Raw genomic sequence first — 72,089 nt, 5'->3', positions numbered from 1 at the left:
ACACCCTGTCAAGGGGGCAGGCGCCCACGTTAGAGGGGCTGGAGCCCCTGACTTCCAGGGCCACCACTGCCACCCTCTCTCCCCGTGGGCCCACACCCTGTCCCGGGGTCAGGCACCCACGTTAGAGGGGCTGGAGCCCCTGACTTTCAGGGCCACCACTGCCACCCCCTCTCCCCGAGGGCCCACACCCTGTCCGGGGGGCAGGCGCCCACGTTAGAGGGGCTGGAGCCCCTGACTTCCAGGGCCACCACTGCCACCCCCTCTCCCCGAGGGCCCACTGCCTGTCCCGGGGGCAGGCGCCCACGTTAGAGGGGCTGGAGCCCCTGACTTCCAGGGCCACCACTGCCACCCCCTCTCCCCCAGGGCCCACACCCTGTCCCGGGGGCAGGCGCCCACGTTAGAGGGGCTGGAGCCCCTGACTTCCAGGGCCACCACTGCCACCCCCTCTCCCCGAGGGCCCACTGCCTGTCCCAGGGGCAGGCGCCCACGTTAGAGGGGCTGGAGCCCCTGACTTCCAGGGCCACCACTGCCACCCCCTCTCCCCAAGGGCCCACACCCTGTCCCAGGGGCAGGCGTCCACGTTAGAGGGGCTTGAGCCCCTGACTTCCAGGGCCACCACTGCCACCCCCTCTCCCTGAGGGCCCACACCCTGTCCCTGGGGCAGGCGCCCACGTTAGAGGGGCTGGAGCCCCTGACTTCCAGGGCCACCACTGCCACCCCCCTCTCCCCCAGGGCCCACACCCTTTCAGGGGCAAGCACCGGGCCCAAAGGGTCTTCTAGTTTGACACCTGCTCACCAGCAGTGCCCGGGCACCCCACCCTTAAGCCAGGAACATTGACTTTGTCAGTGACACTCGCTAGGCAGACATGCCGTTGGTGACCCATTTGGATGTGGGGCACCAGCCTCTCCACCACCTTGTCGTACTGTGTACAGAGGTAGCTCGGGTGCACCAGCCTTTCCCAGTTCCACCACCCGGGGCAGTGCTCAATTTGTTGGTTGCTTGGGGTGCACCAGCGGCACGTAGTTCCAGGGGCATTCAATATGGGGGTTTTGTGTTTGCCTTCCTCCAGTGCCGGAGGTTCGCCGCCGCGACCACCCTCCCCAAGGCCAACAGCGCTGTTTCTGGGCAAGCCTTCAATGCCTCAACCGCTTGGGTGAGGTCCTCCATGTCCACGGGCGCCCACCAGCTCACCCGGGGTCGGGGAACTGTTTCTGGGCAGCCAGCCTGGCCATTGACCCCCTGGTCCCTTCAAACGCAAAGCCGCCAAAACCCTCCTTAGGGCGCCGACCGAGGCCTGGGTCCCACGGGGCGCTTAATAGGGGCTTTCCGGAAGGCTGTTCCCGGACGCTGCGCGCCGCCCCTAGATAATTTTTCCCGGCCCCTACCCCTAGGGGAGGGCCCCCCGACCAATGTTCCCTCAAATTTTTCATGTATCTGGGCATACACACAAGCTCCCTGAGCAAACTGAGGACTACTGTGAGCAACATCAGATATGCACGCTTTATTTTTAAATAAGTAATTTGGTCCACTTAAAAAAAAGACAAAAATCTGAAAAATGGGATGTGTAGATGTTATACAGTATGTGAGAGTCCTGCTTTGGCCTGGCTGAGGGTCCTGTTCTGGAAGATATGAGACATATACACCTTTCAGACATAACATTTTGCTCACATTAAAACATTCACATTTTGCACAATCATTTGTGCTGTAGCTTGTGATACAGTGCAAATTCCTGTAACACTTTGTCTGTAAAATATCTAATTACACAGTTTTTCTTGGCATTTCTACTACCCATAAATGACCTAATAGTAACAACATTTAATGATTAATATCCATAAAGACAAAATCTTAATAACCGTCACTAGAATATGCACAAATCTGACTTAAATTTTACCTTATTTTTCACGTCTGTCCTTCTCACATCTCCAATGGTTGTACACTTTGTCCAGGTTGATGGCTTCGTCTGCTTCTTGCTTTGATTTTATGCGCATCAGCTGGTCCAAATGTGTCACTTCAAGACGATTTCTGGATTTTGTTTTGATATGATTCATTAAACTAAATCCTCTTTCACAGTCGGCACTGGAAGCTTGAAATGTAGCACAAATATCCACAAGCTGTGAGATCTCCTTTAGCTCCTCACATCTAAGTGTTGCAGCAACCATATCTGAGAATGTGCTGATTGACTTCTGTTTAAGTTTTTGCTTCATTATGTACTTGAATTCAGCATACTGACTGTTAATGGTCTCCATAGACTGTGATGGGTGGTGGAAAATGGCTTCATACTTCATTGCCAATGTAGCAATGTCTGCTGATCCATAGTCAAAACTTATGTCTGAACTCAATGTTTCAATATCAAATGCAGACCACTCCTTTAATTCATCCTCTGGAAAACGAGCATCCATGTGATCACACAGCTTACTAATAAAAAGAGTAATCTCACCAGTATTTCTGCCATCAGCTGATGAGGTCCCCATTGCCTCTTTGACACGGTCGCTCCACTGTACATCCTTCTCCTTCAAGTATTGGGAACGCAACTTCTCAATTTTTGCTCTAGCAAGGCAGTGTCCTTCCATCACAGTCAGGTTGCGTCTTTGTAAAGTAAGGCAGAGTTGTGCTAGCTCACCCAAAACATCTCCCAGAGCAGTGACAGTAACCTTGAATTTTGAATCACTCAGCTTTTTGTAGCAGTACTTTGCCACTGGATCTATGTTATCGGTGGATTCTCTTTTACAGAATTCTGTAAGCACAGTGTAGTTCCTCAGAACAGCATTGACAGCTTGGTGCCGCGACAGCCATCGCACTTCGTTCAGAGGCCTGAATGATAGTGCATCTTCAACAAGAATCTTTGCCAGGTCCTCCATTTTGCCCCTCTTCACAGCGGACCGAGAGAAAGTGGAATAGACAGTTCTAAGAAGAGTTTCAACATCTCACATCGAAGGCACATTTTTCCAGGCATCATCAATGCCCAAGTCCTCTCTGTGGGCCACACAATGTTGTTCAGTTAGGTGTGGTATTTGGCGCTTTAACAAAGCTGCAACTCCTTTGTGTTTTCCTAGCATTACTGAGGCACCATCGGAGGTCAGCATCACCATTTTCTGCATGTCCAGTCCATGTTTGGAGTAAAACTGAGTTATTCCTTGCATAATATCCTGAGCAGTGCATGCTGTCAGCTGGATGATGCCACCAAACACAGTTTTGTAGTTAACATCATTTTCCTCCCTGTATTTAATATATATGACTAGCATTTTGTGTACTGATATGTCTGTGCTCTCATCTACTATCAGGGTATGCCAGGGTGCATCTCATTGATTGAGGTCACAAATTCGAAGGCATAGTTTTTGCTTCGCCAGCTTTCTGGTATACTCACATACTTTGCCATGTGATCGTGGATTTGTTGAACTGACAGCATTGATGCATTCATTTTGATGGCAAGTAAAATATTGTCAATGAGAACTTTAACTTGTTCAGGGTCCGATTTTGTTTTGTGTGACAGCTCATTCCTTTTCTCTCTGTCTTTTGCGCTCTCCCGCAATAATGTACTAATCCCCTGTCCCATCTTGAGTCTTCGTACAGTTTCGACAGCTTTTAAATGACTTTTATGCTGAACGTGACGCTTGAGATAGTTCAGCTTCCATTCAATCCACATTTTTCCCTCTGAAAACTCACTTGCTACTTTGGCATCGCTGCATGTTTTGCAGAGTAGACCTTTCTCACTTTCTCACCATTCCATCTTAAAAGAACTGCATTTCTTTTTTACTGTGACTTGGTGAGTGGATGTGTCGCTGCCTGTTCGTTTCGCCATGATGCGGGGTTTGTATTAGCATCTATTAACCTGCTAGCTAACCTGCACGGCGCATATAGGCGGGGCCCAGACGCAAGCACCGTCAATGCCAGGATTGGCTTTGTACCGTAAGTGAATTGTATCGTAGCATTGGCTAGACACCTGTCACTCACTGAGTGAGAAACAAAAAAACAATATTATTGGCCGAATTAATTAGATTAGATTAAGTCTAATATTAGATATTAATTAATATGTTATGTTGATGTTGTTTATGCGCTGGATAGATTTTCCTGTGCGCTGAGAATGTGCGGGCAGTGCGCGATTGCGCACGCGCGCAGCTTAGAGGGAACATTACCCCCGACCCGCTCCGAGGCGACGCCTCCCCCCTAGCTCCCCCGGTGGCCGCGCGGAACGCCATTGAAAAAGTCATCTTTTTCGACCCATTCTGTTGCAATCTGGGGTTCGCCACGGGGTGGCAGCGGACTGACAGAGACCCCCTACGTGGGAGCGCCGAATAGGTGAGGGCTGGGAGTCCGGGGAAAGCCTAAACCTCCCCCTTACAGCCTATATGTCAGAAGACCACCCGCCCACCCTGCCGGGACCCCTCCCACCTCCCACGAACAACCTATTCGCCCCCCTGAACACCTAAGTGGCCGGGAACAACCTATCTGTCCACCTGAACACCTATGTGGCCACGAACAGCCTATCTGTCCCCCTGAGCACCTAAATGGCTGGGAATGAACAATCTGTCCCCCTGAATACCAATGTGGCCATGAACAGCCTATCTGTCCCCCTGAACACCTAAATTGTGGGAACAACCCATACATCTCTCTGAACACCAATGTGGCCACGAATAGCCTATCTGTCCCCCTGAACACCAATGTGGCCACAAACAGCCTATCTGTCCCCCTGAACACCTAAATGGCCAGGAATGACCAATCTGTCCCACTGAACACCAATGTGACCACAAACAGCCTATATGTCCCCCTGAACACCTATGTGGCCACAAACAGCCTATATGTCCCCCTGAACACCTAAATTGTGGGAACAACCCATCTGTCTCTCTGAACACCAATGTGGCCATGAACAGCCTATCTGTCCCCCTGAACACTTATGAGGCCACAAACAGCCTATCTGTCCCCCTGAACACCTAAATTGTGGGAACAACCCATACATCTCTCTGAACACCAATGTGGCCACGAACAGCCTATCTGTCCCCCTGAACACCTATGTGGCCACAAACCGCCTATCTTTCCCCCTGAACACCTAAATGGCCAGGAATGACCAATCTGTCCTGAACACCAATGTGACCACGAACAGCCTATTTGTCCCCCTGAACACCTAAATTGTGGGAACAACCCATACATCTCTCTAAACACCAATGTGGCCACGAACAGCCTATCTGTCCCCCTGAACACCTATGTGGTCACGAACAGCCTATCTATTCCCCTGAACACCTAAGTGGCCAGGAACAACTTATCTGTCCCCATGAACACCTAAATTCCAAGTAAATGCCAACAACCTATCTGTTCCCCTGAACACCTAAATTGTGGGAACAACCCATCTGTCTCTCTGAACACCAATGTGGCCACAAACAGCCTATCTGTCCCCCTGAACACCTATGTGGGCACGAACAGCCTATCTGTCCCCCTGAGCACCTAAATGGCTGGGAATGACCAATCTGTCCCCCTGAACACCAATGTGGCCATGAACAGCCTATTTGTCTCCCTGAACACCTAAATGGCCAGGAATGACCAATCTGTCCCTCTGAACACCAATGTGACCACGAACAGCCTATTTGTCTCCCTGAACACTTATGTGGCCACAAACAGCCTATCTGTCCCCCTGAACACCTAAATGGCCGGGAATGACCAATCTGTCCCTCTGAACACCAATGTGACCACGAACAGCCTATTTGTCCCCCTGAACACCTATGTGGCCACAAACAGCCTATCTGTCCCCCTGAACACCTAAATTGTGGGAACAACCTATACATCTCTCTGAACACCAATGTGGCCACGAAGAGCCTATCTGTCCCCCTGAACACCTATGTGGCCACAAACAGCCTATCTGTCCCCCTGAACACCTAAATTGTGGGAATAACCCATACATCTCTCTGAACACCAATGTGGCCACGAACAGCCTATCTGTCCCTCCTGAACACTTATGTGGCCACAAACAACCTATCTGTCCCCCTGAACACCTAAATTGTGGGAACAACCCATCTGTCTCTCTGAACACCAGTGTGGCCACGAACAGCCTATCTGTCCCCCTGAACACCTATGTGGTCACGAACAGCCTATCTATTCCCCTGAACACCTAAGTGGCCAGGAACAACTTATCTGTCCCCATGAACACCTAAATGCCAAGTAACGATCTACAAGTCCCCCTGGATGCCAACGTGGCCACGATCAACCACTCAAGCCCTCGGAATGCCAAAGTTGCCAGGAACAATGCAGTCGTAGATTATTCAATAAAACAATATCTTATTAGGCTGTCTTTGGACATCCCACCTGTAGCTTATTAGGCTCTCTGCGGACATCCCATCTGTAGCTTATTAGGCTGTCTGTGGACATCCCATCTGTAGCTTATTAGGCTGTCTGTGGACATCCCACTAGGTTGTCTGTGGACATCCCATCTGTAGCTTATTAAGCTGTCTGTCATCCCACTACGCTGTGGACATCCCACTAGGCTGTCTGTGGACAGCCCATCCGTAGCTTATTAGGCTGTCTACGGACATCCCGACTGTAGCTTATTAGGCTGTCTGTGGACATCCCACTAGGCTGTCTTTGGACATCCCACCTGTAGCTTATCAGGCTGTCTGTGGACATCCCACCTGTAACTCATTAGGGTGTCTGTAGACATCCCACTAGGTTGTCTGTGGACATCCCACCTTTAGCTTATTATGCTGTCTGCGGACATCCCACATGTAGCTTATTAAGCTGTCTGTGGACATCCCACCTGTAGCTTATTTGAACAGGCCGAGGTACCCTAGTAAAAGGTCATCATTCCCAGCAGGAACAATTTTGGGGTTCATTATGGGGAGCAGAGGGGTCAGGAGGCCCCACTCAGCAGTTTTTTCCATGTCAGAGCTCACCAAAAGACTTCTGTGACCTAAAATAGCTCTGTCCATGAACAGCCTATCTGGGCCCACTCAAATAAGTTACACGTGGGATGTTTTACATGATACACCCACCCAAGTGGTCAAACTTCAACAGATCCACAAAAAAACCTTTGGAGGTGGATCCCTACATCCCCCTGAGTTGCCCCCTGCTGTCAAAACCTCAAAATTCCACTGTCCAGCAACCACCTATTTTTATGAATGGAATAGATTTTAGGTGGGATGTCCAGATCTCTACCCCTTTGAGTTTTTTTATGGTCAAATTTTTAAGTTTCTCCAAACTTCCCCAAATTCACCCTCTGGACAGGATGTGTCCAGACTAGCACAGAAATGCAGGTTTGGGCTCTCTACTGTGTCCAGAAGCTGAGATCTGGACATCCCACGTACAATCTATTCCATTGTATGAAATAGGCTGTTCGTGGACAGTGGAATTTTAACATTTTGACAACTTGATGTGGCCTAGGGGGGCTTGCATATACACCTCAATTGGTTTTTTTGGCACTTTTTCTTAGATTTTGTGGCTCTAGCAGATGGATCAAGAAAAAACATCCCACCTGTAACTTATTTTAACAGGCCTAGGTAGGCTGTCCGTGGACACCCCTGTTAAATGTCACCATTCAGAGCAGGAACAATTTTGGAGTACATAATTGGGAGCAGAGGGGTCAGGAATCCCTGCCATGCAGTTTTTTCCTCATCATATCTCACAAAACAACTTCTGTGGCCGAAAAAAGCACTGTCCACGAACAGCCTATCTGGGCCCACTCAAATAAGTTACACGTGGGATGTTTTACATGGTCCACCCACCCAAGTGGTCAAACTTCAACCGATCCCAAAAAAAAAACTTTTAAGGGGGATCCCCAGCTCCCCCTGAGTTGCCCCCTGCTTTTAAAACCTCAAAATTCCACTGTCCAGCAACCACCTATTTTTATGAATGGAATAGATTGTACGTGGGATGTCCAGATCTCAGCTTCTACAAGGGCTAGCAAGCTGAAACCTGGCCTCCTGCTCTAATCTGGACATGCCCTGTCCAGGGTGTGAATTTGGAGAAGTTTGAAGAATGTTGAAAATCTGACCAAAAAAAAACTCAAAGGGGTACGTACCCCTTTGAGTTTCTTTTGGTCAAATTTTCAAGTTTCTCCAAACTTCCCCAAATTCACCCCCTGGACAGGGCATGTCCAGACTAGCACAGAAACGCAGGTTTGGGCTCTCTACGGTGTCCAGAAGCTGAGATCTGGACATCCCACATACAATCTATCCAATTGTATGAAATAGGCTGTTCGTGGACAGTGGAATTTCAAGGTTTCGAAACCTGTAGGTGGCCCAGGGGGGCTTGCTCTTTCACCTTAATAGGTTTTTTTGGCACTTTTTGAGGTTTTCCAGCTCACAGATGGATAAAAAAAAAACATCCCATCTGTAACTTATTTGAACAGAGCGATGTAGGCTGTCCGTGGACACCCCTGTAAAAGGTCACTATTCACAGCAGGAACAGTTTTGGGGTTCATTAGGGGGAGTAGAGGGATCAGGAAGCCCCACCCAGCAGTTTTTTCCACATCAGAGCTCACCAAAAGGCTTCTGTGGCCTAAAAAAGCACTGTCCACGAACAGCCTATTTGGACCCTTTCAAAAAAGTTAAAAGTGGGACCTTCTTGTTTAAACAGTCAAAAGGACCTTTATTTTGGCGCAAAACGATGGGGGCTTCGACTACAGTTTCGTCAAGGCCCCCTGCACCACCTATTCAAATTTCGTACCCCTCGGTGCAGGGGAAGCACTTGAAATAAAATCTGAAAGAAATATTCAGTGAAAATTATTCAATCCGCCCCTTCCCCGCCCAGCCAATTAAGCATTTGCAAAGGACCTGTGGGCCCCAAACTTTGAGGATCTTTTAAGGGACGCCTGAGGGTCAGACCATATCAATTCGAAACCGTTTCGGGCCACAGGGGCCATTCCACAGGGCGTCCACGAACCACCTATAAAAATGAATGGGATAAGTTACACGTGTCATGGGCCCTGGATCGGCCACCGAGGGTCCAAGAGGCTCCAAACTTGGTCTGCTGGCAGCCTAGGGGCCCCCAAACACCATACTAAGAGCACAAGTGCCTCGCTCGAACGCAACTCTTAATTGGCAAGGCAGAGCAAATCTCTCACCCAGGCCTCTTTCACCTATGCACTCTAAGTCTGTCTCATGAATGACTTTGCATGTTTGAGGTGAACTTTGGGGTTATTTGGGTAGCTAGGGGGGGTAAGTAAAAATACAACTTTTCATTATTTAAAGCATAACATAAGCTCAAGTATAACATAAGCTCAAGTATAACATAAGCTGATGTATTTCACACAATATCATACACTATTACCAGTATATTTGGCCTTTACAAATTTTTTTAATTAAAGAAAGAATCTATCATCTCTAAATTGTGGTAAAGAAGTGTCAAGCTGTCTTCTCTGTCAAATATTATGTTAGCCATGATGTTAATGGGTAAAACTCAAGGATTACCTTGCACCTTCTCAGAAATTTACCATTGATCATATGTATTACAAGAGGCAGGATTTTTTTTAATGCAAGAAATGCTTTTTAAATCATAATCTTAAACAGATTAAGGCTCATTTTAGACTACACTTAAATGACATTACAATTGCTTAATGCAGTACTGATGTATCTAGTAGTTTAGTGGGTTTAACTAACGTCACATCTGTTTTTATTCATTTCAGATGCAGAAACTTTAGACACTGAATTAATGTCCTGGATTAAGTTCAATGTATTTATTGGAAAACAGTAAAAAAAATCTGCAAATAAGTGGGTTGCAGACATAATTACTCATCTGTCTTCCATACTTGTAGCAAAAGAATGCAGAGGCCATATTAATTCATCTTGACTAACAGTAAGGTTTTTCAGAATTAATCATTATTTTAAATTATTGTATTTTCTTTGTTAATATGTACAGATTTGAAAAGAATGTACTTTCTTTTAATAAAGAACTCTTCACAGCACTGCATCTGAACAGTCACAACCTCACAGAGCAGCACAACCGCCCCACTCGGGATCAGTGTTATGGTGCCATTTTGAAGCTGGAAACTCATCTTTTGTACAGAAAAGGTAGAGTTGAAAATTCACTGGTTGTCTTGTATTGTGTGTGTATAGTTTTATTAATTGTTTAATTTCATTGCAACACTAAGTAGTCCATTCTGTTGCCAATATGATATATAGGGCCTAAAATTGGACTGATGTGATCATTGTTTTGATTTCTACTTAAGTACTCAAGGGGCTACACACGTAGCTGAAGTTAGCTACATTGAGTAGGACATTTCTTTCAGTATACTCTTATAGAGATAGTTCACCCAAAAATGAAATGAAAACTCTGTCATTAATGACTCATCCTTCACTTGTTCCAAATGTTTCTGAGTTGCTTTCTTCAGTTAAACACAAAAAAATATATTTTAAAGAAAGATGAAAATCTGTAAACATTGACTTCCATAGTATTTTTTTGCTACTATATATGTCAATGGCTTCAGGTTGTCAGCTTTCTTTAAAAAACTTCCTTCATGTTCAACACAAAGAAACTTGCAAGTTTTATAAAAAAGGTTTACAACCACTTGAGGGAGAGTAAGTAGTGAACTATTCCGTTACCCAAATCTAGTTGACTTTACTAGAAAATTGTATAAACACATTGCCTTAAACCCCTTACATTATATGCAAGATAAAACTTAACAGTACTACTTGAATTAAAATGTTACTGTCAGTCCAATAAGATTGTAAATGTTGTAAGTTAATTCAAGTAGGGCTGTTTAGTTTCACCTTGTATAAAAACATAAGTGGTTTAAGGCAACAGGTTTCTATGTAGTTTTCTAATAAAGTCAATTAGTTAGGGCTAAGACTGTAATGGGTTACAGTAATAGCAGTGAATCATGCAGGCATAACATAAATGTTTAGCCAGGTAAAGTAATAAACTTGTCATAATTTAGCAATATTATTAGGGTGGAGCACTGTATGCTTTTGTTTTGTCATATAACTGATGAGTCAAAGAGTGTGTTTTTTATGGCAAGAAGTGATCAGTGCAGTCACTATCCTCATATCTGAGTCTGTAGGACTGTCAGATCTGCTTGGAATACATGAAAACATGCATGAACTTATGTTGAACTTATTCAAGCAGTTAATTAAAGAGTGCCAGATTTAATGACACTTTACAGATATAAATAAATATCACTGAACTTTCTAAATTAACCCTAACAATCATCTTGATTCTTTGTTCTTTAATGATATTGTGCACTTCTGATACTTTACAGTGGCAAAACCTGGGATATCACATGGGAGCCTTCCAGGAATTCCCGACACTTTACACAATTCTCCTCATGCCAACCGGTTTGCAATATGACAGTCTAGTTACCATAAACACCCGGACTCGCCAAGCACACATTGGTTCTCAGTGTTTTGTAAAAATGTTGCTGTTCTTTAGTAAGTACTTAAATATGTTTTTGAAAAGTTTTATAGCTTTTAGGTACTTTTGCTGTTAAGTTCAGAAAGTTGTTATTATAAACATTTTTGTATTTGTCATGAACTTGACTTGCTGTTGTTGTGAAAGTTTGTTATAATGGCATTTCCAAAGGCATCATTTGAAAAGATTTTTTGCAGTGCAGTTTTACTTGAGCTTGACATACCAGATGTATGACATGAATAAATATCACACAATAAATAAATATAATAATAATAATAATACAAAATATACATTTCCTTCAATTATAATTGTTTTTAAACATGTACATATTTATGAATGGTAATAAAATATTGCAATAAAAACTGTTATAAAATATATATTTTTGGTGTTTGCATGTTTGTGTGATTTTTTTTTTTTTTTTTTTGTGGTATTATAAATAAATTCTAAATGTTTCATTAAAAATGTATAGTGTTTATTTGCATACTCATTTACAACACACTATTTTTACTATTTAATGGTCACTATATTTGTCCTTGAAGTTTGACATATATTTATATTTGGATACCTACAGGATGCAGGGTCAATTTACAGGAAATGCTGAACCATATATGTTTTTAAACATGACATTTATTATTTTATTATTCATTTCAAATGAATGCCTATGATCTGGTTTCACTGTAATCATTTTGCACATCAGGTTACACCCACAAAGGAATCTCACAGTAAATATATATTGTATTTTTAATAAGACATAACATTTAACATGTAATATTAATATAAATTTTAATATTTAAGTTATAAGTTTATAATCTAATAATTTTCCCTTATATATTCTAATTTGACTTCGAGTTAGAGACGTTTGAAATGTGAATAAGTTTTTCTTTTTCCATGGGGCTCTACACATCCCCTGGGAGTAGAAAGGCAGTAAAACCTATGTAGATGTATCATCTTCAACATGAACAAGACATTGTTATTGTCACATGTACAGTTGTGTTAAAAAAATAAGCTGTACAACATCAGTATACTCTTAAATCACTAGTTATTAGCAATAGTGATCAATAATCATCACAAATTATATGAATATTCAGAATAATATGTTTGGATTTTATGACACTGGATTAATCATGGAAAAGAAGTTTCATTAATGGTAATCATGTAATGTTTAATTGTTTCTACTTTATTTGAAATATGGATATTATATTAAAATATGTTAATGTTTATAAATGTAACCCTTTAAAGACTTTTTGTATTTGTTTTAAAAAAAACACTTTATCTGAATATTTTTACTTTCTAAATCTTCAACTTGTTTGTGTAACAGTATGTTTTGATGACAATGGATGAACTTATGTTCTTAATCCAGGAAATAATGATTCCACATAATGTCTTTGTCCTGCATGTGTCCCTATAATAATAATCTTTAAAACAGTTTTCAGTTATTACAGCATACTACACTAAGATACTGACAAACGTGGCCTTTGTTATCTTTCTTCAGCAAAGGACTTAAGTCTAAAATAAAAATTTCTCCTTTAGCATACCATATTTATTCAAATTAGTATTACACCATGCAACTTACAGTGTCTTGTGGTGAATCTGGATAGTTTTGTAGACACTGCATTTAATTATTGTTTTCATCATGGGTTAATTTGCTAATTATTTTCTTTATTATTCAAATGATTTGTAAGAATTGCTGCATTGTAAAAAAAATAGGAAGAAATGAGGTTACAATGACGAAACGATATCTTTACAAATGCTGTGAACAGTTCAAACCTCCAAATGAATAAAAACACATAGCCATTAACCAACAAAATAAAAATGCAAACCTTCAGATTATCTAAACTAAAAGTAAAATAATTTTGTGCTGTACTTATAAGTATAAGCTATTGAGATGGATAATGTCTACCAAAAAATCATATTTTATATATTTTTTTGTTAGTTTTGAAAATGTTTTAATTGGTATCATTAGATTTTTTTTGCATTCAATAGAACATTGCACAAATAGTTTTTTTATTTTATTATTATTATTTTAATTTTCAACAGAACAACAGTGGTACTGGTATCTTGTAACAATATGTACAGCAGTTTTTGTTGGACATTCTAACAAATGCATACAAATGCAACAAAGCAAAGACAAAAATAAAAGGAGATAAAACAAATTTAGAAAGACATATCGTCACCTTAGAGTTATAAGGTTCTATCTGACATGTTTGTCAAAATTGAGTTATTGACATATTCTTATTAAATGACAACCTATTTACTTTATGGGATGTTTTTTGTATAAGTTGTTTAAATTTTAAGACTTTGTATTTAAACAAATGTTACACACATACTGTTTGCTATGAAATGCAAAAACTTTGAAGCTCAATATCTCAAAATCATTCAGAACACAGATAGAACCTTATAATTCCAAGGTGACGAAATAGTCACCGAGTACCCTCAAGAAAAATCCAGAAGGAGGACCAAATGCGCCGGAACACATCAGATCTTTGATGTAAATCCTAGGTAAATTTTTCCAGTGGTAGAAGTCTGGTTGCCTGACTCAGCCGCATATTGACTGGAGGTATCTGAGCAGTTAACCATAATAATAATAATAATAATAATAATAATAATAATAATAATAATAAAAAACATGTTTTGGTCAAGTATATGCAAAAATTCAATACACATTCTTTATCATAAAATTCATATTTTAAAAGCTCTTAATGTCAGTTAATGTATTTATTTTATTTTCATATAGAGTACCTCAAATCTATACATGTTGTAAGCAGATAGGCGTACAATAATGCTCAAAATTTACACCACTGATTGATTTAAGAGGCATGCATACATACTGTACATGTCTATGTATTTGAAAAAAAAAAGAGACAACAATTTGGTTATAGATGATGAAATTCAGATTTTATTACATGCTTTAGATTCAGTGTCAAGGTCATCGTCTTCTTTCTTTACAGTAAAAGAAAATCTGTAGTCAATGTCATACTCATCAGTTGGAGCTTTATTTAAAAAATGTGTTCTCTGCTCCGGCCAAAACATGCAGGTACCTTGCAGGTCTCTAGCTTGCACCCTCGTATCGTATTATTATTTTTCTTTTTTTCAGTTATTTTGTTGCTTTCTGAGAATGATGATCCACAGACCTTTCAACCTCTCTTCGTTTAGGCCACATGTTGTATCTTAAAAGAAGAACACAACCACATTAAAATGTATTAACATCCTTTGGACTGGGTAACCTTATGCTTATGTTTGTGCTAAATAATACAAATACATAATTTTCAGTAGCACACAAGCAGGACAGTTCTCTGAAGGAACCAGGATGAATTAAAAGGTATTTATAATGGTTGGCCATCTCTGCCACAAGAATCCTCTGCTTCTCTTGAGGAATCCTTACTAGCATGATGATGTTGAACGCCCTCCTCTTTGTTGTTAGATCGACAGTGTCTGAAATGTACTCATAAGAAAAAAGTTGTATCACATGGATTATACATCAACTTTTAAAGAATCAAAAATGACAGAAGTCTAGTGTACATACCAAGCTATAAGGTGAAGACATCCACATCATTTCTGTTTTTTGTTGTCTTTGATTCTGCTAGTGAAAATACAAAACAATAATAGTAACACTTACAATTATTCATGACTACATGTAATATTAACAATTAAATAATAATTAATCACCATCTGCCCACTTCTCTACACCATAGACCAAAGTCTTCCAATTGGTTTCCGGTCACTGACAGTTTCATGGATTCTGTTTTGTCTTGCTTTGCAGAGCTGTTGTGGTCTACAGTGATAAGAAATCAAAAATCATAATACTATTCAAATAGGTTATTGAACATCTAAAACAAATATTACTGATGTCTTTACCTTCTGATATCAACAGGTCAGCAAGATGGCCAAATAGCTAATTCCAGCACACGACCATGATAGTTACAGTAGCATGTCTGGTCACTGCAATCCTAGAGAGGAAACATTGCACTTTTCCAACCTCCTTACCAACAGTTAAACCACACATATCCTGGTATGCCTCGCTCCATTTCACCTGGTTAACATATACAAACAAACAAATAAGGAAAGCAATAACAAAATTGTGGCATCAGTTTAAGATGCTCATATAGTTCACCTATCTCACATTAAAACTCATGTGCTTTGGCATGGATTACCAAAATGAAGGACTTAAAGAGGGTGCTGGAACTTTGGACAGCTTTTTGCAACTCTTTGGAGGTAGTGTCATTAGTTAATGTAGTCCACAAATCTTCCTGTCAAGAACAAGTACATGACAGTTTATATCTTCTAATCTAATTTTACTAGGTGAACATCAAAGAGCTGATTTCTTGTAATTTAGTTTTAACACATACAGTTTAAAGTACCTAGTACATCCTTCTTGCAAATACTATCCACCTTGTATTGCACAGACTCCCACTCAAGAATATCTAAGAAAAATGTCTGCGAAGATCTTGGCAGTCTATTAAAATAATTATACCAACATCTTTTCCACCTACAATGGAAAGAATATAAAAATATTTTATGATATCAATGTAATACTTGCATGACCAAATCTGAGATAAAAGGGCCATCATTATGCCTTAGTTTAAATAAAACCAAAATTTCACTCTAGCCCACTGTCACCTAGGTCTACAGATACAGGTACTAATGGTAACAATGAAGTACACACCAACAGTCACTAGAGCAAGGCCCTCTCACAGTTGGGATGATTGGAGTTCCTATGAGCTGTACAAGATTAAAACAACAGAAAATTAACATTAATAACATTTCCAACTTATCCCAAGACTAGTAGAAACGCAGCATAAGCAAACTTCTAATTTCCTGGACTCCAATATGGACAGTCAAATCAGTTTATAGTCTATAAGGTGTCATACAAATCAGACAAAACAAAATACTTTCTGAAAAAGAAAAAAAAGGTTGGCCACTAATCAACACATAGAACAAATTGTTTTAAACAGTTAAGCCACAATATTTTGTGAGCTTATACTGTAGTTTAATGTTTTTCATAAACAATAGTAAGAGTAAAACTAATGCGTCTCTTTCCGTTAATACAATAGTAGTGGAATAATAAATGCATGTAAATTTTATCTCATACAATCATATATGCCTAAACATTGTAGATATTTAATATACATGGAATGAAAAGCTAACCATGGATTGATTCCAGATTGGTCTTGGCCTTCCTTACACAATGTGTCTGTCTCTTTCTCCACCATACCCTTGGTTCAGTTGTCTTTACTGGTGTTGCTTCCAGCTGATCACTAAGTTGTCCTCAAGACTTGAGCTTATAATTGAGATCTTGATCAATCCGAGTATCAAGGTTCAAAAGTTGGAGTCCTGAATCACTCATTGTGATAGGCAGAAACAGACTGAAAGACACAAGGATTAAACAAACAAATACAAATGTGTTAACAGAGATTGAAAGAAGGACAAGTGCAATTTAACAATTAAACATGGGTTCTAAAAGTGCCTTTACCTTTTGCTTATTAGAAAATTGGGAAATTGGATTTAAAGTAATTTAAAGAACCTGAAAACAAAATATGTTATCTGATCTGAACATCTTATAATTTAATATAATAACCTAATAACTGATTTATTTTATCTTTGCCATGATGACAGTAAATAATATTTTACTAGATATTTTTTAAGACGCTTTTATACAGCTTAAAGTGACATTTAAAGGCTTAACTAGGTTAATTAGCTTAACTAGGCAGGTTAGGGTAATTAGGCAAGTTATTGTATAATGATGGTTTGTTCCGTAGACTATCGAAAAAAATATATAGCTTAAAGAGGCTAATAATTTTGACCTTAAAAAATTAGGAACTGCTTTTATTCTAGCCAGATAAAACATATAAGACTTTCTCCAGAAGAAAAAAATACTATCAGACATACTGTGAAAATTTCCTTTCTCTGTGAAACATAATTTAGGAAATATTTAAAAACGAAAAAAAATTTAAAGGGGGGCTGATAATTCTAATTCTGACTTCAACTGTATATATATATATATATATATATATATATATATATATATATATATATATATATATATATATATATATATATATATATAGTTGAAGTCAGAATTATTAGCCCCCCTGAATTATTAGCCCCGTTTATTTTTTCATCAACATCTTTGGGAAATATTAAAAAATTAATAGGTATATTGGTAGATTAATCAGTTTTTGGTTAGTTTTGTGGTCTAAAATGAATAAAATGTTCTCAGACAGGCAGAATTTCAGTTATGTTTGCCTTTTTTGTTTCTTTTAAGGCATGACAAAATAATTGCAGTTACAATGTAGCCTTTAAACTTTTGAGAAACACTTGATTTGCTTTAATATTGATGCAGTTATGAATACAATTGTATTATTAGAGGTAATATTTATTGCATATTGCATAATTTATTTAGATTTTGAACGATTAGTATTGTGGAAAACAACAATCTGGTGACACTGTTCCTCATCTTCAAATGTATAACTATATTGTTCTGAGCTATGCACTACTATATGTGGGGAAAATATATTTTTTAATAAATGAACTTGGATGTAATTAGATAACATCGCTAGTTTGCAGTACATGCTTTATTTATATCAAGTCTGCAGTCATTTACTGCATCAGGAGATAACTACCCTGCTTTTATAAAGGTTCTAAACAAACCCCCTAATCTAAATCAACAAATACTTTTTACTTACCGAGTGAAAAACCACAGTGGACCTTGGGATCGCAATGAACCTTGGGATTGCGACCATAGACTGTAAAAAATAGATCTCGACTTACTATGACCCCAACTTCAATGAATAATTTTATTAAAAAAAGATCAGTTAAAAAAAATTTCTAAAAAGAAAAAAAATTAATTAATCAGTTTTATTAGGCATAATTACCCTAAACTGGGCAACTGAATATAATTTCACTGATTAAATATAAAGTTAATGATAACATATTTATCAATACCAACTAATCTCCAATAAAAATAAAAAAAATACATTATGCAGCATTAACCTACCACGTATTGCTGCACAGTTGAACTCATCTGTGAACTCACCGGTGATGCATTTTGACCAATAGCTGAGCGATGTTAAACTCACCGTTGAATGGAAGTCACGTTGACCGATGTGTATTCTCATTTACAGTTGTCTCGACCCTCTTTACAGACGCTTTACAGATGCGTCAGTTTGCTTTTTGATTAAACACATTGCTTTCAACAGCGTTGGTTCGGTTGCACATAGAGAATAACGTCTTTATTTCGGAATTACCACTCTTAATAAATACACTTGCATATGAAGTCAATCATATCTCAATGCATTTACTGGGGCACTGGAGATTTTCACTGGGGCACGTGCCACAGTGAATTGGGTCTAGCGACGCCCCTGCTATAAACGTTTACATATGACGCCTAAGGCAACCCATTGAAAGCAATGGAATTCCTTTTGCGTCGGTATAGAAAATAGTGCTTGAAGAAAAGTAACAATTATTATAATAAATTATGAAAAGACACAACGTCTGGTACCCCATGGCAATAGAATAAATAAATAATTAAATAAATAAATAAATAAATAAATGAATAAAATACTGCATACCCTGTGGCAAAATAAAATAAATAAACAATACAGCGTCTGCTATTCCATGGAAAAAATTTAATAAAATATAAATGAATGTCTGGTACCCTGTGTCAACAATAATAATAAAAATACTGTGTCTGGTACCCTGTGGCTATAATAATAATCAAAATACTGCGTCTGGTACCCTGTGGCTATAATATTAATCATAATACTGTGTCTGGTACCCTGTGGCTATAATATTAATCATAATACTGCGTACCCTGTGGCTATAATAATAATCAAAATACTGCGTCTGGTACCCTGTGTCAACAATAATAATCAAAATAATGAGTCTGGTACACTGTGTCAACAATAATAATTAAAATACTGCGTCTGGTACACTGTGGCTATAATAATAATTAAAATACTGCGTCTGGTACCCTGTGGCTATAATAATAATCAAAATACTTTGTCTGGTACCCTGTGTCAACAATAATAATCAAAATACTGCGTCTGGTACCCTGTGTCAACAATAATAATCAAAATAATGAGTCTGGTACACTGTGTCAACAATAATAATTAAAATACTGCGTCTGGTACACTGTGGCTATAATAATAATTAAAATACTGCGTCTGGTACCCTGTGGCTATAATAATAATCAAAATACTTTGTCTGGTACCCTGTGTCAAAAATAATAATCAAAATACTGCGTCTGGTACACTGTGGCTATAATAATAATTAAAATACTGCGTCTGGTACCCTGTGGCTATAATAATAATTAAAATACTGCGTCTGGTACCCTGTGTCAACAATAATAATCAAAATACTGCGTCTGGTACACTGTGGCTATAATATTAATCATAATACTGCATCTGGTACACTGTGGCTATAATAATAATTAAAATACTGCGTCTGGTACACTGTGGCTATAATAATAATCAAAATACTGCGTCTGGTACACTGTGGCTATAATATTAATCATAATATTGCGTCTGGTACACTGTGGCTATAATAATAATCAAAATACTGCGTCTGGTACACTGTGGCTATAATAATAATCAAAATACTTCGTCTGGTACCCTGTGTCAACAATAATAATCAAAATACTGCGTCTGGTACCCTGTGGCTATAATAATATTTAATAAAAATATTTTAAAAAACCGCAGCATCGGGTACCCTATGGCAAAATAAATCGTGCTAGAGACACGAAAATGATTTCCTATTGAAATACATTAGGTGGAAATTCGTGCAGGGTGACACGAAAAAAGAGGGAAATTCGTGCCCATGAACACGAATCAATAGATTAAATTTCGTGACTATTTCACGAACTGCCGTGAGACTGGGTTGCCATAGAGCAGTGGAGATTAACCTGTATCCTGTCATATATGCGTGCAAACAGAGTGCGAAGCTAAACGGGCGCTCTGTCTGTCTGTCTGTCTGTGTGTGTGTGTGTGTGTGCATGCGTGCGTGTGTGTGTGTGTGTGTGTCTGCTGCGGTGTGTGTGTGTGCGCGCGAACTTTGTGTGACTCATCGATGCAACTGCACAACAAATACTCATTGGTAAAGTTCTTACTGTAGTATTTACGTGTAGTATTTCTTACTGTAGTAAAGCTACGTGAGATCTGCTTCCTTTAAGTCTGTCTGTTGACTGACGCAGCCGAGGGAGGAGATTAAAGCACGCAGAAAGGCATGTAGAAACGGTGGGCAGCGAGGACTAGCTTTAAAGGAGCAGTACACCAAAACCGCCACCCAGTACAAAAATGTATAAATAGGACTTTAATAAAAGGTATAATAAAAAATCTGATGGGTGTTTTGAGCTGAAATTTTACAGACACATTCTGGAGATGCAAAACACTTATATTAAATCTAAAAAAAAGGCTAACCTAGGTGCCCTTTAAAACACACTATTTTCACTACACACAATTCTCTGCATTTGGCACAATTTTCATGCAGAAAATCTCTTGTTTACACAAGCAACACCCTGTCATTAAAAATTGTAAAGTCAGTTGTTCTACTTAGCATACTAACTCATCACATGAGTAAACACCTGCCACAGAAATCAGAGCACATCTGGTTCACAACTGGTTCACTGCCCACCCACATTTTTTAGTTGTTTGTCTCCCTCCATATTCTCCATTCCTCAAACATATTGAGGAATTTTTTTTCTGCCTGGAGATGGAAAGTGTATGACCGAAATCCACACACATGTGTACACCTTCTCCAAGCTATAGCAGTTGATGCTTTTCATGGCTGGATTCGCCATGCAAGGTGACATTTTCCCCGCTGCTTGGCCAGACCAAAACAGAAAAGAGGAAGCAGTATAGCAGTTTTTTTTTTTTTTTTTACTGTAACTGTATTCAGTAAATTCTTCTGTTGATGGTATATGTTGACCATGTTATGTGCACTTTGCGTTGGTTGGGATGAAGACTTTGTACACTGTTTTTGAGGGGAAAATACAGTAAAGTATATATGGTATTTGTGTGTTTTGTACAAAAACAATATTCTGAAATATTTTACAATGCACTTCTGTATGCATATGTACTGTCTGTAGTAAGTGTAACACTTAACAAAAAAAAGGCTTACAGTAAGTCATTATGATAAATGGAGAAGAGGTGGTCATAGTGTTTTACATTAAGCACATCAGTGTTCAACTGTTCTTATAAATGTTTAAATGTTTCATTTTGCAGAAGAATTGAAGAGTTTTTTTTTTGCCCAATGTGTGTGTTTTTTGTGATTTGTATGTAGAGTTCTGAAAATATGAGACATGCTTTCAGAAAATTTGTGTAAACAATTGGGAAAAACTGTAATCCGGGGTAACCACAGCGGAATGAACCGCCAACTTATCCAGCATGTTTTTACGCAGCAGATGCCCTTCCAGCCACAACTAATCTCTGGGAAACATTCACACTCACTCATTCACTACGGACAATTTAGCCTACCCAATGTACCTGTACCCCATGTCTTTTGGACTGTGGGGGAAACTGGGAGCTCCTGGGGGAAGCCCACATGAACGCAGGGAGAACATGCAAACACACAGATCATCCACACAGAATCTCCAATTGACCCAGCTGAGGCTTGAACCAGCAAACTTCTTGCTGTGAAGCGACAGCACCACCTACTGCACCACTGCGTCACCCTAAAGATGCTACAACAAAAACTTTTAGCAATATCTTATTTGTTAAATTTAATGTTTAATTGCTAATACCGCTATTAGTTCATACAAATTTTAATGTAGAATTTCTGTATTCATTCTAGCATTTCCTTTGCGTCTCAGTGTTTGTGATTTCCAACTGAACACTGTGCTTATCATTTGTTATGGAAGAGGCAGATACAGTAGCAGCTAAATCTAATAGCATATAAATGTCAGACATCTACTAGACTGTTTAGAGCTGACTTCAGAATTGTGAAACAGTTTCACAATCAAATAGAACACACACACTTAAAGTACAATCTTTTTCTTACCTTAGGCTGAGTGTCCTCTGAGTGTAGCCTTAAAAACCAGTATAATCTACATTCAAGCAGTTATATCCTTACTACATAAAGTCTATCTTGAATAAAAAGTAAAATCACCTTAAAAGAATTAACTGTGTCGGCGCCAGTGGTGTAGTGGTATAGTGTGTTGACACATGCACTCCGGTCCACAGGGCGACCTGAGTTTGATTCCACCTTACAGTCCTAAGACGATCCTTCCCCTCTTACTGCTCCCCATGCTTTACTGTCAATTCTCTCTACTGTCCTATCTAATAAAGGTCAAAACCCCCAAAAAATAATAATTAAAAAAAGAATTAACTGTAAAGATCACTTTAGACATTTTAGATCACTTGCTGATTTGGGCCTTTAATAAGCGTTTTTCCCAGCCAGCACAGAGGTCAGAAGGAGCAATGTTGCAAACTCAACTGTTGGTTTTCCCTTACAACTTGTTATAACATGTTTAAAACTGCATATAATGTTGTTTTAAACAAAAAGAATGATGTTTTTCATAGTTTCAAGCTGTTTTTATCACTTGCTGATTTGGGTCTTTAGTAAGCATTTTTTTCAGCCAACAGAGAGGTCAGAAGGAGCAATGAGTACGTTTACATGGACACTAATAATTCGTTTTTAATGCAATTAAGAAAATACTTTGATTAAGAGTCAACCATGTAAACAGCGATTTTTGATAATGTAGTATATTCAATAAAGATCAGTCTACTACCTCAGTTACAGCAACAGACATTTCCACCGCATGCCTTTCTGCATCGTATATCATCTTTAACTGACTTACAGGCAAGAACACAACACTTGTAATACAACCCTTGTGGTTACTGCAGGATACTACATCCCCTCCTCCTTATGCTATCAATTGGAATGTCTTTATCTATCAATTTAGAATCTTCTTTCTGTTATTTGTATAGCTTAGTCTTACTAACTAAATCACAATAAATCAACTAAATACCAATAAATCACTTAAGATATATATAACACTATAAATCAGAAACACATTATAAATCTTATTGATCAAGAGTCTTATTACTACATTTTCAACCTATCAAGTATATTACTGGTTCTTTTACTATTTTGTTTTATGCAACATAGTCTTTGAAGTGAGCTGGAGAAAGTTTTTCTCTGGCAGACCTCAGATTTGTAGGTGAGTTAGTCTGTTTTTCAACAGCAGTCACTTCCGGTAACTGTGGCTTTTCCAATGCAGACAGCTCCTTCTCTGCTGGTGCATCTGTGCGACCACAGTCGGTAACGCAGAAGTGTATACGTTCTGTTTATGTTCTGTAGGTTGTACAGTGTCGAGAATCCCATCTGTACTTCGAGTTCTTATTTGGTCCACATGCCTCTACACGGTTTGCCCCTGCCCTAGAGTGGTCTTGTATGACAGAGGTCCAGTACAACTTTCCACAACTGCAGGTATCCATTTTGATCCACTGCTGCAGTTCTTCATGCACACTGAATCTCCAGCTTCAAAACCCCTGAGTTTGCAACTTTTGTCATGAGCTTCTTTTTGCTTCTGTTGTTTTTTCTAAATTTTGGTCTTTACATCAGAAAGGAGTAAGTCAAATATAGATATCAACTTCCGTAACATCAACATCTGAGCAGGTGACAACCCAGTTGTTGCATGGGGAGTGATTTTATAATTGAACAAGAATCTTGCTACTCTTGTCTCCACTGTGTCACCTTTTTATCTTTTTCATTCCCTCCTTGAAGGTTTGAACAGCACGTTCGTCTAGTCCGTTTGAAGAAGAATGATAAGGAGCTGAAATCACATGTTGAGTACCATTTCTTTTCATGAAAGTTTCAAACTCTTCACTGGTAAAACACGTTCCATTTTTCAGACACTACCATTTTAGGTAATCCATGTGTACTGAAACTAATTCTCAGTTTCTCAATAGTGATTTGGGAAGTTGCGTGCATAGTGGGATAAACTTCCATCCATGTGAAGTGAGAATCTACCAGAACTAGAAACATCCTTCCTAAGAAGGGCCCTGCAATATGAAGTCTTTCCCAGGGTTACCCTGGCCACTCCCACCGGTGTAATGGAGCTTGAGCAGGTACCTTTTTGAAACTTTGACATATCTTACATGTCTGCACCAATTTCTCCACATCCTGATCCATACCAGGCCACCACATGTATGAATAGGCCAATCCTTTCATTCTTGACATACCAAAATGGGTCTGGTGTAACTGTTTTGATATAGCATCTCGGCCTTGTGGTGGTATGATGATCCTTGCTCCCTAAATCACACATTCATCTCTGACACTTAGCGAATCTCTCCTGTGATAATATGGTAACAGTGAGGGCTCCGTTTTTTCAGGCCAACCCTTTAATATGTACTCATGTACCTTGGAGAGTGTTATGTCATGTGATGTCCACTTCCGAATTTGCACTGCACTTACAGTTCTAAACCACCCTGAACTGAGCTAACTGAACTGAACTTAAAGACTACAAACTGAACTACACTGTTCCAATTTACTATGATCTTCTATGTGAAGCTGCTTTGGCACAATCTGCATTGTAAAAGAGCTATACAAATAAGGGTAAATTGAGTTGAATTACAGGTGAGTCATCCATTAATTCCATCATCAGCACTTGATCATTGGTGTCCTCTGGTTCTCCCTCACCTGGCATTGGGAGTCTACTCATCGCATCAGCATTTTGGTGGTACTTTCCTGGCTTGTATACAATGTTGTACTGATATGCCTGTAACATCACAGCCCACCTTTGCACTCTGGGTGATCCCATTTGAGGAACCGCTTTCGTTTCATTGAACAAATTGATCAAGGGCTTATGGTCAGTGCAAATTGTGAATGCACGACCATACAAGTACTTGTGAAATCTTTGGATGCCAAAAATCACTGCTAGGCCTTCTTTGTCTAACTGCGAGTACAGCTTCTCTGCAGCTGTTAATGTTCTTGACATGAAACCAAGAGGTTTCTCCATGCTCTCTCGTTTTCCACGCAGCGAGAGCACCGCACCAACCCCATAGTTCTCACATGCAAGAACTAATTCTGAATCTGAGGAATAGTGCACTAGCACTTTTGCTAATTTCTAGATTCCTTGAAGGCTTCATTTTGTGTTTTTTTTTTTTTTTTTTCATATCCATTGAACATCTTTCCTCAGCAACAGATGTAGGTGGGCTAGTAGTGTTGCCAAATTTGGAAGGAACTTATTATAGTAGTTCAGCAACCCCAGGTAAGCCTTAAGCTCTCTGACATTCCTTGGTTCTGGTGCTTCATAAATGGCTTTTACTTTAGTTCCTGTGGGATGTAGACCCTGTGCATCTACTCTGTGACCCAAATATTCCACCTCATTTGCCAGGAACACACATTTTCCCCTCTTCAGCCAAAAACCAGCTTCTTTCAGCCTGGTCAACACTTCATCTAGTGTCTTCAAATGTCAGTATTGGTTTCCTCCAGTCAACAATATATCATCCAGATAAACAACTACTCCAGGTATACCTTGTAGCAATCCCTCCATTGTTTTCTGAAAGATAGCAGGGGCGGAAGCAACTCCAAAGGATAGACGATTCTATATGAATAACCCTTTGGGAGTATTCACAGTCAAATATTTCTTGGAGTTCTCATCCATGACTATTTGTTGGTATGCGTGACTCATGTCCAGTTTTGTGAACTGCTTCCCTCCATCCAATAGAGCAAAAAGATATTCCACTCTAGGTAATGGATATTGTTCCAGTGTTGACACTCTGTTGACTGTAAGTTTGTAGTCACCGCATAGTCTTATACTCACATCTGGATTTAAGATAGGAACAACAGGAGCTGCCCACTCTGAATACTTTACAGGTGAGATAATCTTCTTCCACCTTTGTTTTTAAGGCATATGGCACTGATCTGGGTCTGTAAAACCATGGTGAGGTATCAGTCGGAACATAAGGAGTAGCAGTAGTGCCCCTTAACGTCCCAAGCTCCTCTTGGAACACTTCTTCATGCTTAGATAGCCCCTGTTGCAATGTCTTTGTTTTTGACTGTATCAGCTTTATCTCACCCCACTGCAGTCGAATTTCTTCCTGCCAGGCTTAGGCTAGTAAACATGGTCCTGTTCCTTTGACTATGACAAGAGGCATTTCTTTTTCATGCTGCTGGTATTTTACATGAATGTCTGCTACCCCCATTATTAATACTGGCTCTCCTGTATAAGTTCTCAACTTCATTTTTGAGGATCTTAATTTGGGAGCATTTGTGTCTTTCCAAATGTCACTGAACATTCCCTCGTTCATTACACTGACACTACATCCTGTATCGATCTCAAAGTTCACGAGTTTGTCATCAATATGTAACTCAACAGTGAGGGGCTTCACTTTTTCATAGCATCAGCTTTTATACATGCCAAGGTGAAGGTTTCTTCTGATTCATCACTCTCATTATTTTCACTTACTTTAAATGCTCGATGTGGCCACACTCTTTTTGCTCTACTTTCAGTGACAGTGTGTCCCCTCTGTTTATATTTGTTGCGACAGGCCCTGGAAATATGATTAATTTTTCCACATTCATAACATTTATCCTTCTTTAATCTGTTTTCACCGGCTTTGTGGTTTTTTCCTTCACACCTGTAGCAGTCTCTGGTGTCTATTTGTTCACCTGTCTCTCCTTTTTTTCCTTGATCAGATTTCTTTGAACTTGACGTTGTTACATGTCTGTACACAGGATTTATTTTGCAAGTCAAGCACATTTTTGCTTGCGGAGTCCGTCGCTACTGCAATTTCAAAAGCAGTCTCATATGTCAGATTTGTTTCTGAAAGCAAACGTCTCTGAATCCGATCATCATTAATGCCACACACAAGCCTATCGCTCAGCATTTGATCCAAACTTGTTCTATAATTACAGTCTTGAGCTAAGCAACGCAGCTCTACAACATACTCTGTTACGGTCTCTGTCGGCTTCTTTGTTCTTGAGTCAAATTTAAATCTCTGAACAATCTCACTTGGCTGGGGATTGGAATGTTTTTTTAGCACCGCTACCAGCTGCTCATAAGATTTTTCACTTGGTTTTACAGGGCTGAGAAGATTTCGCATCATGCTGTAAGTTTGTGGTCCCACAACACTCATGAGAATAGCTCGTTGCTTACCCTCATCTTTGATTCCATTAGCCGTGAAAAATTGTTCCAGCACTTCGGAATATTCTTCCCATGTTTGAATTTTTGCATCAAACATTCCTAGTGAGCCAATAGTTCCTGTAGCCATGGTTGCTCTTCTCTCGATGTTTTTTTTCTTCTAATTCCCTCACAGGCAGTTATTAGCACAGTGCAGTGTCATTTCTACATCCTTAATATGCTGTCATCATGTGCTTCCGCTTTATCCTCGTCCCAAAAATGTAGTATCTTCAATAAAATCATACTTTCTGTTTACCTCAGTTACAGCAACAGACATTTCCACCTCATGCCTTTATGCATCGGATATCGTCTTCAACTGACTTACAGGCAAGAACACAACATTTGTAATACAATAACAACCCCTTGTGATTACTGTAGGATACTACAGATTAATTTAATCAGATTAAGGTCATAATCGACCTAAAGAGAAATCGAATTAAGACATGTGGAGTATGCCGATTTTAGTCGCATTATTGAAGTGCAATACAGACATGTAAACACCTTAATCAAACTTTTACCATCATGAAGTCCAGCCATAATGCTGTTTGACACTCTTTGCACCTACTGAGTCAGTGCAGACCACAGACAGCTGCATCGTGAAATGCAGAGTTCTTTTTTCTTCCATTCAGCATGTGGTATGAACTTCCATTAAAACGACACTCTTCCAGCAGGTCATAGTTGCATCAATTATTTGTTGGCCACGGGGGGCATGCATGAAATGTTCATGAATGAAAGTGAAAGTGTCAAACTGCAGTTAGTCGATAAATTAAAAATGAAACACCCGAAATTACACGAAACTTCAGAGGAAATGCTAATAGCACGGTGACGCAATGACGTTAATCGAATTATGTGCTATAACATGTAATTCACAATCATGAAAGTAACATTCAAAAAGCAACTCATGTAAAAACCTTACTCTTATTATTCTCTTAATTAGATTAAAGCAAATAATTAGATTACTGATGTCCATGTAAACGTAGTCAATATTGCAAACTCAGTCAGATCTCTTGGTTTTCACTTGCAACTTGCTATAACATATTTAAAACTGCATATAACATTGTTTAAAACAAAAAATAATATGTTTTTCATTGTTCCAATCTGTTTTTATCACTTGCTGATTTGGGCCTTTAATAAGCGTTTTTCCCAGCCAGCACGGAGGTCAGAAGGAGCAATGTCGCAAAACTCACTCAGTCAGATCTCTTGGTTTTCACTTGCAACTTGTTATAACATGTTTAAAACTGCAGATAATGTTGTTTAAAAGAAAAAGATTGATATTTTTAATTGTTTCAAGTTGTTTTTATCACTTGCTCATTTAGGCCTTTAAAACAAGCTTTTTCCAGCCTGCAGAGAGGTCAGAAGGAGCAGTGATGCAAACTCAGTCAGATCTTTTGGTTTTCACTTGCAACATGTTATAACATGTTTAAAATCCAGTGAGGGGTTTAAATACATTTTCTTATAGTTCTTAAAAGAAATAAAATAAAATAAAAATCTGCTCAAGTTTAAATTCCTAGTTAGGCATGCTTATTGATGATGATGATGAGCCTTTATTTGTCACATACACTGTTACATGCAGTGAAATTGGACCCCTCCGAACATACACAAACATCACACATTTCAGGGGAGTACAGGCCAGTTGAGAGGTAGCATAAAAAGAGGAAATAAGATACATTGGGGACAAAAGAGGTAAAAAAAAGCACCTCCCAGACTGTTCTTATAGGGCAGTGTGAGATCAGGGGGAAAAAGCCCCAGCAACAAGCACATATTGGTCTCAAACTCGATTCCTGGAGGGCCACAGCTCTGCGCAGTTTTGCTCCAACCCTGATCAAACACAGCTGATCCAACTAATGAAGGTGTTAATGACTCTTATGAACACTGAATATTTGGATCAGCTGTGTTTGATAGAGTTGGAGCAAAACTGTGCAGAGTTGCGGCCCTCCGGGAATTGAGTTTGAGACCTATGACATAAACACATAAACATAGCAACAGGGGATGTAGAGATAGTCTGATGTAGGCAACAGGTCCTGCAGCTAGAAAGAACCACCTACCCACATCGGGGGTGATAAGCATATGAAGGCGTGGGATGCGGGGGAAGGCAGGGATTGTCTATTTGTAGCTAATCTATTTTAAATAACACATAAATGTGATCCCAAGAAAATAAACTGAAATAATTATTAAATCATAATACTTTAAAATAAAATAACTTTGAATTAAAATTAAAATAAACTTCCCATTTAAATTAAATAATGCATACATCCAGCATCAATGTCATTATAGAGAGAAAATGCAGTGACAGTATTCAGAACTCACTTGTAATCAAGAAAAAAGGTCAAAACAAATACAAAAAAGAAAGATAATTGTTTATAGAACCCTACTGTCTGATATGTGATATTTACAGACAACATTCAGATATTGTAAAGGGTAACTTAAAGACAAAGATGTCCATACACACACACACACACACACACACGCGCACACGCACAGGCACACGCACACGCACACACACACAAACACACACACACACAAAGATTTTTGCTGCTTGTTTAGCAGCTGAAACAGAGCTGAAACAACACAATTCTGGAGATTTGTTTCGAAAAACTTAATTGTTTTATGTTCAATCCACTTAAATGTGTTACATTAACTTTTTTGTGTTGGGACAACATGAATGAATGTGTGGATTTCTGCATTTTTACAGTGCATGTGCTCTTTGGTGTGTCTGTGAATCAATCCTGTCTCTCTCTCTCTCTCTCTCAGGCTCTGCAGTCTTTGGTCATGAAGGAGCTGTGATGGAGGCTGGTTTTGACCCTCTTCTCCCTCTGCCGGCGGTTGCAGAACCAGACTCGGACCACCTCCTTCTCCAGATGCAGACCTTCGGCCATCCGCACAATTTCCTGAGATGACGGCTTGCTCTTCTCAACAAAGCTCCGCTCCAGCGCTTCCTTCGCCCCCAGACTGAGCCAGGGAGATGAGGAATTCATTAGCGAATCATTAGCGCTCGAGCTGCTGATTTAACGGCTTTTGTTTTCTAATCCCCCATCCGCTTACCTGATGGTGGTCCTGCGCTTCCGCTTGCGCTCGTGCAGACCCATCTTCTCATTAAAAAGAGCTGATGAAAAGCAGAGATTGCTGTTAGCTTAGTGTTCTCTTTTAGTTTAGCATCGACTGCTCTGGGATGATGATGTGGTGGTGGAAAATAAATAAATTAATACACGCTTGATGACAAAAAAGTGTTTAAATTAAAATAGAGATTTTGCAGTGATGCCATAAAAGGACAAGTTTCACAAAGAACATTCATTCATTCATTTTTTTTTTGGCTTAGTCACTTTACAAAGAACATTTCTGTCATTTTTTTCTTAGTGTGAAGAACATTTTAATACTTTCAATAAGCTAAAGAACCATCCTACACTTTAAAGAACTTCTTGTGGGTTCCCTTTTTATGCTTACACCATTAAGAGCAAAAAGATAACAACATACAAAAAAAGACAAAAATTAAATGACAACAAAAAATTTATAAAAAAGAAAAGTGTTTAAAATGTTTAAAATAAAATAATAAAATGTAAACATAAATTGTGTGATATAACATTAACAATATTCAAACATTATTGAAAGAAAATAACAAAGTTTGCCTTTTTATGTTTTAATAAAAAAAAATAATAATTCTTTCCTAAACATAATAAACAGAAATAAATGAAAACTACAAAAAAAAAGAAAAAAAGGTAAAATAATGACAACAACAACAAAATTTTGTTATAAAATATAAATGCAGTAGAAGATATATAAAATAAAAAAAATTGTATTGTTTTCTAACAAATTGTAAAAAAACAAATAAAATAATCAATTAATAATAAAAAGAAAATCATTAAGATAAAATATTGAATTCTGCCATATGTTTTCGTGAAAAAAAAATTAAACATAAGTCAGAAAAAATTAATTAAAAGATGACAAAAATAACAATAATAACAATAAAATTAAAACAATAAAAGTAAATAAAACAAAAAACAACAAAAAATAAAAGACAAATGCATTACAAAATGTAAAAAAAATATGAACTATTAATTAATTACTATATAATTATTATTATCATCAATAAAATATGTGATGTTTTAATTGAAAAATTCAGAGATAACGGTATACTGGTGGTAATTTATATATACATTATTAGAAATTAGTTATTAAAATTAATATGTTTGGAAAAGTGTTGAAAAAAATCTTCTTTTCGTTAAACAGAAACTGGGGAAGAAATAAACAAGCGGTTTAATAATTCAGGGGGGCTAATAATTCTGACTTTAACTGTATGTATGTATATATATATATATATATATATATATATATATATATATATATATATATATATATATATATATATATATACATATATATATATATATACATATAATTCTGACTTTAACTGTATGTATGTATATATATATATATATATATATATATATATATATATATATATATATATATATATATATATATATATACTATATATATATATATATATATATATATATATATATATATATATATATTTATTTTTTTTATTTTTTTTATTATTTTTTTTTTCTATATTTCCCAAATGATGTTTAACAGAGCAAGGACATTTTTTATAGTTTGTCTAATAATATTTTTTTCTTCTGGAGAAAGTCTTATTTGTTTTATTTTGACTAGAATAAAAGCAGTTAATAATTTTTTAAACACCATTTTAAGGACAAAATTATTAGCCCTATTAAGCAAATTTTTTTCGAAAGTCTACAGAACAAACCATCATTATACAATAACTTGCCTAATTATCCTAACCTGTCTAGTTAACCTAATTAACCTAGTTAAGCCTTTAAATGTCACTTTAAGCTGTATAAAAGTGTCTTGAAAAATATCTGGTAAAATATTATTTACTGTCATCATGACAAAGATAAAATAAATCAGTTATTAGAAATGAGTTTTTAAAATTATTATGTTTAGAAAAGTACAGAAATGTACAGAAATTGGGGAAAAAAATAAACAGGGGGCCTAACAATTCAGGGGGGCTAACAATAACAGTTTTCATCAAAATCAAGTTTTTGCAGCCATTTTGCAGCCAGTGAATAACCACTCTGGGTTCCACTAAGAACTAGTTTTATAAAGTTGTATTAATTAATGACCCTATTAATGTTAATGATCTTTATAATTAATAATCCTTGATAATCTAAAGAAGTATTTTACTCTAAAACAACACATTTGTAGAATGAAAATAGCATTGTTTCTTCATGGAACCAAAGAAGCTCATATAATAACTTTGTTCCTGCAGTCTGACTCACCACCGGCCTGCTCTGCCTCCTCCAGCCATTTCGCCAGGATGGATTTGAGTTTGCAGGCATTTTTGAAGCTGAGCTGCAGGTTCTCGAAGCGGCAGATTGTGGTTTGGCTGAATTCAGAGCCATGCACTGCAGCCAGAGCTTCACCAACATTGGTTTGTGTGTAACCTGACAGTCAAAGATTAAAATTAGGTAGCTTTTTACAAGCAGAGATAGAAGAATGTGAATCAATTGGAATAATATTCATTTTATATTCAATGTTCATTCATTTTTTGCACAGGCCGAATGTTTTGCTAAATGATTATTATCATGTTAATTCTCTAAAGCTTAGCTCACACTGCGATTTTGGCCACAATTTGGTCATCTGAGACATATTTAGGAAGTCCTAAAAGATTCCTGTAATCTAGTAAACTATAATCTGTGGTCTTTAATCATTGGTTTGACAGCTGATTAATGTTTGCAACTAAATTTACCCTCTGATAACGTTCTGTTCCACTCTCCAGTGTATTCATGTTGCTAACTTGTTGTTATGTTAGATGTTTCTCTCTTGCCTGAACTTCATGGATATGTGATATGAATTAATCACAGGTCAAAGAAGGCAGAGTTTCAGAACATGCCATCCAATTGCATAATCGTCATGAACCAATGGTCACTCAGAGGTTAGGAGCCAAACGAGCTTCCCCAAGGAGTTTGTTTTGGTGAGCAGCTTCAAACAGCTGAAACAAACTTAATTTGTGCCCAGATTTGTTCAAAATGAAGTAATTTCTGTTCTTGGATTTCGTTTGAAATATACTAGGGACTTTATACCACTGCATCCCACACTTAATGAGGTAAAGCTTGGTTATAACTGCTTAGGCATGGAGAACCACTCTATGAGGCTCTCTATACACTGTTCTCTAGCTAATCTAAAACCACGTAAAGTTTAGAGGTCTGCAGCTGTTGACTCTGCTGAAAGTTGAAACTTACAAATGTTTGACGTCTTTATCCTAGGATGTTCATGCCTAGGTTTTATACACCTGTGGCTGGAAATGACTAGAAGACCAGATTTCAGTGATTGAGAAAGGGTGTCCAAAAACATTTGGCAATATAGTGTACATTAAAGGTGGAGTATGTAAGTTTGACACCCAGTAGTTGAACTAGAAATTGCACTCCTGGATCAAAACAAACGGAAGCGCAGGTTGCCAGACTGAGAACAGTAAATAAATTTATTTATTCTAAATAAAAGCAATGGCATGCAATAGATGGAATTATTTCCATATTAAAAGGAGTTTTTGTTCTAACCAACACCTCGAATTGATATGTTAGAAACGGCTTCTAATTTTCACAGGTGAACAACGGAAAACTATGACAATGATCACCTCAGGTAAACCTCATGTGCTTTATTCAGTGTTAAATGCTAACAAGGTGAGTTTGAATGTCATTTTACATGATGTTGATTGCCATATACTGAAAGCAGCAGCAGATAGTTTAGAACTAAACATGTGATTCAGCATCTACATTTAATAATGTTAAAGAGGGTTAATATGTAATAAATAGATTATAAACCTTACAATTTCATGAGTGAGTGCATATTCTGTGCTTCTGAATGGCTGTATTTAAAATTTCTGTTGTTTCGTCTGGTGCAAACAACCAAATTACTTACATGGTTTTCCACCAAGGCAACTCGGGGTGCTGAAATATAATTGGCTTAACTGACATTGGACAGGTTAAAAGAACATAAACAAAGAGAGCGTTCCGGCACGGAAAACACATTTTTAAAGCAGAATATCTGACTCATTGTTTTTCAGATAAACAATAATGTTCACTTGGCATGTTTCTAAAATATCTGCAAACATATTATAGTATTTTATACTTTAGAAGAGTCAAAAACTTACATACAGCACCTTAAAGTCTGCATTTAGGAAAATACACTTATTTTTCCATAATAAATGTTTTTAGTGTGTGCTAAGTTTTATCTTTCCCTAGTGTGGTAACTTTTGGCATTTAAGTTTATATGCTTTTGAAACTTATTTAGGCCTTAAAGTTATAATTTTGAGAAATAATGTTGTGTAAATGAACAAACAAAGCAGTGTGGTATAGGTTGGACAACTAATCATTCATTCATTCATTTTTTTTTTTTTCTGCTTAGTCCCTTTCCTAATCTGGGGTCATCACAGTGGAATGAACCGCAAGCTTATCCAGTATATGTTTTGCGCAGCGAATGCTCTTCCAGATGCAACCCATCACAGGGAAGCACCCTGTGCACACTCATTCACACACATACACTACGGACAATTTAGCTTACCCAATTCACCTGTACCTTTTGGACTTTGAGTGGGGGAAATGGAGGACCCAAAGGAAAACCATGCAAACACACGGAGAACATGCAAACCCCACACAGAAATGCCAACTGACCCAGCCGATGCTCGAATCAGCGACCTTCTTGCTGTGAGGCGATCGTGCTACCCACTGCGCCACTGTGACGCTAACAAATCAATTAGTCTAAATTAAACTGCTGCTGACAATATAAACAAAAATAATAGTTTACAACAAAATTACAACCCCAAATCAGAAAAAAAGTTGGGACAGTATTGAAAACACAAATAAAAAAGTAGCGATTTCCAAATATACTTTCAACAAGTAAATGCAAAACCATATTCTCCACACATTACACAGTCCTGGCTGTGGAGGAAGATGATACAGGTACTTGACTGGATGGCCTGCAGTCTCCAATAGAGAATGTGTGGTGCATTTTGAAGTGCAACGAAGACCCTATACTTTTGCTTACCTTAAGACTTGTTTGCAGGAAGAATGGGACAAAATTACACCTGAAACACTTCATCACTTGGTGTCTTCAGTCCCTAAATGTCTTTTAAGTGTTGTGAAAAGTAATGGCAACATTACAAAGTGGTAAAGGCTTTACTGTTCCAACTTTTTTTAAAATGTGTTGCAAGAACCAAAATTGGAAAATGTGTTAATTAAAAAAAAAAAAAAAATCACAAGGAACACATTAAATAATGTTTGTTGAATTGCCTGCCATGAAATACAAGTCAAAGTAAATTTAGAAATCACTACTTTTTTTTTTTTATTTGCGTTTACCATACATTTCCAACTTTTTCAGAAAAATTATTTTATTATGCTCCACTTGCTCTACTATTCTTTCTTATTTTGAGAAAGTTTGGGAACCAGTAGTCGTTGATTTCAATAATAATAATTCTATAAATAAAATTCAATGGCTTCTGATTTACATTATTCGTAATATCTGCTTTTGTGTTCAAACGATGAAAGAACCACACATGTTTTAAAACACAAGATGAGTCAACGGGGTGTAAATATACATTTGGTGAGCTACACTTTTAATATGGGCAACTGAAATCAAAAGACAAACCAAGTTTGATCCTCCTCAATTTGAAGTCATTAGCGAACTTCTCCAGCTCTCGGATCTGAGGCGAGTCCATGTCGGGGGTCTCATCGAGGGTCCGGCTCTTCCTGCGCAGCTCCTGCTTGATGTCTCCTAGAATGGGCTCATCTGTTAGCATGGCCTGAGGAAGAGGAGCGAAGCCGTGGCTTAAAGCACAGGATCCTCCAGCCAAACTGTGCTCAGGGAACTTGTAGAGACGTGGAGCCAGAGCTCCTGCGGGACACAAATCAAGAGAATAATACCTAATAATCACATCTCATAGACACGAAAGCAAACCATCATTAATTTATAGAAAATAAAAGACACTGTAATACTGTATAATGCACCCAAATTTGCATTGTGTAAACTTCAACAGAATCAAACAAGCCAGAATTGTCTTTTGAAGATGATGGACAGTATATTATATTCAATCAGATATTTAATTCATTGTCCCATGCTGTGAAGGAATGACCTCATTCCCATTCATACCAAAAGCACCTGTTGACGCCCTTTCTGTCTCTCTCTCTCTCTCTCTCTCTCTCTCTCTCTCTCTCTCTCTCTCTCTCTCTCTCTCTCTCTCTCTCTCTCTCTCTCTCTCTCTCTCTCTCTCTCAGATTCAGATTCAGATTCAGAGAGCTTTATTGGCATGACTGTAAAACAAATCACAATGTTGCCAAAGCAATAACAAAACACAGAACATACATGTAGATAAAAGAGAAATAAGTAATAATAAACAAACACATTTATATATATCGCTATATAATAAATATCTGTTGTCACAATAAACAATTTCATTAAAAAGATGAATAAAACTATATAATAATAGATGATAAGGACAGAGAGCTTTAATAAGGGATAAGGGGGTTCAGCCTTTTTCTCTCATATGGTGGCATGAGGACACGTACTGTGCTGCTAGGTGGAGACACTTTTCATTTTCTCCCAGAATATAATGGAGTTTCTCCATATCTGTGGCTTGCTGGAATTGTGGCAGAATTCGAGATATTTGTGTGAAGTAAGCATCTCTTATGCTCTCATATTTGCTGCAGTGAGTGAGGAAATGCAGCTCATCCTCCACAACTCCAGCAGAGCAATGTGGACACAGTCTGAGCTCTGGGCTCCTCCAGCTGCGCTTATGTCGGCCCGTCTCCACACTCAGACTGTGTCCACTCAGACGGTACCGGCTCATCAGCTTTCTCTGACCAGGGCTCTTAATGTTGGTCAGGTACGGGGCCAGTTCATAACCAGGTTTAATCTGGTGGAAGCATGCTAACTTTTTTATTTGTTGAACTTTAGTTTGCCAATTGAGTTTATATTCCTCCTGGGTAATCCTTTCTATTTCTTTAGTCTTTATATGTTGGGACTGGGTTTGTGAATTTAGTTGGTGTTTTTCCAATATATAGTGCATGGGGTCGCTGGCCGGATGTGCATTTCTATATTTGAGAGCTTGCTGATGGTAGCTCTCTGGGCTGGAGTGAGACAGATGGAGCCAGAACTTCCCTGCTCTCTTCTGGATTTCTGAGAGCAGAGGGAACCTGCCTAGTTCTGCTCTGCAACCAAGGCTAGGTGTGCTTCTGTGAACTCCAAGGATGTTTTTGCAAAATTCCAGATGAAAGATTTCAACTGGACTTTTTTCCCAAGATTCATAGTTTAATTTAAATGCGGGTCCCCAGAGTTCACAGCCATACAGCAGGACTGGCTTTACAATGGTGTCAAATATTTTCAGCCACAGTCTAATGGGCGGGTTAAATTTAAAAAGGGTTTTTTTAATACAATAAAAAGCCCTGCGTGCCTTAGCGGTCAAGTCTTTTAGGGCTTGACCGAAGTGTCCAGAAGCTGTGATTGTCAGACCCAAATAACTATAAGAGGTGACGTGCTCAAGAGTTGTTCCTCTGATTTTAAAAGTGTGCCTTTTTTTGTCAGTCAGACGAGGTTTTTTACAAAAGATCATGATCTTGGACTTCTGCATGTTAATGGGTAATGCCCAGTCTGTGCTGAACTCCTCCAGGATGGAGAGGCTGTGGTGAAGACCATCTTCATGAGGAGACAGCAGCAGCAGATCGTCCGCATACAGGAGACATCTAATCTCTCTGTCCTCCAGGCTCAGGCCAGGACTACAAGACTTCTCAAGTGCTGATGCCAATTCATTGATATAAATGTTAAATAGAGTCGGGCTGAGACTGCAGCCTTGACGGACTCCTTTACTCTGAGTGAAATAATCAGTCCGCTTATTGTTTATTTTTACACAACACTTGTTGCCATTATAAATGTCCTTTATTATGTCATAAGTTTTTCCACCAACTCCACTTTGTAAGAGTTTTAGGAAAAGCCCATTGTGCCACACCGAATTAAAGGCTTTTTTAAAATCAATGAAACAGCCGAATATTTTCCCTTGTTTCGTCTGGTGGACATGTTTTTGTATGAGTGTTTGGAGTGTGTAAATGTGATCTGATGTTCTCTTTTTAGGCATAAATCCAATCTGACTATTATTTAAAATCTTGTTTTCCTGGATGAACCCAATCAGTCTATCATTAATGATTGAGCAGAATAATTTCCCCAGGTTACTACTCACTGTGATGCCCCTATAGTTATTTGGGTCGTACTTCTCACCATTTTTAAATATTGGCGTGATCAAATTCTCCTTCCAAATTTCTGGAAAATGTCCTGAATCTAACATGAGGTTGAATAATTTCAAGACAGCGTTTTTTAATTGAGGACTGCTGTGTTTCAGCATCTCATTAGAGATTCCATCTGAGGCACAGGACTTTTTATTTTTTAGAGTTTTTAATTTATCTGTTAACTCATTTAATTGTATTGGGATATCTAAACAGTTTTGCTGATCTTTAATAGTATTTTCTAATATATGTAATTGGGAGGTCAGATGTTTCTGTTTTTGGGTCAATTCTTTTTGTGAATAGAGTTTTTCGAAATGTTTGCTCCAGATTTTTGGGTCTTGAATGGGAGTTTGTTTGGATTCTTTGGATTGATTTAATTTTTTCCATAATTCCCAAAACAAATTTTGATCAATAGCCTCCTCAATTTGATCCAATTTTAACTTCATGTGATTAGCTTTCTTTTCTTTTAATAGTGATTTATAAATTTGGAGGGTTTGTTGGTATTTTCCTCGTGTGTGTTGGTTTGTAGGATCTCTGTGTTTTTTATTTGACAATTGTCTCAATTCTTTTCTTGTATTTTGACATTCTTTGTCAAACCAGCCAGCTGTAGTTTTTCCTTTTTTAGATTTGTAATTCAGATTTCTCCTCAGAGTTTTTTGGGCAGCTTTTGAAAAAATATTGGTCAGCTGTTCGGTTGCTAAACTTATAGTTTGTTCCTCTTTACCAAATGGAGTCAGTATGAATGCATTGATCATGTTCTCCACTTGAGAGTTGTGGAGCTCTGCTTCATACTGGGCAGCACTGTCTTTACTCCAGATTAATTTAGGTGGCAGGGGATGCAGTTTTATTTTTTGTTCTGAGAATAGACAGGCCTTCTCTGATCTTTTCAGGCTGAGTACAATGTGGCTGTGGTCTGAAAATGGCAGTTGTGGCATCACTGTAAAATAATTAATTATACTGTGGTCAATGTCTGTAATGGCATAGTCTACTGTGCTGACCCCTAGGTGTGAACTATATGTGGGTCGACCCAGAGAGTCACCCTTTGTTCTGCCATTCACTATATACACACCTAGGCTATTGCAGAGCTGCAGGACTTGTTTTCCATGTTTGTTTATGATGTTGTCATAGTTTTGCCGCATTTTATCAAAACATGTTTGATCATATGTGTGTGAGCCAATAGTATATTTGTCACCATCTGAACTAATGCAGTCTGCCTCCTTCCCTGTTCTGGCGTTCAGATCACCCATTAATAAAACTGAGCCTAGAGACTGAAAATAACTGATCTCTGACTGCAGAAGAGAAGATCTGAGAAAAACTGAGAAGATCTCTTCATTATAACAAGGGGACTCGTACGGGGGGATGTAGGTGGCGCACAGATACATGTCCTCACATAAACATAAAAGCTCTTTTTTAATTTTTATCCAAATATGTGTTGTTCCTTTTTTTACAGGCTGAATATACTGCCACAGGTGATCTTTAAACCAAACTATAATTCCTCCTGAATCTCTTCCATTTTTAACATTAGGCTGTTTGATTGAAGGGACACATAGCTCTCTGTAGTTTGGGGGAGTGTGGTAATAAGAGTCTAAACGACTCCATGTCTCAAGTAATATAATTATATCTGTGCTATATACAATATTTACAAAATCAGGGTAAGTAGTTTTCTCCCCAAAGGCTGAAGAGAACATTCCTTGAATGTTATAACTTGTTATTTTAAAAGAAGCCATTGAGTAATAGCGCAATTACCAGAATAATGCACGAGTTTATGACCCGAAAAATCAAATCAAATCAAATACTAGTGAATACATAGCAATAATAATAATAATAATAATAATAAATTATCAATACAATTCTATAGGTCATTTCATGACTATATAAAATTACAATGACTAGATCATTTTACACACTATATGTTCACTGTAAATTTAAGCTAATAAATGGTTGCAAATCATTTTCAGCATTTGTTTTATCTGTGTGAGGTCACCGGGGTCAGAGCTACCTCTGTGTGCCACTACAGTGGAGTAGCTGTCCGCCTGGTTGCCGGGGAGATGCTCAATCTTCTCTTCACAGCTCCAGGGTGTTTTTTGAGCACTATTAAGGGTTGATGCCTTGATAGTTTTTGCGAACAGTCTCATGCCCTCTTGGTGGATGTGTATATGATCATATACAGTAGGTGCTGATGTGTGATGTGGGAATGGTTGGCTATATGGACGTTGGGCATTTTAGAACAGATTTTGGTTATCTCCTCGTTGATTGTGTTGATGGACCTCTGTGGGATGTCTCTGCGGGGCAGAAGGGTTGAGATGATGACTTTGGCTCTGGGGAAGATCCTGTTAGCTGTCCTCACTGCGTTGGTCAAGGCTTTGGTGACGTCCACCCTCTGTGTGCTGAGGTCATTGGTCCCAGTGTGCAAGATGATGTGTGTTGGAGCCCCCAGAGCTCCCTCTTGCAGCAGTCTCACAGCAGCCTGAGCTGTGGGACACCAGAACTTCTGCACTGATCTGCCTGCAAACAGCCGTCTGTGGTCGAGGTGGTGGCCGTTAGAGTCACAAAGGATGACGATGTGCTCTTTATTTTTGTGTTCTCTGCTGTTGTTCATGGATGGTGTTGTAGCTGGTGGATCGTGCTGAGTGCTGCTGTTCTTCCTCCTGAAGCTCTTAGATTTTCGGGGAGACTGATGGGCTACAGGGCTAATGGAACTCTGACAGTGGATGTTTACACTCTGTTGTTGAGTAGTATGTGTGGAGGATTTAGCCATGGAAGTATTGTGTGTTTGTGTACTGCTGACATGCTTCTGCTGAGTTGTGGAGCTGCTGTGTGTTTGTGTGCTGACACAGCGCTGCTGATGTGTTATGTGTAGCTGGGCTCTGGTCTCCTCCAGCAGTCTCTCCAGTGTGTGTCCGTGTTGTTCTCTTCTGCCCAGTTCCTCTCTCACCCTCTTCAGCTCCTGCCGCAGCTCCTGGTTGGCCTCCTCCAGCTGCCTGACGGCTGAGCAGAGCTGATGTAGCTGCTGTATGCTGTGGTGGTTGGTCAGGTTCAGTAGCTGATGGAGGCTGTTGCTGGTTTGCTCCTTAAACAAGAAAAACTCCTGCTCCAAATCAGCGACGTTGTCTCTTAGGGCCTTTATCTTTGGAGAAGCAGGAGAGCTGGTGTGTCTATGTATTGCAGGAGTCCTGGAGATTATAGGCTCTGTAATGGTGACCGAGGAAGTGCTGGATTCATCTTCAGTCTGTCTCTTTACTTCAGGATCTTTTTTAATTTTGTGAACCTCCATTTTAAAGTTTCTGAAATTCTTCTGGAATTCATTAAGGCTGGATTCTGGTCCTTGGATCATGACTGTACCGTTGTGGTAGATGTTAATAGTCATTTTTGTGTTGTTGCCTCCTTCCAGGGTTAGTTGTCTGCCTTTGCTGATGCCTCCTTTTCTCATACATGCCATGGCAGAGCAGAGGACGGTGTGCCAGGCTGATGGGTGTTCAGTAAAGAAGAGCAGGTTACACTGGACTCTGTTGTCTTCTGGTCCACTGTAGTCAGACAATAATATTTCTGGATTCTCTCTCAGGATCATTTCTTTCATCCTTTTCTTTTCTTTAACCGATTTAGTTTCTCTTGGATAGATTATCTCCAGCTCCTCTTCATTTTTGAAAAATGCCTCAGCTCTAGGTAGACCCATAGTGTTCTTAACTGAAATAACTGCCGCTGGTGTTAGCTTTAGCCGTTAGCTTGATGTTTAATTGAATGCAGTTTTCAGTTGGTATTAATTTCTTTTTAGAGGTCTTACCTTAATATTCTTCTGCCTCTATTGTTCACAGATGAGTATCCAATAAGTTTAGTCAAGATTTGGGTCATAAAAAACATACATTTCTGGTAAAAATTATGTTGGCTCAGGAGCTGACTTTTTTGCAGCCAACTGCCATTTCTCTCTCTCTCTCTCTAAAAAAAGCATTCCTACTAGCACTAAATTCTCCGAGCACAAACAAGTTACTTTGTATAACTAGCACATCATGAGTGTTGAATACCTCCTACTCAATTTTAAGTCGTTTTGACTGAATTAAATGTAGATATTAAACAACTGAATTTTGTAAAAGGAAAAGCCTATATTAAGTTCACAAACTTTGGAAATGATTACTTGTTACACTAAAATGACATGTTTTTTTATAAAAGGAATAGTTCACACAAAAAAAAACTAATTTTCCATCATTTATTCAGATATTTTGTATAATGTTAGAAACTTATCCATGTTGGAAGAATGTTTAAAACCTGTAACCACTGACTTCCATATTAGTGGGGGATACTTTGGGATGCAGTGGTTTTCAACATTCTTTAAAATATCTTCTATTCAACAGAACAATAGATTTGTTTGGAGAATGTCAGATGATGGCAGAAATGTCATTTTGGGATTAATTTCTCCCTATAATAATTTAATAAAACGAAATATATAAATTAAAGAATATAATTTATATGTTTTTAAACAATATGTAATATATATATATATATATATATATATATATATATATATAATATATATATATATATATATATATATATATATATATATATATATATATATATATATATATAATAAAGTATTGAATTACAAACAATTGTACTCATTGTAAGGTTGTATTGCAAGTTGAGAACATTAATTATAAACTATAAAAAATTGCTTAGTCCTCCTTAACATTTAGCCAGTTGCTAAGACAGTCCAGTCTATTGACATTATTGGGGGACAATGATGTGGCCAAGGGGTACATCAAAGGCAGGTACCAAAGACTAAAGACTTCTTACAGAGACTTTGGTCACACCATCTCTAAACATTTAATTCTAAACAACTTTGAGAGATACAGACACCTAAAGACTATAGAATACAGAATGCCTTAAAGAGACTTTGGACAGTCAGCAATGTCAGATGTTTGCACTTATTGCTAGGAAACGCGCGCACACACACACACACACACACACACACACACACACACACACACACACAGACAACAGGCTCAGTATAGCGCACCCGGTGAGCGAGGTATCCCTTCAGATGCATCAACACGTATGATCGCGTTCATCACATTTACTTAAACTAAACGTTCTAAAGTATGGCTGTATTTTACGAGCAAGGATTCTATAATAACAACAACAACAATAATAATAATAATAATAATAATAATAATAATAATAATAATAATAATGCATTTAATTTAAAGATGCCCTTCATGACACTCAAGGTCACGGTACAGGACAGCTAGAACAATCAGTTCAAATAAAAACACAATAAAAGTCAATAAAATACAATACAAACTTTTAAAAAATGCAGTCGGTTAAAGTGAATAAGCTGTTCTAAACAGATGTGTTTTGAGTTTGGTTTTAAATTGTGAAAGAGAGTCTATATTACGGAGATCAGGAGGAAGTGAATTCCAAAGCTGAGAAGCAGAGTGGCTGAAGGCTCTGTTCCCCATGGTGACAAGGCGGACAGAGGGAACAGTGAGGTGAATGGAAGAAGAAGACCTGAGTGTTCGAGAAGGTGTGGCGATATGAACAAGATTAGCAAGGTAATGGAGGAGCATGATTGTGAATGGCTTTAAAAGTGAGAAGTATTTTATAATTAATTCTGAAAAAGATGGGAAGCCAGTGAAGCTGTTGTAGAATGTGTGTGATGTGACAGATAGAGGGTTTTTTTGTGATAATATGGGCTGCAGTGCTTTGTACCAGTTGTAATTTATGAAGAGTTTTTTTAGGGAGGCCAAACAGAAGGCAATTACAGTAATCTAAACGGGATGTGACTAAATTATGAACAAGAATGGCAGCTGAATGAGGTGTGAGGGAAGGACGAAAACGATTTATATTTCGAAGGTGGAAATAAGCAGACTGGGTGACATTATTAACATGTGCAGTGAATAAAAGGGTGCTGTCAAAGATGACCCCCAGACTTTTAACATGAAGGGAAGGGGTAATGACAGAATCATCTGTGGGAATGGAAAAGCTATGTGATTTGTTTAAAGTGGATCGTGTACCTATAAATAAAAGTTCAGATTTATTGTCATTTAATTTCAGGAAGTTTGTGATGAACCAGGATTTGATGTCTGCAAAGCAGTTAGTAAGGGATGAAGGTGGGAGTTTGTGGTTGGGTTTGGTTGATAGGTAGAGCTGGATGTCATCTGCGTAGCAATGAAAATGAATTTGGTGTTTGCGGAAAATATAACCTAGTGGAAGAAGATAGATTATAAATAGCAGGGGACCCAAAACTGAACCCTGGGGCACACCAGTAGTGATGGGTACTGATGACAAGGTGAAAGACTTTAATTGAATGAACTGAGTGCGACCTGAGAGGTATGAATGAAACCAGCTTAGAGGTGTTTTACCAATGCCAATTGAAGCGAGTCTGTCCAGAAGAATGTTATGTGAGATTGTGTTGAAAGCCGCACTTAGATCAAGCAGAAGAAAAATGGATAGTGAACCAGAGTCAGCTGCTAGGAGGAGGTCATTAGTGATTTTGAGAAGAGCAGTTTCAGTGCTATGGAGTGGGCAAAAACCAGACTGGAATTGTTCGTATAAGTTATAACAGGAAAGATGGGTGTGAAGTTGAGCAGCGACTGTTTTTTCAAGAATTTTGGAGATGAATGGAAGTTTGGAAATAGGACGAAAGTTATTGAGGTTATTGGGATCTAAACCAGGTTTTTTTTTTAAATTGGAGTAACAGCAGCAACTTTGAGAGAGGAAGGAACAATACCAGTGTTTAGAGAGGAGTGAATTATGTCAGTGATGAGAGGTGACAGGGAAGGGAGTATGGCCTTTATAAGAGCAGTAGGTAGGGGGTCTAACCTGCAGGTAGATGGTTTGGATTTAAGAATAAGACTACATATTTCAGTTACTGAGGGTAGAACATATTCTGAGAATGAATGAGAGGGGGTGAATATGACTTGGACAGATGGATTCAAAACAGAAGTGGACAGAATTTGCTGATAGATGTGTTCAATTTTTGAAGAGAAAAATCAAGCTAAGTTGTTACAGAAATCCACGGTATATAGGTTTGGAGGAAGTGAGATGGAGGGTTTTGTTATGTTAGTAAAGAGAGAAAAGAGGGCTTTAGAATTGCCTTCATTGGAACTGATTACACTGGAATAGTATGTGAATTTAGCTGCAGAAATAGTAATCTTTATAGTAATGAATGTGATTTGCATAAATGTCCCTGTGTACAGTGAGATTGGTTTTCCTGTAGAGTCTTTCAAGCTGACGTCCTTTTGATTTTAATTGTCTAAGAGCAGGAGTGAACCACGGTGCAGACAGAGTAAATGAAACAATCCTGGTTTTTAGTGGAGTATGATTATTTAGGAGGTTATGAAGGTTATTGTTGTAGTGAGAGAGCAGTTCATCTGGTGTATAGACAGTCAATACATGAGAAGGCTGTTGATTTTAGAAGATAAAGTGTCCAAGTTGATTTTGTAAATTTTTCGGAATGATATTGTGCTTGAAGGATTACATTTGGAAAGTGAGAGATTAACACTGAATGAAAGAAGTATATGAGCAGAGAAAGGAAAGGAGTTAACTTTACAGTTATCAGGTGTAACACCAGAACAGCAGATCAAGTCCAGAATATGACCTTTATCATGTGTGGGAAAGTCTACGTATTGTTGAAGTCCAAAACTATCTAAACAGGATGTGAAATATTTGGTGAGAGTATTGTAGTTATTGTCCGTATGAATGTTAAAATCTCCAAGAAGTATTATGTTGGGCGAGAGTGTAGAAAGATGAGTCATGAACGCTGTGAAGTCAGCAATAAATTTGTTATTTGGCTTTGATGGGTGGTACAAAACAGCAATGATTGTGGGAGTTGGTCCAGGGAGCTGACACACAGTTACCTCAAATGATTGGCAGTTAGGAACGGTAACTGACGCAATCCTCCGTTTCTCGCGGTGAATTATCACGAGACCGCCTCCTCTGCCACAGTCACGCTGTCGAGAAATATAAACAAACCCCGGTGGAGTAGCATCATTTAGGGAAATAAAGTAATTTGGCTGCTAAGTTTCAGTTAGGCATAAAAAGTCAAACTTAAGGTCAGAGAGGAGGTCCTGCACAAGATACCCCTTACTCAAAAGCTAGCGGATGTTAAAAAGACCACAGTTGACATTAGTGCTGGGTTTGACAGCTGTGTTAGCCAACCTGGTCAGGCGGGTTAACACACTGTGATCAGTTCGGCAGTGGAAATTCCTCTGTGGACGTCGAGAAGTTGACCAAAATTACTTTATGGAATTGGTTTCGTCGTATTGAAAGTTCAGACGAGAGCCACGGTGGATTTAATTCCCTTGAGGCAAGTGCAGGATGTCCCGGTGCTGAAGCAGATAAGGTGAAGGTGGATTGTGTGGATATAGGTGGAATTTCAGAAGTTTGGCTGCAGTATACTGGAGCAGCGCTGTCGATGGATGATAGACACACAGGACAGTCCAGGCAAGCAGAAACCACACACTGTTAATCCACATCGTTGTCATTGAAGATTGTGAAAACAACATAAAATACCCGGAGTTCTGACACAGCAACCTGAAGCAGACGCTTTACAAATGTTGCATGTAAGGGAAAACACATCAAACTTAATGAAACATTTGAGGATGCGTGGAATCAACTTAAAGGCAGAGAAATGAGCTGTCTTTGACAGCTTGCGACATCATCTGGTATTTTTACTAAATACATTTACATGGACACCAATACTACGATTTTATGATTAAGATACTCTGATTAAGAGTCTACCATGTAAGCAGTGATTTTTGATTACCTTAAAGGACCACCCAAGTCCAGAAAATGCAGAGGTTTTTCTTTCCGTTCGCCATGCGGTATCAAATTCCATTAAACAGCACTCTTCCAGTAGTCCTTACTTCATTTTTTTATCCAATAATTGTGACGGGGCATGAAAAATATGTTGCTGAATGAAAGTGAACTGCTGAACTGCAGTTAAAGTCTCAAGATTAAAAATGAAACACTCGAAATTGCATGAAACTCTGGAGGAAACGCTGGATAGCCTAGTAATGCGACATTAATTGTTTTATACTGAATCTTTCCTTCTAAAAGCGCTTCCTTGGTCTTATCCATATTTCTTTGCATGTTAAACACACGTCGACCACAACAGGAAATAAAAAAACTACAACTGCAGTACATGCAGTTACTATATATATATATATATATATATATATATATATATATATATATATATATATATATATATATATATATATATATATATATATATATATAATTTCCAATACATTAACATGCGTATAATGGGTGTTTAAAATGTGTCGGATTCTGAATAGGTCTGGGACTTAAAGATTTGGGGTTTTACAATAAAAGTAAATTGGTCTCCATCTTCCTCTTGTGGTTGGATATTTTTAGTGCAAAATGGTACTGTATTCCTCTCATGGCGCTCTCTATAGCATTGATTATGTTTATGGTAGTTGAATTTTGTGACTGTAGTTCTGGAATCCATCTGTTACATTAAAATTCCAAGTATTTTTAGTTTTGCATGTAGAATCTTCATGTTCTTTCTTCATGTTTACACTGGCTATAAGCAAGTAAAAGCAAAGATAAATGACAAAATGTCAATTTTAAGAGGTAACTTTTATAAAATAACCTAACTAGATAGTTATACATAGCACAGTAATTAAATAAATACATTCATAGGCCACTTTTTTTTTGGAAATAACTCTTCATCTTCTTAATGTGAATATCTAACCAACTGATCACATGTAAACAACTAGAACTGGTCAAGAAGATCTGCTGTACAATACTGTAGTTCAAATCGAGCATCAGAACGAAAAAGAGCGACTATTCAAATGGATAATTCCCCCCAAAACGAAAATATGTTTAAATATAATCATGTGAAAACATTCATGAATTTCTTTCTTGGCAACGCAGTGGTGCAGTAGGTAGTGATGTTGCCTCACAGCAAGAAGGTCACTGGTTCAAGCTTTGGCTGGGTCAGTTGTCGTTTATGTGTGGAGTTAGCATGTTTTCTCCGCATTTGTGTGGGTTTTCTCCGGTTTCCCCCACAGTCCAAAGACATGCGGTACAGGTGAATTGGGTAGGCTAAATTGTCCGCAGGGTATGAGTGTGAATGAGTGTGTATGGATGTTTCACAGAGATGGGTTGCAGCTGGAAGGGCATCTGCTGCGTAAAACATATGCTGGATAAATTGGCAGTTCATTCCGCTGTGGCAACCCCAAATTATTAAAGGGACTGAGTTGAAAAGAAAATTAAATTAATGAATGAATTTCTTTCTTCTGTTGAACACAAATTGCTTTTGAAGAAAACTGAAAATCGGTAACCATTGACTTACACAGTAGAAAATTTAAAATCATTGCTTACCAGTTTCCAGCTTCTTTCAAAATATTTTAAAGAAAGTAAATCAAACAATTTTGTGACAAGCACAGAGTGAGTAAATGATGAAAGAATTTACAGTTTTGAGTGATTTAAACTGGGTCCCTTTAAGTAATTTAGAATGTAAAGTATTTTGATTTTTGTACACAAACCATTTCAAGGGTTTACAGAGAATGGTTTGGGGAAAACAAAATTAATACAAATACAATAAGCCAATGTTCTGTGGGCAAAAGAAAAATTACTTGTTGATGCCAGAGGTCAGAGGAGAATGCACAGACTCATTCAGTTTAATTGAAAGGGAGCAATAACTTGAAAATAACCATTCAATAAAACCAAGGTATGCGAAAGGCAGAATAAAGTGGCCATTGAGTGAATGACACTACACACTCTTGTTATTTCCTACTACAGACACTAGATGGAAGCAAAAACATACAGTGGAAAAAACATGCAAGAGTTCCAATAAGTACAAGTCAACTTCTCTTTAGTTCTTCAGAGGTTTTCACGTATAACTATTCATATTCTGATGAAAAACGATTTATTTTAACTGATTTTTAACTACTTAAACAGATAGTTCACCTAAAAATTACAATTCTGTCATATTTTACTCACAAGTAAGAGGCTCATAGTTTGCAACCACTTGATGGGAAGTAAATAATGAGTAAATAAAAAATATTTGGCTGAACTATCCCCTTTAATGGTGGTGCCATGGGGTTCAAAGTCTAGATTTAAGCACAGGCTGTACCTTGCAGTGAGTTGGCGCCGTTGACCATGTTGGCATGAGGTACACTACAGGTCTGCAGGATGCGGGTCTGGGAGATGCTGGCAGAGAGCATTTCCTGTGCTGGAGATGCACACAAACACACACACCGCACTGTCATTACACTCACACACACACAACTTCAAGCTTGCATTCTTGTGTGTGTTTATTATGCGCCATAATGTTAATGCGTAGAAGAGCAATGGTTGACGCAGTTGCAACTTGACGTACCTGCCATCATGCCGTAGGTGGTCTGCTGGTTGCTATAGTGACATGGGGGCATCGGGTAGTGGAGGCTGGCTGATGCATTGCCCAAAGCAGAAGTGGACAGGTGCATATGGGAGCGCTTGGATGACTGGACCAATGGGAGACCTGAGGGGACTAAAGAAGACAATAATATAAGTTATACTTGAGACAGATAGATAGATAGATAGATAGATAGATAGATAGATAGATAGATAGATAGATAGATAGATAGATAGATAGATAGATAGATAGATAGATAGATAGATAGATAGATAGATAGATAGTTTTAGCAGGACTAATAGAGGAACAAATTATTCGATTTCATAGTTAATTATTAAGATATAACTTTAGTTTTTTTTCTGATTGCTTAAGCACAATTTTGAAATTAAGGCTCATTTTGTCAAAACACTACACACAATTTACACATCCCCACACACACACACACAAACAGCAAAACACATCAGAACTTTTGCAAAAGGGAACACTTTGTCTAAAACTTTACACTATAACAAAACACAATTTTAACAGCGTACAGAACACACATGCCTCATTCAATATAAATCTGTTTGCTTCATTTACACACTGCTGTAATCAATCTTAAACACTCGTATCATTTTTAACTGACTAATACTGATATAATCAGGATTTGAGAGATATTGCTGTAAAAAACATGAACATACTGTATTCAACAAACAGTGATAGACTGATAGCTAAATATTGCCCTATCCTAACAAACCATACAACAATATAAAGCTTATTTATTCAGCTTTCTGGTGATGTATACATTTCAATGTAAAATAAAAATCCATTCCCTGTCTCCTGTTTACCAATCTTCCTCACTTTCTGCTTTCTCTTCCATACTGCAACATTGGCTTATTTATTGGAAATTAATATTTATAGCTCCTGTAAAACATATTTATTGAAGACTAATATTAATAGCTATACTACTGTAAACATGTTTATTGAAGACTAATAGTTTATATGTATTGCTTTTTTATTGTGGTTACAGCTGATTGGTGTGTCTACAGTTTCTTAGCAGTGTGTGTGCACACCTGAGGGATGTGTTTAACCAATGGTTCATGTGTGTGTTCATTTGAAATTGCAAGGAAATTCCATTATGAAAAAATTCTGTGTCAAAATCATCCAAGTGTGTTTAGTGATTTGCATATCACTGTGTAATGATTTGCAAAAAGTGTGAAGCTGACAATGTGCTTACAGTTGTGCAAGTCTAGCCTTGTGTTTTGCTCCTTGAGTGTACTATTTTGCTAATTGTGGGAAAAGTTAAATTTTAGTGTGTTAGCAATCATGAAAAACTTTAATTAACACGAGGATATGCATTGATAAGATCAAATTATGTTCAGAGCATAGTTTAAAATAGACTGACCATCAGTTAAACTATAGTAGGCTATAAGATAACACACACAGTTGTCTAATTAAATAGGCTATTAAATACACAGTTGGTCACTTAGGCCTATTACAGTTTTTTTTTCTGATTGCTTAAGTACAATTTTGAAATTAAGGCTCATTTTGTCAAAACACTACACACAATTTCCACATCCACACACACAAACAGCAGAACACATCAGAACTTTTGCAAAATGAAACACTTCCTTCAAAACTTTACAACACTATAACAAAACACAATTTTGACACCGTACAGAACAGACACGTTTCATTCAATATAAATCTGACTAATACTGATACAGTCTGGGTTTCAGAGGTATTGCTATAAAGTGCATGAACATACTGTTTTTACCAAACAGTGATAGACTGATAGCTAAATATTGCCTTATGCTAACAAACCATACAACAAATGTAAAGCATATTTATTTAGATTTATGGTGATGTCTATCATTCAATATAAAAAAAAAAATTCCCATCCACTGTCTCCTGTTTAACAATCTTTCTTTGTGCTTCCCCTTACATACTGCGATATCGCCTTCCATATTTATTAAAGAGTAATATTTATAGCTATACTACTGTAAACATATTTATTGAAGAGCAATATTTATACCTATTGCTTTTTATTGTGGTTCCAGTTGATTGGTGTGTCTACAATTTTGCAGCAGTGTGTGTGCACACCTGATGGCTGTGTTTAACCTATGGTTCATGTGTGTATTCATTTGAAGGCCTTTGCTTTGAAATTGCAAGGAAATTCCATCATGAAAAATATGTGTCAAAGCATCCAAGTGTGTTTGTTTTTTGCAATCACTGTGTGTAATGTTTTGCAAAAACGGTGAAGCTGACAACATGCTTAAAGTTGTGCAGATCTGGCCTTGTGTTTTGCTCCTTGAGTGTTAGGTTTTGCTAATTGTGGGAAAAGTAACATTTTAGTGTGTAAGCAATCATAAAAACTGTAATCTATTCCCAAAAAACCGTACTGAAAGAAAAAAGCACAAGAAAGAATACCACTTTGAAACAGAAACTTATTTTATCTACGTGCTTTAATTTTAAACAGTTATTTAAGATTTTTTTGTTACAAAATGTTTGTGAGTTAGTCTACTAGAGAAATTTTATGTCAGCATGGGATTTGAGCAGTGTTAGTTTACAGGTGAGCATGAGCGAATCTTAACTTAGTGGAGTGCACGACCATGGAGCTGAATGATTAGCGAAGTGTCATATCGCTCAGCTCTGCTCAGCTCCGCTCACATGCTCTGGCTGCTACAGTATATCAGTCCAGTATGTTTACTCTTGCATAACTGCCCCCCACTGGTCATGTCTTTCTTGTGTTAGATCATTTTGTGCTGGCCACACAGTACTGCAGCACTACTGTGTGGTCACGTTCATGCACTAGTGCATTCTCAGTAGTCACATCTGTAGAAGGACGGACGGACGGACAGACGGACGGACGGACGGACGGACGGGCAGACAGACAGACAGACAGACAGACAGACAGACAGACAGACAGACAGATAGATAGATAGATAGATAGATAGATAGATAGATAGATAGATAGATAGATAGATAGATAGATAGATAGATAGATAGATAGATAGATAGATAGATAGATAGATGTTATCTGTTGATCGTGATTTGTTATTACATCAGGATTCAGAAACTTTCAAAATAACATTAAATGCTCTGAACAACATTGAAAAATCTAAAATATTGAATGGGCAATTCCAATCTGGGCTAAAATATTTGTCAGCTTTGGTAATTTTTGCCCATTGTGCTATGGAAGCCACTAAATGGTACAGATGTCCAACTGAAGATCTACACACAATTTTGCAAACACGTTCTGTGGTTACAAAGGAGTATCTATTGACATTCCTATCTCAAATTCTGGATGCAACCAATAAAGAGTCCCACAAAATCACTGCGGAAATACCAATCACTGAAGAGCAGATCCATCAATGCACAGCTCAAATCAACACATCACTAAGCAGTTTCCATCCTGCTTCTCAACTAGAAATCTAAATGCGTCAATAAATCGAGCAAGCATTTTGTTTTGCGCCTTTTTAAAAGAAGTCTTAAGAGATAAACAGACAAAAAGAATAGCCCTAAACTAGAACAGTCACCAAATAGACAGAAATAAATGATACACATGTGAAGTCTGTAATCTGTGAGTAATTACTAGTTTTAGGCTATTTGCTATACTCTTTTGCTAGACTCTATTGCTAGACTCTGACAGCACATGGACCCAAGATTCTTACAGAAATCAGTCAAGTTTGGTTAAGGAAAAATCATGGTTGTTGTTACATTCAGTATGGGGGCATGCAGGAGATTTGCAGAGTGGATGGCAACATCAACAGCCTGAGGTATCAAGACATTCGTGCTTCCCATTGCAATACAAACCACAGGAGCGGACAAATTCTACAGCAGGACAGCACTCCTTCTAATACGTTAGCCTCCACATCAGTTCCTGAATACAAAGAGTCAAGGTGCTCCAGGATTGGCTAGCCCAGTCCCCTGAATAAACATTATTAAGCATGTAAGGGGTAAGATGAAGGAGGAAGCACTGAAGATGAATATAAAGAATCTTTATGAACTCTGGGAGTCCCACATGAATGCCTTTTTGCCATTCCAGATGACTTTAGTAATACGTTATTTCAGTCATTGCAGAGATGTATGGATGCAGTCCTCCAAGCTCATGGGATTCATACACAATATTAATTCTTGTTTTCACTGCACAATAACTTTATATTTCTATACTGTACATTATTTATGTGGTTATTTCATGGGTATCTACTAGTAAAAAATGCCAAAGTTGTTGTTGATTTATTCCACTGCGGTGACTGCTAATAAAAAAGGGAACAAGCTGAAGGAATGTGAGTGAGCGGATTTGAAGAGTATCTCTTGATTGGCAGAAGAAAGAAATCCAGACCAAATATTGACTCAGTGAGCATCGCTTAGCCATGGAGACTGGCAGATACAGAAAGACATAGTTACCCAGGGTGACAAAGAGTGTGTGCTCACCGTTGTACAGCAGGTGAGGTTATTCAGCTAAATAATTAAAATATGACTTTAAATAACAGACCTCTACATAAACAATTTCAGGCACTGCTAGGTGAAGAAAACACAGCAGTATTGAATGCTTTCTGAGAAACAGCAAATGAATGTGTGGATCTGATCAGTGTTTTTCTTTGTTTTTTTTATATGGAGTGAGTACAGTAAATATTGAACACATCATGATTTTCCTTGGTAATAGATTTTTTAAATATGCTGTTGATGAAATTGGCCCACATTTTGGTAAAAAACTCAAACAATGCAAACATACAAATAAACTAAAACAAACAATAGAAAAAAAAAGAAAAATTTGTTTAGCATAACGATGAAACAACAATGAGAGAGTATTGAACTACTGAAATGTATTTTATACTTTGGATAAAAGCCTCTTTTAAAAAATAATGACTGCTTCAAGATGTCTCTTGTATGAATAATGGAGTCGCATGAATTGCTCAGGTGTGATTTCTTTTTTTAAGACTTCAACAGAGTCTTCAAATCTTGATGGTTTTGTGGGTTTCGTCTATAAACTCTGATCTTTAGTTCTTATTTTCTACTGGATTCAGGTCAGGTGATTGGCTGGGCCATACCAGCAGCTTTTTTTTCTTTTCTAAAACCAATAGAGAGTTCTTTGGCTATGTTTGGGATCATCGTCTTGCTGTAATGTTCACCCTGGTTTCATCATCTGGTAATGTAGGTATTGTGACCAAAGCTCAATCTCCTTGGCTGACTCAGACAACAGACAGACATAAAGGAAGCAGATCTCATGTAACGTTTGTGAGAAATACTACAGTATGAACTTTACCAATGAGTATTTGATACATTTGTTGTGGAGTTGCAACGATGAGTCACATACAATGTCGTTACAAAGTTCTCGCACACACACAGATACCACACACACACACACACACACACACACAGTGGACACACACAAACAGACAGCGTGTGCACTAGCTTCGCACTGTTTTTGCATGCAAATGTGGCAAGATACATGTTAATATCCACTGCTGTACGGATATACGTTTTGTTAATGTACAAAATAAACCTGATTTAACGTCCACAAACTGGGATTAAAGCGTCTTCTTTTAGAATTGTACTGACACGCGGCTGTGCTGATGAAGTAAAGAGGATAAAATCCCTGTAATTCATTACACAAATGCATTGCTTTAAAAACATTTTTAAACTTGTAAAACTCACTCTTGAACACATTTGATCATGATTGATGATCCTAGCAAACTGAACAAATCTTTTATTCCTGGTTGCTTTTGCGCACGTCTGGTCTTGTTGATTTGATCGTTACTACGGAAACATGTTAATACACATCTGTCAATCAATTTGGTGGGAAGGAAAACCGCACTCCTACGTCAAGTTGCGGTCGGTCTCAAAACCGCTCCAATTGGTTCACCATTTTTATGCTGTTAAATTGAAAAAAAAGGACTGGGTGTGTTTATATCACCCCAATATGACGGTATATACACTATTCTACACATATGTCTGTCCAAACAGGACAGATTGTAGAGAGTAGCAGAGAGTAGAGAGTAGAGAGTAGATTTTTTCACCTTAGGTGCCCTTTAAGCGTGCTGATAGTGTTGGTGGAGTGTCATAACCCTAGCTGCAATGCCCATGAGGGACACATGCATCTAGACATTTGGATCTTTGGACTCCAATTCCATGTTTATTTGCTTTCTATTTCTGCCTTGGTTTCAGGTGTGTGTTTTATCTTGTTTGCTTCTGTCAATTTAAGCCACTTTGTTTTGGCTGTGTTTTGCTTTTCATTGTGGTCTGGTTACTTTGTTTCTTGTGTGTCCAGTTCATGACAGGGAGAGCAAGTCAAGCCCCCATAAGGCTAACAGAACAGATCCAGAAATCATGCATAAACAATTACAATAGTTATGAGTTAATGTATTGTAAATGCCGAGACGTAAGGCTAATTACTATGTACATGGGTTAAATACCTCAAACTGTTATTCAATATGGGTTTGCCGGAGTTGGGATGGTGGAGGAGTGTAGCCAAGAAACTGGTTTTAAGGATACAAATGCCCCTCTGTGATAAATGCTTGAACCTGATTGATGCACATGATGAACAGCTTACCATAAGCTGATGCCAGCATGATTGACGTGTCCTGCCTATCCTTTATTACACTTCTCTGTATGCTGTAAATTCCAAGCTTTTGCAATATAGCATTTATTACATCTGTGCCAATTAACCAATTTGAACTGAATAGAATTTATGGATCAACAGAAAGATAGATGGATGGACGGGCTGATGGACTGATAGATAAATATGAAATGTGTGTGTATTTATGTAATGCATTAATCATGTATGGCCAAACACCCAAAGCACTTCACAATCATAAGGGAGGTCTCTCCACCAGTGTGCAGCATCCACTAGGATGATGTGACCGCAGCCACAGGACAACAGCGCCAGTGCGCATACCATGCACCAGCTATAGGTAGAGTGGAGAGACTGATAGAGCCAATTTAGTAATTGGGAGGCCATGATGGGTAAGGGCCAAATTTGGCCAGGACACCCCTACTCTTTACGAGAAATGCCATGGGATTTCTAATGACCACAGTGAGTCAGGACCTCAGTTTAACATCTCATCTGAAAGATGGCGCTCACTGACAGAATAATTGCCCCTTCACTGTACTGGGACATTAGGATCCTCAGACCAGTGGCGTCGCTAGGACCCAATTCACTGGGGCACTGTGCCCCAGTAAAAATCTCCAGTGCCCCAGTAAATGCATTGAGATATGATTTACTTCATATGCAAGTGTATGTATTAAGAGTGGTAATTCCGAAATAAAGACGTTATTCTCTAAGTGCAACCGAACCAACACTGGTGAAAGCAATGTGTTTAATCAAAAGCAAACTGACGCATCTCCGCGTGTGCGCAAAGAACAGGCGCGCCTCTTACACACGCTGCTCTGAGAGTCCCGGTAGTAAATATGCGCGCCAAAAAAGACGGCTACCTGCTTGTTACGCGCCGCTCATTCGTTGTAAAACCAGCATAACAGCTTTTTTGTTTTGCAAGTGGACATAACTAAAGTTTAAACAATATGAAGGTGATCTTACTAAGCATGCCTCAGATTTTTTTTTGTATGAAGGAGGGATGACGAGTCAGGGAGGTAAGACTTAACAAACCTAATTATCTGCCATGTGTCAAGTCTACAACAGATAATCCTATAACACATCTTTTTTTTTTTTAATTTATTGAATTGTCAATAGAATTTCATTAAAATGAAATTAATATTAATGCAAAAGTAATTTCTTAAATGATCTTAGCATCACTCCAGTTGTCTTAACATTGTTTTCCAGTTACATTTAGGTTATTTAGAAGAAGAAGAATATGTATATAAGAATAATAATATGTATATAAAAATAATGTATAACAATAAGAATACTTTTATTTATAATTTATAATTATTTTAAAGATTATGACTTGAGAATATAATTTTACATCAGCGCTGCACTTTTCTCCTTCGCCCTCGCGCTGAGTTCAGGTGACGGAGTTTTGTGAAGTAGTTTAAACTATGCTCAGTTTAATGTACAGTGTCAAACTTTCACAGGAATATCAGTATATTAATATAGGCTTTGCTAAAAGGCTGGTCAAATGTCTTTTTTTACAGAAGCTAACAGACGCGCATGCTGCGACCACGGTGATGAGTCAACAATCACAAATATTTTGACTTATTTAAAGTAGGCTATAGGCTATAGCATATAATAATTTGTGTAAGACATTCATAAAAATATGTATCTAATATATCACAGGGGTTTGTGTAGCAGCAATTACGGGAGCATTAATTAAATCCTTTTCCCGTGGAGCGAAACAAACACTGCCACAGTTGTGTAGCGGATGGAGATGCATAAAAATATATATTAATTATATATATTTTCGTCTGAAGAAAAAATATTCTTTGAACGAATTTGTTTTGTATACTTTGTATCTTAGTTTTTGTTGGTCAGTTATTTACAAAATAAACAAGAATAACTAATAAACCTTGAGGTGAAGCGATGTGCCTCAGGGTCCGCTATATGCCGCGGCCCAAAACACAAACTGTTCTGTTAAATACAATCGTAATATAAATAAAATAAAAGTGAAATATCAGTTTCGAATATTTGTTAACTTTGTTAATCTTTGTTAACTGTATGATCAAAATTAAAAGAGCAGCCTATATTATCACTCTTTATGACAAACATCCATTGATTGGTCAGTTTCGCTTAGTTTAATCAAAGCGTTTGAACTTTTTGATATTTTAGGCAAAGTGGTCTGCATAACCAATGATTGAACTTCTCTACCTGCGACCCAGCCCATAATTAAACATCATGTAGGCGAGCTGGCTTTTTGATTACCTGAACCATATTAACGGCTGCACCAGCATAACCGAGATCTGTGTATTAATAGCAGCACCAGCAGATATAAGAGAGTTTGTTTCATAACAGCGTTTTATGCTTCTTAAATATCCAATATTAAGAGAGTGACTCCATAAGGTACATAACCTGTGCACACTTGATTATTACTTTAATGTGTAAAATCATGGACGCATCTCACAGTGCAAAGATAACGTATCCTTTAAATATCCATGCTTAATATGTCATTGATGAGGTCTATCTATTGAAAGGATTACAATATAGGCTATATATGCGCTACATAGCAGGGACGTTAAGGTGTGTAGGTAACCCTTTCAGTAGATAGGCCCTGAGGCACATCGCTTCACCTCAAAGTTATTAGTTATTCTTGTTTATTTTGTACATAATCCGACCGACAAAACTAAGATACAAATTGTACAAAACGAAATGCGTTAATTGTAAAAAATATATGAACTGTATATTTTGTGCGTCTCCATCCGCTACACAACTGTACGTGTTTGTTTCGCTCCACGGGAAAAAGGATAATGCTCCACTGTAATTGCTACATGCATTGAGCTCGTCAGTTAGCTTCTGTAAAAAAGGACATTTGACCAGCCTATTAGCAAAGCCTATATTAATATACTGATATTCCTTGTGCGATTTATATATATATTATATATATCTATTTGTTTTTTGTTTTTCTTTTCTTTTTTTTAGGGGAAGGGGTGGTGGCACGTGCCCCAGTAGAGCTTGTCTAGCAACGCCCCAGCCTCAGACCACAAGTTGAGCACCCCTGCTGAGCTCACTAACACCACTTCCAACAGCAACATAGTGTTTCCCATGTGGTCTACCATCCAGGTACTAACCAGGCTCAGCCCTGCTTAGCTTCAGTGAGTAACCGGTCTTTGGCTGCAGGGTGATATGGCTGTGGTACAGACAGACAGCCAGGACAGACGACAGGACAGAACAGACCAGACGGACAGCCAGATGGATAGCATGGGCTGATGATGGATGGGTTGCACAAACATAAACATACGGATGGATTAATGATGGATGGATGGGGCTGACGACAGGATAGATGGATGGGGGCTGATTGATTGCATAGATAGAAAGGACTGACAGACAGATGAATGGATGGGCTGACAGACGGATGGATGGATGGATGGATGGATGGATGGTGATGATGCGAGATGATGGATGGATGGATGGATGGATTGTGATGGATGGGATGGCTGGATAGATGGATTTATGGATGAATATGATTCAATAGATAGAGATGGATTGGATTGGCAGGATTGATGCATACACATAGAGATGGATGGATGGATGGATGGATGGATGGGCTGAACAGACGGACAGGACGGATGGATGGAGTGGATGGATGGATGGATGGATGGATGATGGGCGGGCTCGACAGAAAGTTGGATGGATGGATGGATGGATGGATGGATGGATGGATGGATAGATGGATGGAAGGATTGGCTGACAGATGGATGGATGGATGGATGGATGGGCTGACAGATGGATGGATGAGCTGACAGAAAGACAGATGGATGGATGGATGGATGGATTGGCTGACAGATGGATGGATGGATGGATGGATGGATGGATGGGTAGACAGACAGATGGACAGATGGATAGATGAATGGGCAGCAGATGAAAAGGTGGATGGGTGAATTGATGGATGGAGAGATGGGGTGACTGACAGACAGACTGACAAATGGATGGATGGATGGGCTTACAGATGGATGGATGGATGGATGGATGGATGGATGGATGGATGGATGGATGGATGGACGGACGGACAAATGGGCTGACAGACAGACAGACAGACGGATGGATGGATGGATGAATGGAAGGATGATGGATGGATGATGGATAAATGGATGGATTGTCTAACAGACAAACAGATAGATGGATGGGGATGGATGGATGGGCTGACAGACAGATAGATGGACAGGTGGATGGATGGATGGATGGATGGATGGATGGATGGATGGATGGAATAACAGATGAATGGATTGGGAGATGGATGGATGGATGGATGGACGGATGGGCAGATAGACAGATGGATGGATGGATGGATAGATGGATGGATGGATGGATGGATGGATCGATCGATCGATCGATGGAATGACAGATGGATGGATGGGCTGACAGACAGATAGATGGACAGGTGGATGGATGGATGGATGGATGGATGGATGGAATGACAGATGAATGGATTGGCTGACAGAGGCTGGATGGATGGTGATGGCAGACAGACAGATAGACAGAATGGCTGGATGGAGGATGATGGATGGATGGATGGATGGATGGATGGATGGCATGGATGGATGGATGGATGGGTGGATGGCTGACAGACAAACAGACAGATAGATGGACAGGTGGATGGATGGAGGATGGATGGATGTCTAACAGACAAACAGACAGATAGATGGACAGGTGGATGGATGGATGGATGGATGGATGGAATGACAGATGAAGGATGGCTGACAGATGGATGGATGGATGGTGATGGAGGGATGGATGGAAGTATGGATGGATGGATGGATGGATGGCGATGGACGGATGGAATGGATGGATGGGGATGGATGGGAAGACAGACAGATAGACGGATTGGATGGATGGATGGATGGATGGCTGATGGATCGATGGTTGGATCGATGGGCAGATGAAAAGATGGATCAGTGGATTGTGGGATAGATAGATGGGGTGACAGCCAGACCAGACAGACAGACAGACAGACCAGACAGGACGACAGATAAATAGATAGATAGAAGATAGATAGATAGATTAGATAGATAGATAGATAGATAGATAGATAGATAGATAGAGATATAGATAGATAGATAGATAGATAGATAGTAGATAGATAGATAGATAGATAGTAGCAATGCCCGCCTTTCCTGAAGCTCACTGTCTCATCACTGTGACATTTACATCTAACAACTCCTTTTACAGTAATTTCGAACACAGATTGTATGATTCCCTCCTTATCGCGATGCATCTGAAAATAAAATTACACTCATTTAATGAAGGAAAGCAGGTATGCAAATAAAGATAATAGTTCTTAATATGTGCAGTGACCCTCCGGCTGTCAGAGCTGCACAGAACCTTCAATTCAATTTCATTCAGATCCGAGTAAAGGCTGTGGGTGATAATCAAACTCCGCAAGCCCTGCTGCATCTTTTTAACCCAACCTCCTCTAATACCAATGTCAAGATGATGATCTGCTCGGTAGGCTGGCCTTTTTAGTAGTGCACGCACAAGATTAGCATTGAAATGATGCTATCCTTTTGATCCTTAGGAAATACACCAATTGCTTTTTTTTTTTTTACATTTACCAGAAAATGTGTTCAGATATGCTAAAAACATTCCCAGGTTTCACTTTTCCGCAGATCTGAGTTAACCGAGGGCCATATGTGCATGAATATAACTGACAAAAAGACATTTATTGAAAGTTTTGCATCTTCTGGCTCAGAGCCGGAGCTGAATCGCACAGTTCGTAATTATGCTTAAGAACTATGATTTACCATGACAAACAATGAGCAGGAATTTGACTCAATTCATGGAGTTTCTGACAAAACTTTTACTAATGCTCTCTCGCGTGTGAGACAAAACCCGGAACACAAATAGGTACATGATAATTTAGCCATCAAAACGTCAAATGTAATAATATGTCTGCTTTGATAATTATCCGTGCAGAAGTAACAGCTGTTGCAAATTGAGCTGATTAGCCACGTCTACATAATTTGGGACTTATTTCCATAAATTACTGTTTGTCTTGGCCGTCTCTTCTGTGCTCTTGAGTTGCCCAAAATCATCTGACACTGCTTCAAAAAATGGTATCAGTGAAATTTAAAACAAGGGAATAAATTTAATACATTTGTTCAGTCAGCGTGGTTGGAAGTATCTATAATGCAACAATACACATAAAATGCTGTAGAAAATGTGTTAAAAGGTGTTAAACAAAAAAAAATACACCACTCACTCTACAATTTCACTATGCTTTTGTTGGGAAACAATAGTTAAAGGGACACAGTGGCTCATTGGTTAGCACTGTCGCCTTACAGCGAGAAGGTCGCTAGTTCGAGACCCTGCTGGCTCAGTTGGCATTTTCATGGAGTTTGCATGTGTTTCCCTGTGTTGGCATGGGTTTTCCTCCGAGTGCTTCCGGTTTCCCCCAAAGACATGTGCTATAGGTGAATTGAATAAACTAAATTGGCCGTAGTGTATTTGTGTATGGATGTTTCCCAGTACTGGGATGCAGCTGGAAGGGCATCCGTGTGTAAAACATATGCTGGTTAAGTTGGTGGTTCATTCCATTGTGGAGACCCTTATGAATAAACTGGACTAAGCCGAAGAAAAATGAATCAATAACCAATGGTTTATATGGTTAAAAATGGTAAAGTTCTAAGAGTATTTTTGTAATGTTCTCAGTAAGTTTTAAAACTTTTATTGTGGAAATCTTCTTAGAATGTCCAGATATTAAAGGTTAATAAATGGTTAATGATAAAAGGTTTATTAAAAGTATAATTCACTGTCATCATTTACTCATTATTCACTTGTCACAAACTTAAATATAAGTTCATAAACAGCATCACTTGGTAAAAACTACTTTAAATTCACATTCTATATTTTTCATGATTCATGTGGTGTTTACTTTTTATTCATTTTATTTTGAATTGCATTTATGCAATCTTAATCTCAGCTCTAATATGTTTTGGTGTGAAAATATGCAGGGATATTGAGGGATTTTAACTGTCATTTTTGTAGTTTTAAATGACATTGACTGGCTTGGTCATGTTGATTATGGTACAAATTATGGTAATGAATGATCCTTAACACCATTAACAATACTCAAATAAACACAGAAAACAACCACAATAAGCAACAATTGTAGAAAAACTTTTTATCTAAAACTTCAAGTATTGTTTATATAATAATTCCAAAGGTTTTAAAACTGTCCAGCAGGCACAGGACATCAACATGAAATTAGATTGATGTTGTACACCAGGGGACCACCAAAAGTGTTTCCTGGAGGTCCGGTGTCCTGCAGATTTTAGCTCCAACCCTAATCAAACCACCTGAACAAGCTAATCCAAGGTCTTACTAGGGTATACTTAAAACACTCAGGCAGGTGTGTTTGAGGCAAGTTGGAGTTAACCCTGCAGGGCACCGGACCTCAAGGAACAAGATTGGTGACCCCTGTTGTACACCAATGTCATTTGTAATTGAAAATCGGGTCGATGTCAGAAACCATCCTCAGTGTCCAATATCAGACAGACGTTTGATTTTGGGTCACTTTTCAAGGCAACCTAAAAACAACCAAAATGTCGTTGTGTGGACATATACCCAATATGACGTCTATCAGACATTGGATTTTGTTTGCCCATACCTGATGAATAAGTATTTGACGTTCAATATGACATTGGTTTAAGATGGTTGGCTCGACGTTGGGATATATAAATGTCCATTTACATCATTATTGGACTTCAAATAAGCATGTCATAATTTTGCCAAAGACAATGCGAGTCCTGGATCTGATCCTTGGACATCATTTTTGCTCAAAAATGTAATCCATACCTATTTCCTACCCCCAAACCCAACCATAACTGTAAATTACTCCCAAAATCAGAAAGGAATAATAGTAACCGTAAGCCTAAACTTAAACATAAAACTGTAAACGTATCCCCTTCATTCTCATTGGCTAATTGGAATGCGGTTCCAGGATCAATGTTAATCCAGGAACATGTCCTACTTGCTGAATCAGGGTGGTGGTCAAAATAACATTGTCCTTAGATGCTGGCGCCCTAAATCTAACCTAATATTAATATCTTATAACGTTACATGTCTGCTGGGTATAACTGATATGAGAGAGGATCATGGAATTTAAATACATTTTGCAGCCTTATTTGATAAAGAATTTCTAACAACCAAAATGAACTATATTAAATTGGACTTTGTAAGACTGAAAGAGGTCAAACAGGTTTGTGACAAGTAAAGGATGAGTAAATGATGATCGTGACCGAGATAAATCTTTTACAATATCTTGACATTCTCACTCACAGCAAGAAGGTCACTGGTTTGAGCCTCGGCTGGGTCAGTTGGCGTTTCTGTGTGGAGCTTGCATGTTCTCCCTGCGTTCGCGTGGATTTCCTCAGGGTGCTCCGGTTTCCCCCACAGTCCAAAGACATGCCTTACAGGTTGAATTGGGTAGGCTAAATTGTCCGTAGTGTATGAGTGTGAATGTGTATGGATGTTTCCCAGAGATGGGTTGCGGCTGGAAGGGCATCCGCTGCTTGAAACATGTGCTGGATAAGTTGGCGGTTATTCCGCTGTGGTGACCCCGGATTAATAAAGGGACTAAGCCGAAAAGAAATGAATGAATGAATCTTGACATTCTCAAAACATTTCCAACAATAACGTTTTTATAACTAACGGAGAACATTAGAAAAACGCTATTAAAACTTAAATATAATGTGAATGGAATGTTCTGTTTTTATGAGAACACAATATAACATAAGACTGAAATGCTTCTACAGGGTAATTCTTGGACAACATATTGCCGTTTAAAAGTCACCTTTCTAAACTTTAGTTGTTAGAGAGAAGCAGATGCAATTGAAAGTGTACATTTTTATATTTCAATTATACAAAACACTTATAGTTCAGTTGTAAGACTGTAAATGCAATTTACATTATAAAATTTCTGCATAAGTCTTTTTTTTTACATATAATGTGATTTGCTGCTGCCCTAAAGGCATATACTATGGAAGAAAAAAGCTTTAGTGATGAAAAATGCTACACATTAATGCTTACATCCACACACGCACACGCACACACACACACCACACACACACACACACACACACACACACAACACACACACACACACACGCACACACACACACACACACACACAAGCTCACACACACACACACACAAGCCACACACACACACACACACACACACACACTTGTAGATACCCCAATAGAGTGCAATGATTTTTGTACTGTACATACTGTATATTTTATACATTAATCCCTAAACTAAACCCCCACAATCTGCATTTTAAATGGTCAAAATACTTAATTCTGTTGTATTTATGAGCCATTCTTCCTTATGAGGACCAAAAAATTCCCCCATGAGTTCAAAATTGACTTGTATTGTTGTACTTGTAGGGACATTTGATCCTCACAATATAAGGATTATAAGGTATATACACACCAATTTGTCATATTGGTGTGTATACTTATCAAGGCCTGATCATAACTGTTTCCAGAATTGAAAATCATAACAAATGTTTCTTCTGCAGTAAATCAGCATAATAATTGATTTCTGAAGATCATCATGGACTGAAATAATTGGACTTTTAACCTATTTCACAATATTACTGTGGGTTTGATTAAATAAACACAAATGTCTTGGTAAACAAAAAACACTTCCTCCCTCAAAATGAACATTGAAAATCATATTCACTTGATATGAGTGTTTCTTATATACTATATAAAAAAACACACACTGCTCAATGGATTATGCTTTGAATTGTGATATTCCTCCCAAAACATTTCCCAGGGAGACTTAGATGTGATCTCCGGAAAGGTCATTTCCTCAGAGTGTGAATCAGACAGATGGTGAGTGATGACAGCAGAGATGACTGAAGATAATACCAAATAATATGTGAACTTGGGGTCATTAAAGACTATGGTCGAAAAAGGACATTCTCATAGTCCAGTCTCTCTCTCTTTCATCACCTTGTTCTGTTCTGTGTTTTCATAAAAAAAAAAATATCTATGGAAAAGAATTCCAGCGGAGCAGAGTGGCTTCTCAGAGTGGAGATCATCTATAAAAGACTTTTCAAAATTTCCACCTTAGTCCTTATGTCAGTTTTTCATAGGATTATGTTTATTTAGAGAAATCATATTTTTTTTATTTAAAGAACTAACTAATTCTAATAATAAATAATTAATTAAACTGATCATAAGGGAATTCATTTATATATGCTGTCTATCTATTATCTATCTATCTCTCTGTATGATTATGTATGTATGTATGTATGTAGTGTATGTATGATATATATATATATATAATATATATAATATATATATATATCTAATATATATATATATATATAAATATAATTATGTTATAATATTATTAATAATTATTATTATTTCCTATTTATTAGATGATACTAAAATGTGTCACAATTTACAAAATTAATTCTTCGGCTTAGTCCCTGCTTTTACAGTGGTCGCCACAACAGAATTTTACCAACAATTACTCTGACATATGTTTTATGCAGTGGATGCCCTTCCAGCCATTAAATTACATTCGTTCATTCATTTTTCCTTCAGCTTAGTCCCTTTATTCATCAGGGGGTCACCACAGCGGAATGAACTGCCAACTATTCAGCATATGTTTTACACAGCAAGATGCCCTTCCAGCTGCAACCCTGTACTGGAAACATTCATACTCATACTCATATTCAGACTCATTCACTAGAGCCAGTTTAGTTTATTCAATTCACCTATAGTGCATGTCTTTGGACTGTGGAGGAAACCGGAGCACCCAGAGGAAACCCACACCAACACAAGAGAACATGCAAACTCCACATCTGTGGGGAGACAGTGTGAACCACTGAGCCACTGTGTTTGCCCAACATAAATTTATTTTAATGATAATTAAAAGTATAGTTTAAAATGTATTGTTACAAATCAGGGTTATTCTACCAAACAGTGATTTCATAACTCTTCTGACGCTGACATATTCATTAATTCATTTTCTTTTGCGTCTAGTCCTTTTATTAATCCGGGGTCCCACGCAGAATGAACCACCAACTGTCTTCTGCAGCGGTTTGCAACCCATCTCTGGGGTAACACCCTACACTCTCGTTCACACACATACACTAAGGACAGTTTTAGCTTACCCAATTGACCTTTAGTGCAAGTCTTTGGACTTGGGGGGAAACTTGCGCACCCGGAGGAAACCCACGCGAACGCAGGGAGAACATGCAAACTCCACACAGAAATGCCAACTGACCCAGCCAAGGCTCAAACCAGTGACCTTCTTGCTGTGAGGCGACAGCATGACCAGCATTGAAATGACATCTTGTTTCTTATTTTAAGACATTGCTTTGAATTTAGAAGTCGTTAATCTTTTCCCCCGTTTGGCCATTTATATGTAGCATATATAAACATTATTAATAGTATAGTTATATAGTTTATATGTATTTTTTATATGTCTTGGAGAATATAAAAGACTTCTTTTAAAATATTGCTTTTAACAAATAAGAAAAAAAAAACTTACATCAATTGACCCAAACAATTGAAACATTTAAAATAAATAAATAAATAAATAAATAAATACATTTAATTGTAATGTGACACTACACAAACTGATTTTGAGAATAACAGGTATTAAGGGTTTGTGAATATGAATGAATGAATGAATGAATGAATGAATGAAGAATGAATGAATGAATGAATGAATGAGCACAAAAGGAAATATGCACAAACCCATCTGTATGGTTAACATTTTTAATTACATTCCAAACCCCCCAACTGTGTTTGTCCACATTTGACCCACATTTGTTGTGTGGTTTTAACCCCTTTTTAAGAATTACTATCCATGCTGAAAAAGGCCATAGAAACATTACCACAAATACCATCAATAGCATTACAGCCCATAAACTTCTACTCATTAAACCAGTGCAGTTTATTGGTTTCTAGCGTGTTTTAGGTCATATCTAATTAAATTATGCATAGTTTTAAGCCACCAACACACAACCAGACTATTACAGTTTTCATTAAAGCCAATATAATTCCTATTATAACTACTTAAAACCTTTACAAATTCTTTGATGTTTTTCATCGTATCTTTGATTTTCAACAGGGAGTAGAAACCATCAAGGAAGTTTAAACACTAATAAAAGTGCACATTCTAACATATTAAATTATGATTTAGTTAATTTAACATTCCATTACTAAATATCAGAACCAAAAAATATTCAAAGGACCATTATCGTTCCAGTTACAAACAAAACAATTACAGTTTTAAAAACCATTACTAATTCTTTCCACTTTAAATTATTTAAAATTTTCCTATTATTTTTTTCAGCAGGGATAAATCATTAGCTCTAAAGATGGTTTTATTATTAGCATTTAGCATAACAGAATAATTTAGATCGACCATGCCTGCTGACAAACAAACAAACACAAAAACAAACAAAATAAAAACAGCTATTAAAATGTATTTGATGGTTTCCACTGCAAATCAAAACACTACAAATGATGAACTTTTTAAAAACCAGTGCATTTTTATTTAATTTTGGACCATACTCCATCAGGACTTAAAGGTTTTAACATGCCTCCAGTAGAGGGCAAAAAATACCAGTTGAGACCCAAATGATCATTACAGTTTCCATAAAAAAGAAAGAAAAATAAACAGTACAATTACCATTAAAACCATTGAAATCATATTTTGACACACAGTACAGTATGTCTCGCAGGCAGGAGTTTTACAGGTACATAAAATTGTTTTTAAAATGCAATAAGTGCAATAATAAAGAACTCTGAGGAGCACAATAATCTAAAAACAAAACATTTTAAATCTGTTTACGGGAATATAAGTTTTTATATTACAATCATGTTTATATTGTATAATAGTAATTGTGCTATAATTTATATTGTAAAGGCGTTAATACATCTAATTATTTATTAAAGGTTTACCAGAAAATAAATTAACTTTAATTTTTATTTTTGCTGAAATGAAAGCAGTTTTCTTTTTAAAATGTAAACTGTTTTGAGGTCAATATTACCCCCTTATGAATCTTTCCATGATGACAGTACAAAATATTTTACTAGATATTTCTCAAGATACTTGCTTAAAGTGCAATTTAAAGGCTTAACTAGGTTAATTAGGTTAACTAGTCAAGTTAGAGTAATTAGACAAGCCATTGTATAATGATGGTTTGTTGTATCCTATCAAAAAAAATGTTTAAAGGGGCTAATAATTTTGCCCTTAAAATTTTTTAAAAAATTAAAAGCTGCTTTTAATGTTGCTGTTTTTACAATTAAGAAATGCTTAAGATTGTATTATATCACTTTTAAAAATAACTTTACCCAACACTGTCTGAATACATAAATATATAATCAACATTTAAAGTAGTTCAAAACCTTTCATCAAAATTGTCAAAAATATTCAGCAACATCCAGTGTTGTCTTGGGACAAGTTTGAAAAACCTTTTGATCCACTTTAAATGTTGACTGCTGTATAATTCTCCGCACAAGCCATGGTCAGCGAGAGCGATTTTTACCTGTGGAGCAGATGTTGGTGTTCTGATGGTGGCAGTCTGCGGCCGCGCTATGGTGCATCAGCAGCGGGAGGGCAGCACCGGTGTCTCCGCCTAAACCGCTGAAGGAGTCACTGGTGCTGAAGGCCTGGCAGCTCATGACTCCTCATCGGCCGCCGCTGTGACACACGCACAGGGTGACTGCAGGTATTTAAGCAGAGCCCCTCGGACCCCTTCGTCCATGTTAATGAGCCAACAGAACAGCCTCCTGAGGGGAATTAGGACGAAGAGCTGCAATCTGATACGGGCCGCGTTTAAAACTGTGTGGCTTGATTCTAACAAACAGCGACTGTGCCGACAAACCGCGGATTAGGAGATTTAAGGTTAATTAGCTGTGCTTACATTTAAGATGCAAGTGATGAAGACTGCACACTGTAAAATAACAGTAATAATAATAATGATAATAATAATAATAATAATAATAATAATAATAATAATAATAATAATAAATAAATAAATAATCTGTAAATTAGCAGTTCTCCGTATTTTGTGAATTGTTTTTGTTTTTTCCCTTTTATTTTTGATTTAAATTGCATTGTGGGACTTTTATCTTTCTTTTAACAAGTTTTAACATTGAAAAGTTCAAAAAAGTTACTTTTATTAACATTTGTAATAGTATAATGTGCTATATTATCTGGGTTGGTATGGGACAAAACCCTTGTAGAAAACTGCCAGTACATTTTTGTTATTTTGCAAACTAATTTCTCTCTATATTATTTCTTATGCATTATATTATTTCAAACTAAAACACTAAAATGTCACATTGTTAAACTGTAGCATTGAATTTTCAACATCAAAAGTCAACAGAGCTCATGCTCCTATAATGCAACTCACAACGTATATAAACTAAAGCACTTGTGAATCATGAAATATGGAAAAATCTCTGTTAAATAACAGATTTTTTTTTTCACAGTGTACATATTGTTAAATATATTAATGAAATTTTGAAGTGTTGATTGCACTATTTTAAGTTTATAATAGGTTTATTATTTGATGCATTAGTAATACATTTGTTGTAGTATTTCTGAGACTTTGGTCATGTTAGCTCAGGTAAAATAAATGATATGAGAAGAAAACATTTGATTTTTAATTATTATTAGTGGCAGCATGGTGGCGCTGGTTCGAGCCTTGACTGGGTCAGTTGACGTTTCTGTGTGGAGTTTGCATGTTCTCCCCGTGTTGGTGTGGGTTTCCTCCGGGTGCTCCGATTTCCCCCACAGTCCAAAGATATGCGGTACAGGTGAATTGAATAAGCTAAATTGGCCGTAGTGTATGTGAGTGTGTGCTAGAGTTTATGGGTATTTCCCAGTATTGGGTTGCAGCTGGAAGGGCATCCGCTGCGTTAAACATATGCTGGATAAGTTGGCGATCATTCCGCTGTGGCGACCATAGCCTTTTCTATCCACAAGATGGCAACAGAACTGCATAATAAGCCCTTAGGCTTAGAAGATTATAACAGTCTTTCTAACTACAGCTGGTATTATTAAACTGGTAAATCATTATTAAACTGGAAAGCATAACTGCCAACACTCCCGTTTTTCCCGGGAGTCTACCGTATTTCAGACCAATCTTCCTCATCCATCCGGACCATAACTTAATTGTTATTTCTCCCGGAAGACTCCCGTAACTTCAACCCCCAATTTTTTTTTCTTTTGGTACAGTCTGTAAACACCCCTGGGTCACCAACTTTGGTACAGTACTCGATCCCAGTGGCCGTCCAAAACCAGGTATGCCGGTAAGTGATATTCTAAGTCAATCTCTCTCTTTTGTATGTTTTAGTGCTGTATTTATACTGATTTACTCTCATATCAGGAATGTGTGTTGTGTTGCAGGAAAGAAAGAAGCA

The 72,089-nt window shown here is 37.9% G+C and overlaps 1 protein-coding gene across 1 annotated transcript; it reads right to left on the bottom strand.

Moving 5' to 3' along the window:
* Positions 1-30,099: 30,099 nt before the first annotated feature.
* On the bottom strand, positions 30,100-70,343 carry pou1f1 (POU class 1 homeobox 1). Its single transcript, XM_056465016.1, has 6 exons — positions 70,208-70,343; positions 50,079-50,228; positions 36,108-36,353; positions 32,744-32,908; positions 30,489-30,549; positions 30,100-30,395 (listed from the first exon to the last, which is right to left on the bottom strand). The coding sequence occupies exons 1-6, from the start codon at positions 70,341-70,343 to the stop codon at positions 30,194-30,196; spliced, it is 960 nt and encodes a 319-aa protein (XP_056320991.1). The 3' UTR covers positions 30,100-30,193.
* Positions 70,344-72,089: the final 1,746 nt, after the last annotated feature.

Source organism: Danio aesculapii, chromosome 9 (assembly GCF_903798145.1).
Source record: "Danio aesculapii chromosome 9, fDanAes4.1, whole genome shotgun sequence".
NCBI classification, from domain to species: Eukaryota; Metazoa; Chordata; class Actinopteri; order Cypriniformes; family Danionidae; genus Danio; species Danio aesculapii.
Note: the sequence above shows the minus strand (reverse complement) of the source record. Positions and strands in the feature narration are given on the sequence as shown.

Coding starts and splice junctions, on each gene's coding strand:
- pou1f1 (XM_056465016.1), bottom strand. CDS start 70,343: ATGAGCTGCCAGGCCTTCAGCACCAGTGACTCCTTCAGCGGTTTAGGC. Junction 30,550..32,743: donor GGAGGCAGAGCAGGCCGGTG/GTGAGTCAGACT, acceptor GCTTTTCATCAG/CTCTTTTTAATGAGAAGATG. Junction 30,396..30,488: donor AAGCGCAGGACCACCATCAG/GTAAGCGGATGG, acceptor TCCCTGGCTCAG/TCTGGGGGCGAAGGAAGCGC.